The 70,548-nt window shown below is 39.4% G+C and overlaps 7 protein-coding genes and 1 pseudogene across 16 annotated transcripts; all 8 read right to left on the bottom strand.

Moving 5' to 3' along the window:
• Window positions 1–360: 360 nt before the first annotated feature.
• On the bottom strand, window positions 361–8,725 carry LOC149113098 (E3 ubiquitin-protein ligase TRIM45-like). The gene is made up of 2 exons (XM_089287888.1): window positions 8,414–8,725; window positions 361–8,292 (listed from the first exon to the last, which is right to left on the bottom strand). Exons 1-2 carry the CDS (start codon window positions 8,723–8,725, stop codon window positions 8,164–8,166), a joined length of 441 nt encoding a protein of 146 aa, XP_089144014.1. The 3' UTR covers window positions 361–8,163.
• Window positions 361–27,834, bottom strand: LOC149113097 (C-1-tetrahydrofolate synthase, cytoplasmic-like). 8 transcript variants are annotated; one of them, XR_016206675.1, is made up of 12 exons: window positions 27,730–27,834; window positions 24,806–24,890; window positions 24,323–24,382; window positions 23,623–23,676; window positions 22,094–22,230; window positions 21,581–21,681; window positions 20,245–20,297; window positions 16,299–16,506; window positions 15,271–15,383; window positions 14,729–14,867; window positions 13,775–13,866; window positions 12,176–12,819 (listed from the first exon to the last, which is right to left on the bottom strand). XR_016206675.1 is itself a non-coding variant. In XM_089287885.1 (11 exons), exons 1-11 carry the CDS (start codon window positions 27,768–27,770, stop codon window positions 8,893–8,895), a joined length of 780 nt encoding a protein of 259 aa, XP_089144011.1. In that variant the 5' UTR covers window positions 27,771–27,834; the 3' UTR covers window positions 361–8,892. The 8 variants fall into 8 exon arrangements, 2 of the variants coding, with proteins under 2 accessions (XP_089144011.1, XP_089144012.1); XM_089287885.1 differs by lacking the exons at window positions 12,176–12,819; window positions 13,775–13,866; window positions 14,729–14,867; window positions 15,271–15,383; window positions 16,299–16,506 and adding exons at window positions 361–8,948; window positions 9,271–9,328; window positions 9,971–10,021; window positions 10,856–10,939; XR_016206677.1 differs by having other exon boundaries at window positions 15,271–16,488.
• A 3,052-nt stretch (window positions 27,835–30,886) lies between these two features.
• Window positions 30,887–35,896, bottom strand: LOC149113099 (E3 ubiquitin-protein ligase TRIM45-like; annotated as a pseudogene). The gene is made up of 2 exons (XR_016206671.1): window positions 35,755–35,896; window positions 30,887–35,505 (listed from the first exon to the last, which is right to left on the bottom strand). The product of XR_016206671.1 is annotated as an E3 ubiquitin-protein ligase TRIM45-like (transcript).
• A 1,162-nt stretch (window positions 35,897–37,058) lies between these two features.
• Window positions 37,059–37,478, bottom strand: LOC149113100 (uncharacterized). The gene has a single exon (XM_089288488.1). The coding sequence runs from the start codon at window positions 37,476–37,478 to the stop codon at window positions 37,059–37,061; it is 420 nt and encodes a 139-aa protein (XP_089144614.1).
• A 2,513-nt stretch (window positions 37,479–39,991) lies between these two features.
• On the bottom strand, window positions 39,992–43,414 carry LOC149113101 (E3 ubiquitin-protein ligase TRIM45-like). The gene has a single exon (XM_089287881.1). The coding sequence runs from the start codon at window positions 43,335–43,337 to the stop codon at window positions 41,091–41,093; it is 2,247 nt and encodes a 748-aa protein (XP_089144007.1). The 5' UTR covers window positions 43,338–43,414; the 3' UTR covers window positions 39,992–41,090.
• On the bottom strand, window positions 39,992–52,877 carry LOC149113102 (uncharacterized). 2 transcript variants are annotated; one of them, XM_089287889.1, is made up of 5 exons: window positions 52,510–52,877; window positions 51,562–51,645; window positions 50,677–50,730; window positions 49,976–50,033; window positions 39,992–49,652 (listed from the first exon to the last, which is right to left on the bottom strand). In XM_089287889.1, exons 1-5 carry the CDS (start codon window positions 52,594–52,596, stop codon window positions 49,597–49,599), a joined length of 339 nt encoding a protein of 112 aa, XP_089144015.1. In that variant the 5' UTR covers window positions 52,597–52,877; the 3' UTR covers window positions 39,992–49,596. The 2 variants fall into 2 exon arrangements, with proteins under 2 accessions (XP_089144015.1, XP_089144016.1); XM_089287890.1 differs by lacking the exon at window positions 52,510–52,877 and having other exon boundaries at window positions 51,562–52,388.
• On the bottom strand, window positions 39,992–57,239 carry LOC149113103 (E3 ubiquitin-protein ligase TRIM45-like). Its single transcript, XM_089287891.1, has 2 exons — window positions 54,846–57,239; window positions 39,992–46,762 (listed from the first exon to the last, which is right to left on the bottom strand). The coding sequence occupies exons 1-2, from the start codon at window positions 56,956–56,958 to the stop codon at window positions 46,326–46,328; spliced, it is 2,550 nt and encodes an 849-aa protein (XP_089144017.1). The 5' UTR covers window positions 56,959–57,239; the 3' UTR covers window positions 39,992–46,325.
• Window positions 57,240–63,094: 5,855 nt separating this feature from the next.
• On the bottom strand, window positions 63,095–66,724 carry LOC149113104 (E3 ubiquitin-protein ligase TRIM45-like). The gene has a single exon (XM_089287884.1). It carries the CDS (start codon window positions 66,643–66,645, stop codon window positions 64,399–64,401), a length of 2,247 nt encoding a protein of 748 aa, XP_089144010.1. The 5' UTR covers window positions 66,646–66,724; the 3' UTR covers window positions 63,095–64,398.
• Window positions 66,725–70,548: the final 3,824 nt, after the last annotated feature.

Here is a 70,548-nt window from a genome sequence, read left to right on the forward strand (position 1 = left end):
GAATATAATGAGGTAAGCACCGAATATAATGAAGTAAGCACCGAATATAATGAAGTAAGCACCGAATATAATGAAGTAAGCACCGAATATAATGAAGTAAGCACCGAATATAATGAAGTAAGCACCGAATATAATGAAGTAAGCACCGAATATAATGAAGTAGGCACCGAATATAATGAAGTAAGCACCGAATATAATGGAATAAGCACCGAATATAATAAAGACAGCACCGAATATAAGGAAAAAAGCACCGAATATAACGAAGAAAGCACCGAATATAACGAGGGAAGCACCGAATATAATGGAATAAGCACCGAATATAATGAAGACAGCACCGCATATAAAGACATAAGCACCGAGTATAATGGAATAAGCACCGAGTATAATGAGTTAATCACCGAATATAATAACATAACTACTCAATATAATGACATAACCACCCAATATAATAAAAAAAAGTATCATAAGACAGTTCTGGCGTTCCATACCTTTCTGTCCGAATAGGCTTCATTTGTTTTGATCACGCGCAAAAGATGGACAGCTCATTTTGTTAGGGTCTGTTGGTCAGACAGAACTTCAAGCAATGGTTTGAACTTACAATCTCTACGGAGTCGCGAAGAGTCGCGATTATCTGCGAGTCACGCGTTCCTCGTGAGCTGGTTCGCACGCCGCGCGTCGATCTCTCACGAGAGGAAAAATGCTTCTTGGCAGTCTGTTATGATCAAAACAACTTATGTCATTATGGACTGTAATTTTCATATGGCAATGGCATGTTATCCATCCTCTAAAATCTTTCCGTTTTATCTCTGCCTGTGATGAAAGCCTCATTTCTCCTTACCATCTTATGGCAAATGTAAGAAGACACGTTATGGGAATACAAGACTCAATCATCACAGTTAAAAGCGTTTGACTAAAACCCAGATTCTCTCAAAATTATTTAAAGAAATATCGTGACTCATTAAGAAGAAATTTGATATCGATCTTTTTCTTTGGACGGTAAAAATCAGTAGCAAGTTTGAATTAAGAGCTGTTGTGATTTGTAACAGCTGACCACACTGAAATAGTGAGCTATTTTCAGTTAATAATGGAGTGATGTCACACTTTAGCCAAACTGACCAACACTGCTGGAACTTATCCTGACTTGCGTGGTATAAAGCAGTCAAGAGTATTGCGGCTTCCCCCGGATTGGATGCTAGTCCAACACAGGTTACTTTCCTCCCAACATTTTCTTAGTTTGTCCCAACAGTTTGGTGCATGGTGGTACACTCCTATGTGACGAGAGGCACTACAACAGTAAAATGTCGGGGGGAGGGGGGGAGCTTCCCCATCAATTGTCCACACAGTCACTGCCCACTGCTTATACCCGGACTGCTTAATCTGGAGTTTGGCTCGCTTTCCGCGTGGTGGATCGGAGGGGGCTCTCATGTGAAATAGTCGGGGATGGATGCTCGTCGGCTTGCTAAGGGGCGTAAATCCATGCTTCTGGTCTCAATAAGGGACAAAACCTCACTATTTTTAGCCGCTAGCCGTCAAATATACTTTTTGTGTCTTGCCTTGTGGCTTGTTATTTATAGGTTACCTTAGTAGTAAGCTATACTCGTCTACAATTCTTACAACGATACACGTTTCCATCCCGGAAAGGCAAGTAAACAGAAGAACGACAGAAATCAAACCAAGGCTCATGTTATGCTCATCGATAAGGTCTCCATTCGTTAATGAACAGTTTGTTAGTTTCTCCGTTTTCATTATCTGCATAGCAAGCGCTTGAGTGGCGCGAGTTTGAGCGATGTTCGGGGAAGGAAATGAATTTCCCTGTCCCTCTCTTGCAGGCGCTCTTTGCTTTTCCTCTCTTGTAGTAACCCGCGAGCGTGCTCTCGCTTTGGTGCACTCCTTCCGGTCATTACTCGAGTTCATGAGCCGAAAATAAAAACCATGTTTGTAAGATTTATGAGCGAAGTTGTAAAGGAACAAATACAACAAAGATTATTGTTTGCTCAGTGCAAAGGAAACATTGCTTTCCTTCTGTTATTATTAGTTTATGGATTTCACCTTTGGCTCGCAAATTTCTCTTAAAAGTAAACAGAACAATTCGCTTCTCGAGAAACAGTGATAACTGAAGGCATATTACAGTTTCACTTAACTTACACTTTATTTCAGTTTCTCACATCGTGAAAGTAAATGAATATTTTACAATTATTTCATGTCCAAAGCTATTCACCATTGTTGATCATTGCTAACAGCTCTTTCCACAAAACGTTTTACCATTAAAGCAGCTAACTCTAAAGTTCCAATAAACCAAAGCTAGAGATGAGTAAACTTTAAAAATATATATTAACCTACAGATAAAGTCGAATCCCATTTTCGCAGACACCGTCAGGAGCACACTAAATGTTGATATAATCCAGGTGTCTCTCTTCAGCTGGTCAAGTTAACAGAAAATGTTGGAGCTACGAACTAAAATCACTTTCAGTAATCTTGAGGTGTCCGAACTAAGCAATCATTCGTACAGAGGGGTTTAACTGTAACACTGTAGCTAACAAATACTGCTATTGAGTATAAATAAGGAAAATACAAACTTCAAGGCAATTAGTAACTCAGTAAGTTCATTGAAGCAATTTTCATTATACTACATATTTTCCAGTACATAACTGACCGTCAATAACCTGCTAATCCCTAAAACAAACTTGCTATAAAAACATCATAAAGATAATTAAATGTCAGAATATAGGAATCATTTTAGAAACGATACGTTTCTTTAAATTAAGAATTAAGCAATTAATCCAAAAAGTGGTTTTATTACTTTCTTATTTTGAATTGCTAGTCACTCTATTAATTAATGTACGCAGTTGTAGAGCAAACAAACAAACGGTTTCTTTTCCTAAAAAATAATTCAGACAATACAACTTAATAGATGTAGATATTCATCCCGTCCATCTGCAAGAGACACATTTGTTTTTGTCACCCACCCACCCGTCCCCCCTACCCCGAAAACAATAATAGAACAGTTACACCGATACAGAACCAAACCACCAGCAATTACGTGAATGCTGCATCTCTAGCCTTTTATTACGGAAAAGATTTTCCACCAATTAAAAAAACAATATTAAAATGAATTTTGAATCCCTGTAAAATAATCCCATAATTACTGGTTTTCTTTTTGTTTGTAGAGGACAATGTTCACTCCAGTATCTGGATGCGATGGTTATTCTTGTCAGACACAGCCATTCGACCATTACTGAGAACTGCCACAGACCTTAGCCAATTGAATTCTCCTAAATTACTGCCCTTTGATAAGTTAATAAAAATGGTGAATTTTAAGCTCGGTAATGAAAATGTGAAGGTGAATTAATCAACATGACACGAGCGTGGGACAAAGAAAAATTCTGAGTCCCCGACAGGAATCGAACCCATGACCTCCCGAACACCGGGCGGGCGCTCTATCCACTGAGCTACGAGAACTCATGGATAGCGTTGATCCTAGCAGTATGCAGGACACCTATCATATGTGAACTCAGTTAAATGACCTTGCTCTCCATGAGTTCTCGTAGCTCAGTGGATAGAGCGCCCGCCCGGTGTTCGGGAGGTCATGGGTTCGATTCCTGTCGGGGACTCAGAATTTTTCTTTGTCCCACGCTCGTGTCATGTTGATTAATTCACCTTCACATTACTGCCCTTTCTTCCAAACTTGCCAACAAACTTTCCACTGAGTTGAAATACTTGTATTCTATGATTAACTGAATCACAGACCATCAGGTGTCCTGATTTGTTCAATGACAAACAACGGGGATAAGTTAACTCCCCGTCCCCTCCACCCTGCTTTCCAAACTTGTACTGACAGTTTCCATTCCTGTCGTAAACTTCAAGACAATGTTCGTCTCGGTCTGATACTATGAGATATCTATCACACTGAACACAGTGGATAGGAAAAGTAAAATAACCCTGCCCACCTATCTTCGTTAGAAACTTGCCATCATGAGAAAAGATCTTAGTCAGTTTGTTGCCTGTATCAGCAACAATGATATTTCCATCACTGTCTACAGATAAATCTCAAGGATCCGAAAGCTGACTATCAAGGCTTCCTTTCCCACCAAACATACCCACGTATTCACCCTCCCCACTAAAAATCTGGATCCTATCGTTACCCTGGTCTACTACGAAAATATTTCCATTTTTATGAAAAGTTATTCCCGCTCGATACTTAAATTCGCCCATTTTGTTACCTTGCCGACCAAAAGATCTTAAGAATTTCCCATCACTCTTGAAGATTAATAAGGAAATTAGTATCAAAATGTATGATAACAGTGCCAATAAGTTCTGCTCTCTAGATCGTAAAGATTTTGTGAAATTTCTGGGAATTCTTATTGATTGTAACCTAAAGTGGAAGCACCATATCGATTTTATCTCATTGAAAATAAGTAAGACTATTGGAATTCTAGCCAGACTAAGACACTTTGTTCCAACTGAAACTCTTTTAGTGATTTATCGCTCGCTTATTCCGCCATATTTATCCTACGGGATTTGTGTATGGGGTCGCGCAGCCAACTCGTACATTGGCAAACTACTTGTTCTCCAAACACGAGCCCTTCGACTGATTTATTTTGCGCCCAGTGATGCTCATGCTATTCCTCTTTTCATTCAATCAAAGATTTTACCTGTAAATATGATCTACTTTGACGCGGTTGTGAATCTCATGCATGATATTTGGAAAAAACTAGCCCCTTCGCCTATCAAAGCTCTTTTTACTAGGTCAAATGAAATTCATGGGTACAACACAAGGCATGCCGCAAAAGGGAATTATCTTCGGAAAGAAGTTAAGTCGGAAATTTTCAAACGCTCTTTTTCGAGAACTGGAGCGATATTATGGAATCAAATTTCTCCAGACTGGAGAGATTTTTCTAAACCAATCTTTAAGAAAACAATTCGAAGATTTTTATTTGAGTCTCTTTCAGATAGGGATGATTATGTTAAGTCGACACCCTGACTCAAGTTCTTAAATTTAGTTCTAGTCTCCTCCGCAGTCGTTATTAGAGTCGTCACGCAACGCTTCACGCGTGACGGCCCTAATAACGGCTGCGGAAGAGACTAATTTAGTTCCTGATTACAGTGGAACCCCGTTAATACGGACACCAAGGGGACATGCCAAAATGTCCTTATTAACGGGGTGTCCGTATTAACCGGGGTCCTCGGAAAAAAGTCACGGACACGTATTTTATCGATACAAACACTAAGGCCGACACTTGTACGGCAACAAAACGTTTTAATTGTACTGTAAATTACAAATCATTAACTGTATCACTCTCGGACTAAAATAAATTTTATGTTGTACAGACTGTTCTTGAAATCAGTTGAAAAAACGCAGTCGCCGTGCTAAAGGAAAGTCGAGTTATCGGCCACATTCCATATCACCTCGCGAACACCAAAAACCGCACTGGTATAGTCACCCATTTTATTTCAAAGCCTACTAATCGAGGACCAGTTGAAGTATGTGGAAACGCAGTTAATCGGGGTGGAGGTCTTGGTATGGAAATACCGTGTGCTTATATTTTTGATGGTCCTAGGAAGCACGTGGATTTACTTGAACAATTAATAGACGTTGGCAACAACCCAGCAATACGAACGGAGGCCGATGCTGATAGTGGCAAGCATAAGACGTCAAAGAGGAAGAAGGCTACAAGCGAGTACTGTAGCAAAACACCAAGAAAGTGAAACTTTTGTGTAAGCGTATCAGGCAGAAAGCTTTATATAAGGACTGCAGACTGGGTAATGCACCGGAAGAAAGAACTGGTCAAATGCGTCATGCTATTTTGACACTGTTTCATTTGGTAATAACTTGAAATTGTATTAACCCGCCGAAATCTGTCATAATTTGACCAGGGTACAAAATCTCTAATTAGCACATAATCATGACAATGACTATAGACAATGCGCAGATACAAACAGTGTCCGTAAAGCGGGGTTGACGATGTATAAGAGTTTGTGTCCGTTGTGCGTATTAACGGGTGTCCGTAATAAGCGGGTTAATTTTAGAAGAAACATATGAGCTTTTCGTCGGGGAAAACGAAACTGTCCGTAATATCGGGGTGTCCGTATTAAGCGGGTGTCCGTAGAGCGGGGTTCCACTGTAATTGTAACCCATAGTTTAGTTTATCTCTAGAAAATCATAGCTCCTAGTGTCAATCAAAATATGTAAATGTACTTGTATTAAACTGTTTTTGTAAATCCTTCTATAAGTAGTTTCATGACAATCTTATTTATTTATTTTATTATTTATTATCATTATCGTTATCGTTATCGTTATTGTTATTATTACTATTTTAATATAAATATAGATGTGGCCCGCCTAGATTAGCCCAGGCTATCTGCGGGTTCGCGCTGTTGTTATTATCAAGCATTTTAAACTTATGCCTTGTTTAGACTTGAACGGTTTACTGAGGTACCAGAGTTTACTTACCTAGGTAAACATTTTCCGTGTGTAAACGCTAACTGATACTTTGGTAAATGCCGCAAAAGACAAAAGAAATTTGACCGAGGTAAAAGTTGTAATTACCCTGTGATCAGGCATGGTTACAGTTAGTAACCAAGGTCAAGATGACAGATATATCCGCTTGTGGCGGCGTAATATGTCACATCCCGCGGTGAGCAGATTCTGCAGATTGTGCGATTGTCACGTTTTCGGCCAAGCGTTTCTATCATGGAAAATAACAGAGAAGTCAGAGAACGATTGGATCGATCTTCGTACGGCGAACAATCCGTCAGGTAAAAGAAGGCATTGTATTTTTCATTTTTTTAGTATTATTTACAACTTTCTCTAGACAAACTTCGATCCTTCGTTGTGTAATAATGGTCGATGTATTTTTCCCATCAACATCTTACGGAATCTTGACGTTTCTGTTTGCGGTTCTTGAATTAAGAAATAAAAAGCAATGACCAAGAAAGCCACCAATTTACTTCTTGAAACGAGCATGGTTTTAGAATTTCCCGCCAATTCGATTTCATGACGTAGATCTACATCTACATCTACATTTATTTAGTTGATAAAGTCCCGCAAGACATCACATCAACTGTACCAAACATATATGCACATATGCATAAGCTAGACAAAAAGGATAATTAAAAAATAATTCTTAAGTACAATTTACTTTACTCATTTCACGTGTTTTCCTAAATTTAACTTAAAATCAGATAATGACTTGCAATTTACTAAGTCAGCGGGCAGTAGGTTCCACTCTGTTATTGATCTAGGAAAAAAAGAAAACTTAAAAACGTCCTTAGATACTTTTGGCATCCTATACTTAAAAGCATGGCTGTTGCGTGTTCTTTTTTCACTGTTTAGTATTAAGTGTTCTTCTGTGGTTATGTTCATTAAGTTATGACTAAGTTTGTACATTAGAGTCAGTCTGTTTTTCTTTCGTCTTGTTTCTAATGTGTCCCATTTCAAGTCAGATAGCATGTCTGTCACGCTTGCTGTGTTGTTGAAGTTTTGAAGGCAAAAACGAGCAGCTTTCCTTTGAACTCTCTCCAGGGTTAAAATATCTTTTTTGTAATGTGGGTCCCACGAGGCACTTGCGTACTCCAATTTGGGTCGGACGATGGTGGTGTGGGCCGTTTCGCGTACTTTCCTGGGGCAGTTCCAGAGATTTCTCTTTATCACCCCCAAGGATCGACTCGCCTTGCTTGATATAGATGAGATATGGTCAGACCACCTTAATTTACTGTTAACGGCAATTCCTAGGTACGATGCAGAATCTACTTGCTCAAGTTTGGACCCACAGAACAAATATGACCGTTGGGGAGGACATTGCTTATTTGAAATACAGATGATGTTGCATTTAGAAGGGTTAAATTGCATCTGCCACTTATGTTGCCAGGTTTCTAGTTTATTGAGGTCGTCTTGGAGATTTTCGCAATCTGAGTCTTCAACCACCACTCCGTACAAAAGGGTGTCATCGGCAAACAGCTTTACTGTAGAGGTTAGACCATTTGGCAAGTCGTTGATGTATGTTAGGAACAACAGCGGGCCTAGTACTGATCCTTGTGGTACACCCGAAGTCACTGGGGAGGAGGTAGATGTTGCACCCTCACAGATGACAGTTTGAACCCTCTTAGTGAGAAAGGATTCCATCCAGGATAAGAGGTAATGTAGCTAGCGGGAGTGTTGACAGGTCAACTTGAGTTATTTGAGCCAGTGTAAACACTGGACGAATGTACTAAGGTAAAGTAACTTGACCTTAGTAAATTTTTACCTTGGTAAAAGCTCAAATGTAAACACAGCATTAATCTGTATATCTGTTTCTGTAAAAATTGTAAACATGCGAGTCATAAGAATAATAAAGTTGTAAAAAAAAACAGGTCTTAACTGAAATAATTTCACCTCAGTAGAAAAAGGACTATCAAGAACGTGTTTGCCTTTTACCTTAACTGTCACTTTGTATTTGCCTTGATCTTTCGGTAAATAGGAGATTTTGTACCTTCCATCCTTATTGTCATTTATTCGCACTTCCGTCGCGCATTCTCGTCCTTGTTCGTCCCTGAACTCTACGGTTACACGGTCATGTTTATTGTAACACTGCTCTCCCTCTGCGTTTCTAGTGGTCAGAACAAACTGTGCTTCAACTCCGACATTTCCTTCTTGGATGCCTTTGCCTTTAGCGACAGACTGACTAGCTTGAGTTTGCTGCAGTATTTCCAGTGTTCCAATTTGTTCGGTGTTGACAGTCTTCAACATCTTTTGGCACAAAAACCCCCGAAAACCACAATCGGAAGATCTTTCGGGTCACGCTCAGTTGGCTTGGTAGTTTGATCAACTCCCTCCAAGATTATTTCTGATGACTTTTTCACTTGAACGACTTCCACAAGCGAGCGACGAGCGAGTAATGCAAGGTTTTGTAGAACTCAACTGGAAACAATGAAGACGATGAGGAGACGACCCCCACTCTTTTTAGTCTCATCTCAAGAAGGCAAGAAGAGAAACAGACTTGTTATACATGTAAAAATATTTGCATCTCACCTAGTAACTACTGTACAGCAAGTGATTGATTTTGAAAAATTAAACTGGCCTGACTCTTGTTCTTTTCCTGACAGGTCCGCAACTAAGGCCAGCCAGGGGAATTAGTTTTCTAAATGGTGAAATGTGAGTGGTCTAGATGAGAAAATGTTGACCACTCATTGAACAAATCATGTTGCATGATTGAACAGTCAATCTTGACCACAATTAGAGCAGCAAAACAGAATAAGCAAACAGCTATTGTATTGGATCATTATTAATCTTACCTGGAATCACATTAATTCCACAGTCCACAACCACTGCACCCTCCTTAATCCAGTCCCCCTAAAAATTAGAAATCATCACAATCTAGTCATTTGGGTTTTAAGGTGAGTCATTTGAGTTTTGAGTCAAAGAAACAAGGAACTAATCTACTTAATAACTTTTGTTCCTTGCTATTGTTTGCTGTTATTGCTATGTATTTGAGAAATAAATTGTTTCTTGAAACATTCTTCTAGTGTCTTGAAACTGGAAACTTGAAAATCGAGCCTCTACTGTCTAACGCATCAAAGATCCAGGATCAAGGATATAGGATTAGGGAATGCCTGTCAACATTCGATCTGTACTGTACACTGTATTTAGAAAACACAACATAATTATGCAAGAGTTGAAAGCGCTAAGAGCACAGTTTGTACACTATCATACCATAGCCTGCAGAACAGGCAGATCAGCGGGGCAGAGAGCCAAATGCGATACACGAGCGCAGAGCGTGCCCACAAGCACGAAGCATGAGATGAAAAAAATCTGCTTGTAGTCACACTTTGTTTATGCTCTTCCATCTGGTAGCCTGGCAAATGGTAAAATGTGTGAAATTGGGTGACAGGCCTACACAGACTCCTACAGCTCAGGATTTTTTCGACTCGCACGTTTGTGTACTGCATTTTGCTTTCTGCCGCGCTAATCCGCCTGTTCTGTAGGCTATCATACCTTCACAAAGTCAGCTCTTCCAATTCCAACGACAACAATATCACACCTCACCTACAAACCAGAAAAATCAAACCTCTGAATTCTTGCTCCATTTTCAAGGCCCCAAATTATTTAATTCTCTCAGCACTGAAACTCAAAATGTCCCTAGTATTGTAAGTTGTGTTCACCTCTAAACTTACATGTAAGTCATCTTTCTTGGTATACACTGTAAGTATATTTTATTGTGCTTTTTCCACTTTTTTTCCCTTTGCTTTTACACATTCACGCGCTTAGTTTTGCTTAATTATAACATTACTACATTTTATCCTGAATTATGATCATTCTGTGTGCCAATTACAGCATTTTTATTCTCTTGCTATGACTTAAGTATTTAAAGTAGTCCTTTACTTAAACCTTATTGGCTTCCCAAGGCTTCCTTGCCTATAATATACATTGATGTGTTGTTATTATTTTATAAATGGCCAAATAAAACAAGAAACAGGCTGCACTTACTGATCCCAGGTAAACAATGATATTTATTTTCTCAACTTTGCCGCTCTCTGTTTTTTTTATATATATAATCCAGTAGAGTCTGGTTTTCATATAATTTCATTCAATATCATTACCTTTGGTTAAAGAGACACAATTTCTGGGAAATGAATGGCTAAATTGCATCCCACTAAGGGGACTTGTGGTGGAAAAGTACATGTACATGTATGACCTTCTCTACATTTTACATAGAATCTGATTGTAAAGGCAATGTTCTTTCCTAGTTTTCAGTAAAGCAGGTAAGGGAGCACACTCAAACCACAATTTTGATATTTCAACTGTTTTTCTTGTGTAACCCCATGCTGGTCTAGTTTTGCTCTACAGCAATATTATTATTTTTCCACACAGCCTACATACCACACCTGGCAAGTCTTTTGTCTTTGAGTGACATGATGTCACTGTAGCATGATGCCATTTGAGAAGATCTGCCATGGGTGAACCCTGCAAGATTGTGCATTTCTTAAACATGACTGTAGAATGGTGAATTTAACAATTCTTCCATTCAGAGTAAGCCTTTTTAAACTAAGACTGTGTTCACACTGGGTGCCTGAGCACCAGGCTTTTAGCCAGATGAGTGTCCACGCATCCTGTGGATGGGCAATTGCTAAAGTTTTATTTTTCATATGTTACTTTATAAATTGGTCATTTGAACAGCCCCACAGCACATTTTGGACGGCCACTTTTCAAATTCTGGCTAAAAGCTGGCTGAGCACTGGTGCCTAGGTATTGACAAAAAATGTTATGTTCAGACACTGGGTACTCCACATACAGTGTACCTAAATACTGTTTAGCACCCGAGTTCAAGGTGGAGGCCTTGTGCCCTGACAAGGGCTCTGTGCCTGAATTCTGGTGTGAGTACTTGGAAAAAAATTAATGGTCTGTTCACACAAGTGCCTAGCCAGAATCATACTCAGGCACCGTGCTGGTGTGAACATAGCGTAAAACTCTGGTCAAATTGCTTTGAAAGAAAGTAGCAAACTCTACGACCTTGAAAACCATGAAATGCCATGTTCTGTCCCATTGAACAAGTAGTCACACGGCACGAAAAATCGCCTTTACCGCGCGTCAAATGTGTTGTTAAAGGTTTTGTAAAGGTCGCCTTTGCACGCTTTTGACGATCTGTGACGCGAATCAAAGATCATCTGTGAATAAACCTTTACCACCAAATCAAAGGCGTGAAAGGCCGTTTTTACTCACCTGTGAACGCCTGTGTTTTTAGGGTAAACGTGATCCTTTGATACGCCTTTGCGCACTGTCAAAGGCGGGTCAAAAGTGTAATCAAATTTGTCTGCGATTCAAGTCAAAGGTTTGCTAAAGACGTGGTCGAAGATGGCTGTGACGCAGGCCAAAGGTTTGTCAAAGGTGCTCCGCGCGTTCCGCGCTCGCGCGTCTCGCCCGAACTTCTCGCTCGCGCTCCTCTTTCGCGATTCGCGACCGTTGATCACGTTTCGCGCGATCCACATCTTATACGCATTTTTCTACTTGCTACACTAGCTTTGTAGCACCGCATACGAAGGATGCAATCATATCCGTACTCTTGTTTTATGTCTGACAAGTTTTGAATATTATGTCAGCTTTAATAAGGTTATTTTGTACCAAAACTCTTGACAAATGTTAACGGAAAAGCGGCCCGGAAAGATCATTGCACCTGATTTTAGGAAAATAAAAATACTCAACTTAATTCATCTCAGTTTTAATTTTTTTTCCCGTTTTTATCAAGAGTAAATACCTTCAAGTACCTTACATAAATGTTTGGGCTTCAGATTTCAAAAAGCCACGTTACAGGCTTGGTTTCACACTACACGTAATGCGACTGATCATGAGGGAAACATTGTTCTATCTATCGTGAAAACAACAGTCAACAAATTTTCCATGGTATAAAGCGCATTTATCTAACATTGAAGTACTATGGCTAAATTCTCAGTTCCTTAAATTTACTAGACCAGACTAGACAATAGAGAGGATAACCGCAAAATTTCGGGAAAGGTATGCCAAACTTTGCACAAAAGTCAAGTAGTGTAAAAGCCTCCTTTCCAGATGGCACGTACAGTCCGTTGCATGGAACTCCTAATGTTTTGGCAATTCTCCTTTCCTGCTGCTTGCACTTGCTAATTCTTGCATTATAAGTGGAATGGAATAGAGTGTTTTCCACTTCTTTCTCATCAAAGTGGTTAAACTGCCTTGTTGGGGTCAATGCCAACTGAATCCCCATGCTTTCTAGGGAAGACACATTTTGACAAAGTCTAAGGCGTTGACGAAATTAATCAATGCATCTTCACTGGATAAGTCCATCCCGTCAACCATTGCTTGTCCGCATTTGTCTAAACAGAAGCAAACAGACAAAAACATTGGAAATGAATATTAAGGGTGAATCTTGGCATTCTATTCCTTAAAGTTAACCCATGGTTTTTGCTAATATCACATTAATAAAACGTGACCAATCAGATCATTACTCCTCCTCCGAATAGTTTGTGCTTCTGTCAATAGCAAATATGTATTTAATGTTACCGCAGATTTGGAATTTTAATCTTAAACTCAGTCCACTAACAAAAGAACGGTGAAAATAGTCTTCTCTGTAGTCCATAAACATATTTTCGCTCACGCGGTTGGTCTAAACGCATCACGTGACCGAATATGCCCCAGGTAAAACCGGGCAAAATATGAGTAATATTCCTCATTTTCAAAAGATCCAGTGTGTTGCGTAATATACTTGACTGAGGATAATTAACACAATAGCTCCATATTTTGACTTTAAAAATATGTAAGGATATATGTCTTTGGCATTATGTGCTCCTCAAAGCTCACGGTTTTCCTTGAGCTTTGCTCTTAGAAAACTGTTTGCTAATCTGGGAACTGGTACTGTCTGTGGACAAATATTTTCATCAGAGTGCATAACACTTTTCAGAGAAATGCATGAGTCAAGGATAGAAGAGGGGACTCAATTGGTAGCCTTTTTTTGTATTTCTCTCCATTCTACTTAGAGATTTGGTCACACAGATATGTCATTAAGAGCCAGTTTAACAAGCTAATTTCACCAGCTGAACAAGGGCTTATCCCCAGCTAGAATTTCATAAGAGAACAAAGACTTGGGGTCATTTTAAAAGTGCACAGCTTGGCACAAATAAACAAAAAGCTTAAAGCCAGTTTACCAGTCCATCTGTCTGCCTGTCTCTTACAGACATCTCACAACAAAGATCTTTTATGGTTGCAAAATAGCAATCTAAAAAACCAACAAATCTGACATAAACTGTGACAAGAAATGAGGAATACACACACCTTTGGGAATATTGCTGTTCCTGTGTAATTTCCACAGATCTCTTCATGATCAGTAGTGTTATCTTTTTCCTTATTTTCCTTGTAGATCATATCTGAAAAGGAGCATATAAACATATCAACAGTTAGCAACTACTTGTACACTTTTTTTCCACTGAAAAAAATTCCTGAAATTAAATAATTTAACATGAGACATGCCTGCATGGAATCGCATAGCTGTTGCATTCATTGAAACAAAAATCCAGTGCAAGATGATGAATACAACCACTATGACTCCCAGCAGCCGCATCTCATAGAGGGAAATGGCCATTATCCAGACAAATTTGCCAACAAAATTTTAAATTGAGTGAAGCAAATGAAGGTCTTTGTCAATTACTTTTACTAAGTTATTATCAAATCCTCTACACCTTAAATTCTCTACTGATCCCATCAATAGTTATGAATTAATCATATTATTAATTTTGCTTGAAAAAATTTGGTTTGGAAACCTGATGGCCAAACCAAAACAGTCGATATTGCAGACAACCACAGAAAATTTAGATGCAAAACTCAGCTTTTACCAATCAAAAACCAACATTTCCTGAGACTGGGTTGCAAACTTTGATTCATTTACCAAAAAGATTCCCATCCCTTGCATGTTTCAACAAAATTTTAATTTCTTAATTTTCGTCCAGGTGAGCCAGTTGATGTATTTGTCCCATAAGAAAGACAACATTTCCTCACACAATGTCCTTAAATGAACCAAAAAGAAACAACTTTTTTTCACAGAGTGATGAGACTATAATAAAAATGATCAATTAAAATAATATTAATAAATTATAGCCAGGTTTTTTAAAATCTATTTATATACTTTCTTTGCTGGAAAAAGATATAAAAAGTTGTGGCTGAAGAAGTTATAAGATGGTCTATGCTACAAAATATAGAAATAACACATGAATATTCCAGCCTTTTACTTACCAAAATGTTGTGATGTTTGCACACTTTGGAGCACTGCATGATTAAACTGCATCTGAGTTGACTATGAACTACAGAGTTGCATATTGTATCCTCTCCCAATTTATTCTGTTAATATCTTCCGTTCTCCTAGAATGGCTAGCTGAAGGATAAAAACAACATTCATAAGCAAATTTCCATTAGTCAGTTTTTAATTGGCATTTAATTGTCTGCTGCTCAAAAGACCAAGACATGAACTCTAAAACTATTGGTACTGTCCAGAGAGGTCACATAATAATATTATTATGAGGTCAGCTTTTTAATTTGCAACTAATGGCAAGTTTGATTTTTATCAAACATTGTAACAATTTTACCCACTAAAGATAAGCTGGATTATGCGTACTAAAGACATCCATGGTCGAGTGTCGATCAATACCCTTGATCGATACTCTCAATCGACACTCGATCAACACCTGATTGATACTCAATCAACACTCCATTGACACTAAATCTACATTTCTATTACTCAGTTTTGCAAATGTCACAGGGTAGGTGCATTTGATCACCTGGTATGACACCATTCTTAGGCCAGGAGACAGTTCAAAATGTCAAATGCCTAGCAAGTTCATGGCGGGGGTGGCCAGGAGATAGTGGAGTTCCAAATGACTGATCCATAAGCCTGATACAACAAATATCAAAACATATTTTTACTACAGTTGCTACTGATCTCGCAAACTGATTGTCATCACAGTGGTCAAAATTTGTTGTGGACTCACTTGGCTGTGTTTCACGAGTCCACAACATTTTGGCCACTGTGATGACGCGTATCATTGTCAATAAGAGTGCAGACCACGCTAAACCACATTCGATTTGTTAAATTCACACCAGTGAAGTCATTTATCTACATCAATGATCAAACATCATCATAATTTCAACTGCGGCAACAGAGCTTTTTCCAATAGAATGGTAACTAGAGACAAAAGCAAAAACTTATCCATAGATTAAATTTTCAGAGTCAACAACTCTTTCAATGGTATAATTAATATATTAATTAAGTCAGGTCGAGATGGTTTGTCACGCATGGCTGACTGAGTTTTTCCTTCAATGCAAATTTCCTTTACATTCACATGAGCTTTCTTTCAAGGGAATTGCTTAAGCTCAGAAATTACCAGAGGCATTGTGCACAACAAGTTATACGAAGATAGAGTTAAGTTTAAGCTTAATTATTAAGTTACATTTATTTCAAGCACTGATCATGCTAAAATCTATGCTATGACGGACACTTCAATTTAACGCACAAGACTTGACTGAGTAAGGAAAAAATATTACCTTTGTCAACTTTTGTAAATAAGTATATGTGAATTGAAAATGAAGTCTTGTCTTTTCTTAACGAAGAGCTTTGCCAATGAACTGAGATTCAGTCAAGTACAATTAATCTTCGACCAAAATGTTTTCGCCGAGGATCTGTCCTACTATGAATATACGCAATTCATAGCTCTTTATTCCTTTATGTAGCCATTGCTGCGTTTAATTTACTTTTTCAACTCCGTTATTCTCTGAATATTGAAAACAAATGAACGAAATTCAGACTTACCTTTCCTGGTCCAAAACACAATGAAAATTTCACCAGATCCGCCATAAAGAAGCCAAATGAACAAAAATGTCTACTTTCCTCACAGGCGACTTCGTTGACCTTTAGTCTCTCTCTGATTGGCCAGAAAAATGCGGGAAGCCGCTGGCAGGCACGCTTTTCCCGCTGTTTTCGAGCTGTTTTCTTGTGCCACCTCCAGGTCAAGTGAAAACTTTTTTATTAAAAAAATACACATTGGCAAGAAAGCAAGCTTTCATTTAATCATTAAAACAGAAAAAAATACGAAAACGCAGGCTATTAGGGCGTTAAAAGAGGAGTCGCAGGATATGGCCACATTTGACCTCGCCTTTGACATGACATGACGTAGGATCAAAGTTGTACAAAGCCATGGCGCCTTTGAGCGCCTTTGACATAAGAGATCAAAGGTATCCAAAGCCGTGGTGTCTTTGAACGCCTTTAACGCACGTCAAAACTTAAGTCAAAGTTATTGACATGTTTGACCTCACCTTTAACAGGGATCAAATGTGTAGCAAATCCATAAGATATTTGATTCCTCCTTTGACGTGGGTCAAAGGTGGAGTCAAAGTTAACATCACATTTGCCCTCTTCTTTGTCATGGATCAAATGTATCGGCAAAGCCATGACAGTTTTGACATAAATTTGACGCACGTCAAAGTTTGGATCAAAACTATGATCATATTTGACCTCGACTTTGATCAGGATCAAATTTAGAGTAAATCCAATTTTTCATGCCGTGTCATGAAGTAACACATATGCAGCCGGGTCAAGACATTAAAGTTGAAAGCTTACATTTTCTACTGCAAATCGAGACTAGCTTAATTGTGCTTGGGCAAGGATCAAATTTTCCATGACTTCCCATAAATCTTAAGGCTTGGATTTTGAGATCTTGAAATTTCAATTTACTTTGTTGATTTTCCATAATTATCAAGAGTCCCTGTCCATAAAAATGGAAAATAACTCGGCAAGGGTCGAAAATTCAATTTTGCCCATATTTTCATGGTAGATAGGCTAGGGCATGACAAAAACTACTGGATAGTTTTTTTGGCAAAATATCCTTTTATTTCAAAGAAATATGCAAATTACCAAATGCTGTTGAAATCGTCATTTGACGCACCATTTTATTAAGCAAGTTTGAGAGCCTCGCATGCAAAATCACACCATTCTTCCGTCTTTAAAACACTCAAATATTTTTGTGCAATGTTTAAATGTGTACTGGGTTGATTTTAGGGAATGTTGTGTTGTCTTTTTGGGCGCAAAATAATTAAATTTCGAAGACATGAATTTCATTCACTTAAAAGTACTTCGTGAATATAATTAAATTTCACCATGTGCGAAACCTTCAAATGGATTAAGCTTCTGGTGGTTGAATCGCAAAAGGATGGTCTACAGATTCCTGTAAAAATTTCTTTGGGCAAATGATTGTGAGCAACGCGAGAGCTTTTCAAAGTACGTTAAAAATGCAAATATTTGACAATCCCTCGTCAAATTTCAATTTACGGGTTAGACGTACATTTTAGCATGCGCCACATGACTTGACTTATGTTAAGTTGAAATAGACACAGAGCTGATAATTTTGAAATGTTCTAACCTCATTTGCTGTAAAAGGCAGGTCCAAAGCCGATTTGATGTGTCTCACCATTCGTCGCACATAAAGCAGAAGTTTGCTTTTGTTTACATAACGTCCGATGTACATCGCCAACTGTCAACTTATTCAATGGTCGAATACCATGAATCTGTGACCCTCTTTCAACACATATGATCACCACTGCATCTAAGTCAAAAACAGCTAAGTCATTTGTAGATAGTAGCTTGCTTTGCACTACACCAAAAGATTACGTTTGATCATCATGGTTTGATGGCTTGAATCCTTGCTTGCAGTGGTTCCTTGTTCGTCATGCAATACTGTCATCCCATTTTAGGGGGTTGGGGTAGGACAATTTCTATCCTAATACGTAAGGCTCCGTAAGGTTTGGAACCACTGGGAGCACACAATCGTGTTAAGTAGGAAAAGATTAAATTAAGAAATGAAAAGAATGAATAGTTTTCCATTGCCCCTGTTGTTATCTTTTACTCCACCACTGCTACCTACATGCCCTGCGTAATACTGTAACACTAAACTCATCGCGATGTGCAATTATTTTTGGTTTACACGTAATACAGTGGGCTACCCTCGGGGAAATGGGTGGCGACCGCTTAATGGGGCTAGCCGCTTAAATAGAGGTTGGTGTACCTTGAATATTTAATTTTTCACTGTCGGGCTATAAATTTCTTGGTGAACATGGAGTCAGTTCAAGACAATCACGATAGACATGTGTTTGAATTATCACTCATCATGCACCTTCAATTTCAGACTCTTATCTGCCATCGCCCTTTAACAAAGTTTTTAAATTTTGGGTGGCAGCTTACTAGGGGTAAAGACAATAATGAAACCCTTATCGGAACGACAAATGGTGGCCGCGGAGGTAACCGGTCAATAGGTGTTTTATTTACAATATTTTGCTGACAATAATTTTGCACTGTATTGACAACAGTCCTCTATTTTCTGTTACAAACATACCCGTGCCTTGCCACTAAGCAAACAAAATACGCTAAATAAAATGGCTTGGCCAGGGCTATTTACTCACGTAATTACTAATTAAATTTGGTCTGTTTTTCTCACGAACTAGACACGTTTTGATTGCCCAATTTTACTTCAGCTAGGTCTTGCTTCATTGATCTATAATTTGCTTATGGTGATTTTTTGAAAATTCTAGTGAGTACAAGCACTAGCTTTATCAGCTTTTGTCTGAAACATTAGAACGTACAACAAACGTGAATTGGATCGAGGCCATGTACACTATAGAATACGATTACATAAATATACACATATTCTTATATATATGAACAAACAGATGAACAATGATTAAATTGTTTCACTTATCCTGAGAGTGCTCTATACAAAATAGATCAAAATGCCCAGCATATGCCGTAACAGCATTGTGTGACGAACAAATAACGGCTGTAAGATTGTGCTGCGCTGACACACTTATCAGCAATGGTCAGCAATCGATCAAACGTAATATTTTGGCGCAGTGTAAAGCAAGGAACTATCTACAAATGACTTAGCCGTTTTTGACCTAGACGCAGTGATGTTCATATGCGCAGAAAGATGGTCACAGACTCATGGTATTCGACCAAATCGGCTTTGGACCTGCCTTTTACAACAAATAAGGTTAGAACATTTCGAAATTATCAGCTCTGTGTCTATTTCAACTTAATATAGGTCAAGTCATGTGGCGCATGCTAAAATGTACGTCTAACCCGTAAATTGAAATTTGACGAGGGATTGTCAAATATTTGCATTTTTAACGTACTTTGAAAAGCTCTCGCGTCGCTCACAATCATTTGCCCAAAGAAATTTTTACAGGAATCTGTAGACCATCCTTTTGCAATTCAACCACCAGAAGCTTAATCCATTTGAAGGTTTCGCACATGGTGAAATTTAATTATATTCACGAAGTACTTTTAAGTGAATGAAATTCATGTCTTCGAAATTTAATTATTTTGCGCCCAAAAAGACAACGCAACATTCCCTAAAATCAACCCAGTACACATTTAAACATTGCACAAAAATATTTGAGTGTTTTAAAGACGGAAGAATGGTGTGGTTTTGCATGCAAGGCTCTCAAACTTGTTTAATAAAATGGTGCGTCAAATGACGATTTTAACGGAATTTGGTAATTTGCATATTTCTTTGAAATAAAAGGATATTTTGCCAAAAAAACTATCCAGTAGTTTTTGTCATGCCCTAGCCTATCTACCATAAGAATATGAGCGAAATCGAATTTTCGACCCTTGCCGCGAAATTAAAAATTTGTCTGATTTTTACAGGCAGGCACTCTTAGACCCTGTCAGGTGTATCAATGATCACGTACAAGGGTTAACTTACCACTATTTTGCTTCTTCCCAGAACTATAGCTTCTTTTCCAACAATCTCTATACCTGTTGGACAAGTTTGAATCAGAATACTACACATTTAAAATCACCCTGACCTGGCTAAATACTAGATTTGATAACAATGCACTCTAATTCTGAATAATGTAATCTGTAGAGCCTCTGATGGTTCTAAAGCTGTTAATAGTTTCAGAGGACAAACTGCTGTGCCTGTGACAATACCATCACTACTTGGCACTGTGTTACATGTAATGAAACCTACATAAACATGTAGCGATGATATGACAACAGATGAACAAAGTCGTGCATGTTCACTTAAAATGGAATATCATATATTTGCACTGCAAGAGTTATAAGCCCCCAGCATATAAGCCCAACTATTTGCTAACAAAGATATTATTCCAGATACGAGCCCCATCATCCCCCGGATATACAGTCCACCCCACCAGATATTATCTCATCTAGTGTATCAGTGTGTTCCTTTTGCGTTTCATTACAAACATCAAAATTTTTATTTGAAAGTAGGCATAAATAAGTGGTTGTGGACTTTAGAACAATAATTATAACGATACCAAAGAAAGAAACAAATCTTCATGCAATCCACTGTCCATTTACAACACAACTGTTCAACAACAATGTTTTGGAGCACGGTAACAGAGCAAACAGCTTGCTACAATCCAGTAGTTTTCCATGCATGCAGATTTTTTGTGGCCTCCCTACAATGAACTCTGAGCTTTCCGTATTCCTTTCCTCACTTGCGCTTTGTGTTTCTTGCTCCCATAAAGTAATACACACATGGTAATTCAATTCCACCTCCAATAACCCAACTCCCCTCCGGTGCCTTCCTTGCTTCCACGGTAATTTCACCCATCATGCTTGTCAGTATCCTGTTTTTTTAAGAACAGACAAAGAACTTGTGCTAACGTATTGGGGACCTGACGAATAATGTTATGTGTAGGCTTTTTTAATTCATTTCTCAGATATGTTTTTTTCTCGCCGTTGTTCCCAAACATTTTTTCACCCTGCTTATTTTATGGTATGATGTAAGAGATCGTCAGAGTTAACTTAACATGTATGTGGTTACAAAAAAAGAGGAACAGGCTTGACAAGAAATAGGACAACCAGCTCCACGTGATCCACATTCTCTAATATCATCTTATAATAAAGACAATTTCATCACAGATTCGGTATTAATATTTCATTTTTTTATGGGTGCTTACAAGTAATTTGTGATGTTTAATAAAAGCTTCATTACAGCTCCCCAATTCTTTTTTCTTTGAGTTCTAACCAGGAGAAACCGGAAGTAAAATAACTGTACAGCCATAAAATACCTGATTTCTTGATCAACTCCAGGCATCCTCGGGGAGTGCAAGGGACAATGCAGTCATCCAACTCTCCTCTCGATAGCTTCCCTGCATTTACATCATGTAACCTGAAAAAACAAGAAAGCAAAAACCATTTTCAAAACAAAGAACTATACACAATTCAACTAGTCTTGAATTAACCAGGAGAGCAAAACACTATTTCTGTCACAAGCAACAAAACACACCACAACATTTCTCATTAATACGTGGAAAACTAGAGAGACTCCAAAGCTAACATAACAGTTGTTGATGGGTGGCAGGGCAAATACAATATAGCTGGACACTTAATTGATCAGCATGCACAATACAGTACATAATTATGTGTATGATCCTCAATATGATGCCATGAAGTGGAGGAAGTAAAGAAACCATCAGACATTTTACTGAGCCTCTAGTAGAGCAATAATAATTACTGTCATGGCTTCTAATTCCGTTTAACAAAATCCAATACTAGCATGTACAGTGCAGATGAAACCTTACCCATCAACATCCTTCTCTGGTGCAACAGCATTTGTGCAAATCGCAGGATCAATTGGCTCCACAGAATCAGGGGGCAGCTGTACAATGATGCCGTGAATTGTTGAATCTTTGTTCAATTCATCCACAGCTTTGAGAACCTTAGGGTAGAAGTGTAACACTGTGAGTGCACAGAAGTAAGTTGTTCAAAACGTCAAGGGTTTAACCTTGAACAAACTCTTTACGTTATCATGTTGGACTAAAATTGATCACTATGGGCTTATCAGTGCTACCAGGGTCATTTTGTTGTGTTCTTGGGCAAGAAACCTAGCTTTTATGAAGCCTCTTTCCATCCAGAAGTGTATTGAATAATGGATGAAATCAAATTGTTTCACCAAGCTATCAAAAATACTGAGAGAATTATCATTCCAAAGTACTTATTCCAGAGTAATTATCATCCCATCCAGGAACGTTTTATAAGACTGAATCACTTTCTCATGCTATGTAAACTTGAGTTAAGTACAAGCACAATTGGCCACCAAGACTTGTCATCCTCAAAGCCATTAATAATTCATCAAGTTTAAACAAAAGTTACGACGTCAAACTGTGACAGTGCTTGGGTATCTGACCTGAATTGGCATGGATGTTTAGGATTTTATTTCTCCATTTCTCCTAAGAACTCCATAGTTTTGATTGAGAGGGTACATCAAACTTATTACTTGACTGTGTTTTACCACTTCTCCAAATACCTCAAAGCAAACGTAACCAACACATTATCCTCTTCATGTCGCATCTTCAACTCTCTTCTCATAAAACACATTCTCATGTTTGACATACAGTATTACTCAGCATTAAAGCTGTTTTAAATCCAAATAGTTAAGGCTGCCACACACTAGCTGATTTTTTGTCGGCCAACAAAAAATCTTCACTGTCTTGTCAGCTAGTGTGGGGTGAATTCAGACAAGTCTGCAACAAGATCGGGGCTTGTCAGGCGATACCTAACAGTGCTAGATCTCAAAACATCTTGTTGGGCCTTGTCGGGTAGTGTGCGGTGGACCAAGAAAATTTGTCGGCACTCTCCCACACCTCAAACAATTAGAAAATGTCATGAGAGTCACGTCAGTGGAATAGGTGCCATCTTGATTTTGGATGACTCGGTCCCAAGCCTCAACCCGGTTAGTCACGACAAAAAATCATCTAGTGTGCAGCAAGGTGATGGCCCCACAAAATTTAACCCGCTTTGACCCAGACAAAAAATCTGCAACCTCTACAGGTTTCCCTAAATATATCTTAAGATAAAAAGTAAATAGCATACAATCAGGGATTTCATTAAGGACTGGGCACTGGACAAATTGACCGGCTGTGACTGGATGATTTTGCCAGCCTGTTTTGATTATCTAGAGGAAAAGTTTTCTTATAAAAAAAGTTCAGTTCAAAACGTTTTGCCCCCCTGTGAAAACCAGTTGACCCCTCCCCCCTGGTGAAAACGTTAATGAAACTCCTGTATAGTAAACTGTGAAGTTAACTGTGAAGTTCTGAAAATCAGTGCCTACATCTGCTTGAGTGGAGGTCCTTGACAACTTCACATGTCTTGCAAGCATACCAATCTACGAGTAAAGAAAACAAAGAATATTCTTCATTCAATCTTTACAATGTTGACACACAGAATTTAGAGGAATTGCATGGATTGTTTGAGCACATACACACACCAAGCTAATGATACTGTAGGTGCCTAGCACATAATTGGTTTGGATCAAGATTTTGTGGACCAAATCTTGTGACCTCTAGTATTTTTCTATGCAAATCTCCAGGAATTGGAGGGATGCTTTAAGAATAGTGTTCATGAGCAGAATACAGAGGATTTTAATACTCTTCAATGTTTATATCAACTTTTGAAAGTGAAATTTGGTCCATTTCTTGGGTTTAACAAGAGAAACAATGTACTTTTCGGCAAAGTGGAAATCTCCTAGAAACAACCTAGATTTAAATTTTCTGTGGTTCAATCCAAAGAAAAATCCCAGTTTAATTTACCAGAATTGTTATTTGTTTATCTTCAATTAATTCCACTGACCGGTACCTTGTTGACAACTATTTCGCACTTACAAGTATACTTATTTATTTATTGCAAAAGTATATTAATATGGTTGGAATAACATCTACAACCGCAGTTCATATATGAATTATTTCATATAAACTTCACATCACAAAATAAACAATTACTCAAAGCAACAGAATGATATAAATTGCATCCACCTCTTCAGCAGCCTTGACTTTTGATTTGATGTAAACAGTTGAATCACTTCTGTCACCAATCTAAAACAAGAAACACATACATGTACATGTAAACATTTGAAGTTAGCAAATCAAAATGTTAATTTACCACAGATCTCTAGTCTTGCATCTGACAAGTCTGGACAAAGTATTCCTGCATACATTTAATATATGTACCATGAATTTCCAAAAGTAACAATCCCATGGCAACCATCCAGATGTTTATTAGCAGAGTCAAGTGCACTAACCTCAAGGCCACTATATCTGAGGCTCCTACATTGTACAGATTTTTTAGCACACATACAGTTATGTACATGCAAGATTAGAATGTCCACTAAAAGTAACAGAAAAAAAAACCTAGCTAGTTCTGTTTTGATTGATGAATCAGCCTTACATAAGAAAAACGAGGGAAGTGCAAAACAAATACTTTATTAGTGTTGCTTATTTTTTTAAAATTGTCTTTACTTGCACAATGGCAAGTCCTGGTTTAAATCCTTCATTTTCTGCTTGCACTGCTGCAACATCCTCCTTTAACTTCTGACGAATCTCACTGTGTACAAAATGACAAGTTTTCTATGTATTATAATCCCTACATATGATCCATCAAAGGTCACAGAGTGGTTTTCTCACTTTGCTTTGGTTCTGCATAACCCCCTCTATACACCTTATTCCAAAATGGGAGCCAGTTTATTATTCTTTTGTTTACATGGTAATTAGCCCTCTTTGCCTCGTCAACATGTACAGAATACAAAAGAATTTTGAAGTGAAAATGAGGCAAAGAGGGCTAATTAACATGCAAACAAAAGAATAATAAATTGGTCGCCATTTTGGAATAAGGAGTATAGATCGTCTTTACTGGAAAGAATTTTGTGTCTGAGATTTGCAGAGGTATTTTTGGGGGAAAGGGGTCTTATTCAAAATTAATTTTTCGATCTGAAATCCAGTCAGGTGCCATTTGAGGAAGGTCTGAATAGCAGAACAATATGGCAAGAGTTTAAAGAAAAACAAGAGCCTAGAGAACAGAAAGGTGGCAAACCTCCAACAAACACTTCAAAGAGAATCTGGAGGGATTTATTCAACTGTCACAGTGATATATGATTGCCAATTATACAAGTAGCTGACAAGAATATCAAGTTTCCCTTACTTATAGCTGTCAGTATTTGTGCCTATTCTCAGACAAAACCTCATTTCAGACAGCCGGGAAAAGATTATTGTATGAAGTATGGTTGCTTAAGGAAAACTTGTTTGTCAAACACCAACTTAAGTGTTCTATGGATGACAGCTCTTTTTTTAACTCTCAACTCAAAATGTTAATGTAAATCTTAATGACTTAATGACTGGAGAACCTGTCATGTGTTAAACCTGTCAAAACTCACAAATTCCCTGGGACGAAAAAAACTCTTTAACTCCCTAGGGAAACAACAACTTGGACTTTCAAATCGCACATGATGAGGTCATGCTCCTTAAAACCACGGTGCCAGCCGGCATCAAGCACACAGTTTTGGAGTTGGGAGGTACAGGGGCATAGCTACCTGTATGCACGGTATGCACGTGCGTACGTCAAAAAGTCGAAAGTAAAAAAATAAAATAAAAAGTGAAAAATAACAAAAAAGCACAAGAGTAAAAGCTAGCTGTTTTTACAAAGCACAGTTTGCCTCAATGCATTTAACTGTGCTTGTTTCTTTTGAATGTATATTTTCTAAATAAGGGACTGTTTTTTTCCCGCACCTGACTGTCAGTTTCCAGAGAAGCGTGTTATTCATTGGTCGAACAAATTTTAAATGATATATTTAGAGGAAAGGTAGGAAAATAGCGAGCGGATAACAAGCTGGATAGTAAGGCCAAATGCGTTGTTTTCACCTCAGCCTGTCTTCGCAGTATACTCGATTTCCTCGCCTTACCATGGCCAAAAATCGATCACAAATTATTACCTTGCAGCGATTGTTTTTGAGGTGCTGCAGTCAATGAACCGAAAAAGGCAACAAAAAATTTTACGACTTAGTTATCATTTCATATACAGTAAAAATGTTGGGCTTACAACATAACCTTGCCTTTAATCCAGTCACCTGAAAAAGATTTGGGACTTGGGGGTCAGGGGTAGGGGGGATTTGGAAAATTGTGCGTACCTCTGGAAAAATCCTGGCTATGCCCCTGAGGTATAACAAACACTTAATGACTGGCTGTGCAGGAACAGTGAGTTTTGTTTCCCCTCAACCTCAATGTCCCTATATGCTTTGCCTTGGGGAACATTGAGGGTCTCTGTTTCCTTAGGGGCCAGTCATTATATTTAAGGCTTAGTGTCTTTAGTCTAGCAATCAATTTTTGAATTCTCTGGTTTAAGGATTTCTGAGAGAAAAGGATGCAAACTGTATAATTTACAAAGAAAATAACATCTCTTCCGTGTAAAAAAATATCCAACTATGCAGAAGAAAATTAAAACTTGAAAAAACAACACAAAACATAAACAGTGTAGGCTTTGCCGTGGGGCCACTTCTCATGATCACGACAAAATGGAACTCAGTTTTCTGACGGGCATCCCCAGGCTGTTCACATACTTCCTTATATGGGCTATATAGGTATGTCTGACCCCAAAGGATAGGGACTTTTAGCCATTTTGGTCAAAAATAAGGTATCGATTTTGGCAATATGGTTTCAAATAGGGTATGGTTTTCGCACTCTAGTCTAAAATTGGGTATATTTTTCTTGGAAGAAGCTGGCTACCTTTTCATCATTATCGATAAGACCATCAACAAAAACCCTTCACAATGTCTTTAACATTGGTCTGAACTAATTATACAGCAAGTCTAAATCAGGGTATCACATTTTTGGTCAGGCCATGGTCATAGGGAAATTCACAGATTTTGGTCTCAAATAGAGGTCCAAATAGATGGCATGTACATGTAGGGTAAGGTGGGAAGCAGGCCGCACACACCCAGGCCCATTTTTTTCTGGGAGTACCCTCCCATGGGGAAGAAGAGTGTCCGAATATAGGTTCGAATTACTTTCATTGACACACGAGTTGAGTAATGTTTTCAAAAATCATGAGTGTTCACTTATTTCTACAAAATTATTTTTCTGCCCTGGTTTGATTTGAGACCCTTATTTCTACAAAGCTATTTTTCTGTTTTGGTTTAATTTGAAACCCTTATTTCTACAAAATTATTTTTCTGCCATGTTTAAATTTGAGAAAACTTAAAAATACACGTACTTGGAACTTTCCCCATGCTAAACACGTGAGAACGGACGAAACCTTCGTAAACAAGCGCACAATTTATAAATCAAACAGAAAGGCAACAGCATCTCTCTCCGGTGGAATACGGTTAATAGGTTTTTCCCGTGTTACTATAACTCCCATATCTACTGGTAAAACGAAGCAAAATAAAGTTTACCTCGCTACTTCTTTACCGAGAAGCAACTTCGCTTCCGCCATGTTGATCCAGGTACCGCCAAACGTCCCAGAATGCCTTGGGAAGCCCGCGCCCGAAGAAAACTGGAAAATCAGGATCCGTGGACAATGATCGATTTACTTGTTCGTCTGTAATAGGAACCAGTCTATGCTCACAAAAGGAAGTGGAATATTGCTAGACTCGAGATAAGTGTTGTTAAAACAGAATGCGTGGCATTCTTGCATTGTATATTATTAGCGCGAGCTTGTGCAGAGCATTCTGAACCGCTAGGAATAATTCAGTTGCTTGTCTCAGAGCTTTGGACATTTTGACCGCCGTTCGGTTAAGTTTGCGTTCAGTAAAAAAATACCGAGAGTCAAAAAGCATAAAAACAATATCGCTAGACCCAAGAAAAGAGAAAAATTAATATGTCTGAATTACTCGTTTTCAACGCATAATTTTCCTTTTAAGCTTAACGTGAGTTGATCAGCTGGCCCCCGAGTCAAATGTTCGAGTCACGTGGTATATGGATCATTTACAGCCAACTCTCTCGTATTAAAACGGATACCCCTCGGGAATTGGACAAAGTCTCCATTAGTAGAGCTGTCCGCTTACGAGAATTATTCTCATAAGCGGACAGGCAGGATTCAGATTAGCGGGTTTTAATCACATGTTTTATTGCGCAGCCAAAAATAGCAACTGAAGCTCTTTATTACAAATTAGAGACAAATTTCATTGCCAGGAGTCAATTATTATACCTGGGGTGTCCGCGTTCTCTTACGAAAGGGCGTCCTCTTACGGGAAGGTGTAAATATAGAGTTTGACTGGGAGGTAAAAAGAGAATTTTAAAAAAGAGTCTGTAAGTATGGCTGTCCGCTTACGAGAGTGTCCGTAAAGCGGAGAATTCACTAAATATACCACATAAGTAAATAGTACTTTTTACGCGTTGTTATTGGTTAACTCGGAGGTCACTAGCAAAGTACTATTTACCTCCACTTCAGTGAATAAATGTTAACTAATTAATCAATCGCAAGTCAGCGCTCAGGACTGGTCAACGATACAACAGCCATTGACGTCACATGTCACTCGTTTGATTTGATATAAAACTTTCTTGTTGTTCTCGTCAGATTCGCGTGGCTGTCATGGTTCCCGTGACGCTGTTCTCTTATCGTTCCCAGTTTTTCCGTGGCTTTCTGTCTTCTCTGGTTTTTGTGGTTTTCTTAGTTCTTGTTTACCTTAGCTTGTGGCTCACGTGAAAAGCAGAAAACCACGGGAACTCGCACAATAGAAACCTCGAGCTCATAATCTAACTGTTAAATATCGCTGGCAGTTCAGCTCTAAAAATGTTTCATTGCAATATAAACTAACTTATTGTTCCAGTAAACTAAATCTAGCTAGCTACAAACGAAAATACTTCAAAAAATGCATTAACCTGCAGTCAAAGTCAAATCTGCCTGTTGCATTTTTCAACCTCGTGTGGAAAAATGGCGGATCTACTCCGATTCATCTGTGAGAATTCTGATCACTCCCAGATCTTGGCTGTTCTTAAACGCTTTGTAGAGCGGAAGGATCTTGCTGTCGATACAAATTTCTTAGAATCGCTCAAATTAGTGTTATCGGAGCTTGAAAAATCAAAAAACTTGACCGATGATTTGGCTAACAAGGTTTTGAAGGAAATGTGTTGGCCTATTGTGTATGTTTCTTCGCTCGATAAGGATAGGCAGTTGTCTGGAAACAATCGAAAGAAGCTTCATCTCTGCTACGATATTGTGGCCTTCTGCTGCTCGCTGTTTCCGACAACTTTGCTTTCAGAAATTTGTGAAAAGTCATTGCAGGTTCTGAGAAGATATACGGTGTGGAGACGAGTGCCACTGAAGATAACGCACATGACGCCTCGGTAACTTTGGATCTCATTGGAAATCTTGTCAGATCAGATTCCCTTAATTCTTCTCATAGTACCGATGTTGTATCCGGGGAAACTGGAGATAAACTGTTCCTCGAGCTGTTGAATATTCTACCCCACACAACCGAGAGCTTGTGCGGCAAAGTTACTGGTCTTGTGTTGCCAAAGTTTTTGGAATACAAGAGAACAAAACGATGTGAGGCTGTTTGGAATGTGGTGAAACGGATTTCTCCAAGTCATGCTGCTGGTTCAGCTACTGGAACCTTCAATCAGACCTATGCCATTCTCTGTGGACTTGCAGATTTCTTCTTTGGCGCAGATAACCACAGTCTGTTTCAACAAGCTGAGCTCTGGGAGATTATTCAGCAGGGTCTTGTGTTGAATGAACCTCTAACAAGAAAAAGGAGCATGTACCTGTTGAAAAGGGCATTGGATTTGCTGGACAAACAGCCATGTGATTTATTGGTGTTGAGTGAGAAAGAAAGTCGCATATTTTACTGGTCATGTGACAAAAAGGACTCTCTTATGAGTATCTGGCGTGATTATGTTCTTTTAATGGAAACATTGGATGAAAAACAGGCACATCTTATCAAACCAGTGCTAACACGGATTTTAAGCATAGTCAGTGCCACAAAGAAAAGTATTAATAGTGAAACATTACTGGACAGTTCATGGCTCTTTACACTGTACCACAGGGCATCTCAACATGATACCAGGTTCATCTGTAGATGGGCCATCCTGGACCTGCTCAACATGGACCTGTGCGGCTCACCACTTCTGAACACCTGTTACTGGTGGTTCCCTTATGGCCCCCTGATGAGCATGCTTGGCGAGTATAATATCTCTGGCAGAGCAGATGATGGCCTCAGATGAGACCCTCCTCCAATAGGGGCTGCCGTTGTTAGATTTTTCACAGAGTTTGCCAAGAACCTTCCCACAGACAGTGACAGGCAAACGTTTTGTACAGGGCTGTTAGCCTCCATTGTCAAGCAAGATTTTTCGCAAGTTCCTTTGGTGTTTATGTCGCAGATGCTTGCGAGTCTGCCACTTTGTAAAGCTTGGGATTCTAAAGCATTAGGAAGCATTAGCGAGATCTTTCATCTCTTTAGAACGTTTAATCCGCACTTGTCAGTTGCAATTCAGAGCTTTCTTCTGAAGGCGGTTATCAATTTGACAGACCCCAAGCGCGTGGCGTGGAGTGACTTGTAATCATATTTTAGAATTTTACACGTTTTTGTAATTATTAGGTTTATTAGGTTTCTTTTTTTTTTTTTTTTTTTTGTAACTCCTAATTAACCGCAGGTCCACATCAGCTTATGCTGCCTATAAACCGACCTGCGTAAAAAAATAAATGATGTATGTATGTATGTATCTCACTCACACGAATACGCTAGGGAAGACATTGATTGTGTCAGACTATATGTCAGGGCGGTTTTCAATTGCGTTTCGTAAAACCAAAACCAAAGTTATCACCTTAGCCAATCACAAAGGACGAACTTAATCCAGCGGGCCAATCAAATTTCCAAGAAAATACATTTAGCTGAGACAAAGTGCGGGAAAACGACCGTGAGCGAACCACGGTTGGTTTTGATTTTATTTCTGATTGGATGAGAAATTGGCGCGACTTTTTTAAGTCAAACCCTTGATGTAGTTCTGTAAACTGTAGTGCTGGTTGATCTTTGTATCACTGTACTGTACTATAGTCCGATCTTTGTTGGTATTTCCAGGCTTTTTTAATAACACAAGGAGGGGTCTAAAAGTAGAGTGGAAAGTCTGCCAGACTCAGCGCTAACTCATGACGGTTCAAAGCTTTTGTACCATCCTCTAGGGGGAACGTGCCTTAGTTGTATTGAAACTGATAGGTCTTAAGAAAGCCACTAAACAGAACAAAGGGAGAAATTAAACCAAGGCTCATGTTATGCTCATTTATAAGGTATCCATGCATTAATAAACATACTGTTTGTTAGTTTCTCCGTTTTCATTATCTGCATAGCACGCGCTTGAAGAATAATATGGCACGGGATTGAGCGATGTTCAGAGGAAGAAATGAATTTCCTTGGCCCTCCAAACGCAGGTGTTCTTTCCTTTTCCTCGCGTGTTGTAGCCCGCGCGCGTGTTCTCGATTTTGGGCGTCGCTTCCTGTTATTACTCGAGTCCATGGGCCGAAAACGAAATCCATGTTTGTAAGATTTATCAGCGAAGTTGTAAAAGAAAAAATATCTTAAACAAGTAAAGAGGAAATGCTGCTCTCGTTCTGCTCTTACAGGTAAACAAAACAATTCGCTTTCTAAGAAACACTATTAACTGGAGGCATATTACAGCTTCATTTAACTTACACTTTATTTCAGTTTCTCACATCGTGAAAGTAAATGAATATTTTACGATTATTTCATATCAAAAGCTATTCACTACCGTTCTTCATTGCTAACGGCTCTTTCTACAAAACGTTTCATCGTTAAAGCAGCTAACTTTACAGTTCCAATAAACTAAAGCTATAAATACAAATTTTAAAAACATATATATTGACAGTCAGCTATGTACTGAAAAATATGTAGTACAATGAACATTGCTTCAATTAACTTACTGAGTTACTATTTGCCTTGAAGTTTGTATTTTCCTTATACTCAATAACAGTATTTGTTAGCTACAGTGCTACAGTTAAACCCCGCTTTACGGATGACTGCTTTATACGTACACCTTGAGGTTACGGAAAGTGATTTTACTTCCTAGCTCCAACATTTTCTCTTAGCTTGACCAGGTTAAGACAGACACCTGGATTATATCAACACTTAATGTGATCCTGATGGTGTCTGAGAAAACGGGGTTCGACTGTCAGTATCTGCAGGTTAATAACCTGCTAATCCCTAAAACAGACTTGCTATAAAAACATCATCAAGATAATTAGATGTCAAAGAATATAGCATTTTCTTCTTTAAATCACAAAAAACGCGAATCCTCTTAAGAGCCTTCTCTCCTATAGTGGAGGTTCTTATTACAACAATTAATCCATAAAGTGGTTTTATTACTTTCTTATTTTGCTAGTCACTCTATTATTTAATATAACCACTGGTAAAGCAAACAAACAAACGGTTTCTTTTCCTCCAAAATAATTCATACAATGCAACTCAAGAGATGTAGTAGTTATTCATCCCATCCGTCTCCAAGAGACACAGATTTGTTTTTGTCACCCACCCACCCGTCCCCCTACCCCCCAAAACAATTATTTAACAGTTCAACCGATACAGGACCAAACCACAAGCAATTACGTGAATACTGCATCTCTAACGTTTTGTCACAGAAAAGAATTCCACAAATTAAACAAACTGAAAACTAAAATGAATTTAAAATACAATAATCCAGTAATTACCGGTTTTCTTTTTGTTTGTAAAGGACAGTGTTCACTCAAGTATCTGAATGCGATTGTTATGCCATTCAGACACAGCAATCCGGCCATTACTTAGAACTCCTACAGACGATGGGAAATTTAATTCTCCTAAATTACTGCCCTTTGTTCCAAACTTGCCAACAAACTTTCCATTTAGTTGAAATACTTGTATTCTATTATTATCTGAATCACAGACCAACAGGTGTCCTGACTTGTTTACTGACAAACAACGGGGATACTTAAACTTCCCATCCCCTCCACCCTGCTTTCCAAACTTGTACTGAAAGTTGCCATTACAGTTGAAAACCTTTACGCAATTTGCTCCGTTGTCTGACACAATGAGATATCTATCACAATGAACACAGTGGATAGGATCAGAAAAAGAACCCTGCCCACCAATTTTCATTGAAAACTTGCCATTAGGAGAAAAGATCTTAATCAGTTTGTTACCTGTATCAGCAACAATGATATTTCCATCACTGTCTACAGATAAACCCCAAGGATTAGAAAGCTGACTATCAAGGCTTCCCTTCCCACCAAACATATCCACGTACTCACCCTCCCCACTGAAAATCTGGATCCTGTGGTTACCGTTGTCTGCTACGAAAATATTTCCATTTTTATGAAAAGCTATTCCCCTAGGAAACTTAAATTCGCCCAGATTCTTACCTTCCCGACCAAAAGATCTTAAACATTTTCCTTCGCTATTAAAGAGTTGAACTCTGTGGTTCTCACAATCAGTTACAGCTATCTCGTCCCTGGCATTCACTGCCACCCCCCAGGGATTGTTAAACATTCCAACAGACGAACCTTGTTTCCCAAAAGAAAAAGCAGCTCTTAACTGAAATAATTTCACCTCAATAGAAAAAGGACTATCAAGAATGTGTTCGCCGTTTACCTTTACTGTCACTTTGTATTTGCCTTGATCTTTGGGTGAATAGCTGATTTTGTAGTTTCCATCCTTATTGTCATTTATTCGCACTGCCATCGCACATTCTCGTCCTTCTTCGTCCCTGATCTCTACCGTTACACGATCATGTTTACTGTAACACTGTCCTCCCTCTGCGTTTTTTTGTGGTCAGAACAAACTGTGCTTCAAATCCAACAGTTCCTTCTTGAATGCCCTTGCCCTCAGCTACAGACTGACTTGCGTTAGTTTCGTTCAGTATTCCCAGTGTTCCAATTTCTTCGGTGTTGACAATCTTCAACATCCTTTGATTTTTCACGAAAACCAATATCGGAAGACCTTTTGGGTCACGCGCATTTGGCTTAGTAGTTTGATCAACTCCCTCCAAGATTGTTTCTAATGATTTTTTCACTTGAACGACTTCAGCGTTTGTACTTCGTGTCAAAACTTTATCAGCTTTATCCAACGATGATTTGATCACCTCTATTTGGTTCTCGATCTCGGCCTTTTGGGTTGTTAGACTTTCAAGCGATTTCTTTGTTTGGTCTTCCACCGCTGCAAAAATAGTCTGTTTCTTCGCTTCAATATTGGCAATCAAATTGTCAACAGTCCTCTGAACGTCCCTCTTTACCTCTTCGCCTCGTTGTATGATCTTCGCGTAGTCTTCATCAAGTTTACTAACAGCAGTCAGCTTTGCTTGTAAATTACGCTTCTGTGTTTCAATCATTGATTTCATTTCAATCTTTTGTCTTTCAGCTTCGTCTTCTATGTGCTCCAAAGCATGACCACTGTGGCTTAGAGTGACACAAGTTTGGCAGACCGCCATTTCACAGTTCTTACAAAAGTACTTTAGCTCTTCTTTCTCGTGCCGTTGCTTTGCACAGAACACAGGTCGCTTGAGCACATCCTCATAGTCCTTGTCTTCAAAGTCTTTCAGCGCCAGAACACGGTGATCTTTATTGCTTCGCATGATGTTGTGTGCAGTGACGCACTCTTGACAGTGAAATATGCAACACTGGAAACAGTATGAAGTCTCGAAGCTTTTCTTCTTGCAGTTCCCACATCTTACTTGGCTACTCCTGCACTCTTTGATTACCAGCACATCAATCAAGCCATTCAGATAAAAACTGGTTGGAAGATCTTTCAGATCGCCACTTTCGGGTACTCTGCTAACGGCTCGACAATTTGGGCATCTAATGGTGTCGCAGCCATGACTCGTCCTATGCCACTGTTTCAAGCAGTGCAGACAGAAACTGTGTAAGCATGGTAGATGTTTTGGATCGGTAAATATGTCGGAACACACCGAGCAAGACACTTCTTCCCGGAGATTATGGAGCAACGTTTTGATATCCATGTCGTGTCCAGAAACAAGCGGGTAAAGCAAGGTTTTCGCGGAACTCAACTCGAAACAATGACTTCTTGTGACTTTCTTTTTTTAGGTCTTCTTGGAATCGTGGCTGTTTATTATGACAGTCTTTTCCCTTGTTCAAACCAATCATGGAACGTTGTTTTAAGAGCCTTTGTCATTTTGCCTGATACTGATTGCTAAGAATGTGACACATGTGGCTGGTTGATCAGATGTCACTAAAACATTGATCAGAACAAAACATTAGTGCTTCGGAGTTTGTATTTCAATTCCTTCCTGTCTGAATAGATGTCCTTTGTTTTTCTCACGCGCAAAAGATGGACAGCTCATTTTGTTGGGGCGCGTTGGTCAGGAGGAACTGAACTTACAATCTCTACGGACTCGCGAAGACTCACGATTATCTGCGAGTCGCGCGTCCCTCGTGAGCTAGTTCGCGCGCCACGCGTCGATCTTTCTTACTTACTTACTTACTTAATCCTCTTCGTGTTTTGAAACACATAAGGCCTCGGCCAAAGTACGCCATTGTCTTCTGTCGGGTGCTCGTCGTTCCAGGTGACCCCATGTCCAGCTGTTCTCCTTCATCTCTTTCTCCACTGTCCTCCCCCATGTTTCTTTCGGTCTGTCTCTCTTTCTACGGCCATCAGGAGTCCACCTAAGGGCAACTCGTGGTAATGCTGCTGGTGGCATGCGCAGCACATGACCAATCCATTTCAATCTCTTTCGCCGGACTTGTTGTTTGATTGGTTCTGTTCCTGTTCTTCTGCGCAACTCATAGTTTGAGATTGTCTGGGGCCAGTATATACGGAGAACCGTACGAAGGCTCTTGTTCTGGAAGACTTCTAGCTTGTGGCTGATGGTTTTGGTCATCTTCCAGGATTCTGCGCCATACAGTAGAATGCTTAAGACATTGCTTTTGAAAAATCGGATCTTTGTGTTCTGGCTGATGTTCTTGGATCTCCAAGTGCCTCGAAGCGAGGCAAAGACCTGGCTTGCCTTTGAAATCCGGACTAGGATCTCTTCTTCTCCATCTCCGCTGGTGGACACCTTAGATCCCAGGTAGGTAAAGTGATCAACCTCTTCTACCACTTCCCCATTCACCATGATGGATTCATTGGTCCTGCCACTCATCCTCAAATGCCTTGTCTTCTTAATGTTGATCTTCAGGCCTAATTTCCCTGCTTTAGTTGCCGAGGCATTGGTCTTTGCCTCCATGTCCTGGTGTCGATGGGCGAGCAGCGCAATATCATCTGCATAATCAAGGTCTTTTAAGGTTTTTCTGCATAATCAAGGTCAATGTCCATCTAATCCTTCTCCTTCGACCACTAGTCACTTGTTTCAAAACCCAGTCGATCCCCAAGAATAATAGAAAGGGGGAGAAAATACACCCTTGTTTCACACCCGTGGTCACGTTGAAGGCGTCTGTAAGCGCTGCGTTGCAATTAACCTGGGACTTGAAGTCACTGCAAAGCATCTTGATGACATTTACCAGCTTTGATAGAATCCCGTAGTGCCTTAATATCTTCCATAGGGAATCTCGGTAAATGCCGTCAAACGCCTCCTCAAAGTAAATAAAGTTGGCATACAGGGGAGCATTCCATTCTTTCCTCTGCTCTAGAATTTGCCTTAGGGTGAAAATGTGGTCAGAGCACGAGCGTCCAGGGCGGAAACCTGCCTGTTCCTGCCTGATGTACTCATCCAGTGTTTCAGCCAGTCTTGTATGGATGATCTTGCTGAAGACCTTGCTGGTAATGGGGAGCAGAGTGATGCCTCTTCAGTTGTTGCAGTCACCCAAATCACCCTTTTTGGGTAATTTGACAAAGAGTCCGGTCTTCCACGCTTCAGGAATCGTCTCGCTCTCCCATATCTCTCTGAATATGCACGTCAAAAGGCGTGGTGTTTCAGTTTCTTCAACCTTGAGCATTTCTGCAGTCACTCCATCTGCTCCACCTGCCTTCCCGCTCTTCATCACTTTGATGGCAGCTTTCACCTCTTCCATGGTAGGTGGATCTATGCAGATATCCAAGTCCTCTACTGCCGGTGGAATCTCAGCTACCTGTTCAGGTTCTGGCCTATTTAGAATGCTTTCAAAATGTTCCCTCCAGCATGCCAGCTTTTCTGCTTCTTTCGAAAAAACATTACCATCTGTGTCTTTTACAGGGACATCGTTGTTTTTAAAACCATTATTTAACATTTTGTTAATTCTATATAGGGTCTTTAGATCTTGTCTACCAGCAGCCTCTTCTGCCTCAACCGCGAGTCTCTCTATAAGTTTTCTCTTGTCTAGTTTGGTAATTTTTTGTTTTTTGACTTTGCCTGGGTATATCCAGTCTAGTCTGGGTACATCCAGCCGATCCCAAGCCCGGGTAAAAGAGGAGGGTTGGGCATGGGGTGTCGATGTTTCACGACAGGAAAAATGCTTCTTGGCAGTCTGTTATGATCAAAAGTACTTATGTCACTATGGACTGTAATTTTTATATGGCAAAGGCATCTTATCCATCTTCTAAAATCTTTCCGTTTCATCTGCGCCTGTGATAAAAGCCTAATTTCTCCTTACCATTTTATGGTAAATGTAAGAAGACACGTTATGGAAATACTAGACCCAATCATCACAGTTCAAAAGGTTTGACCAAAACCCAAATTCTCTCAAAATTATTTAAAGAAATACTGCGGCTCAGTCAGGAGAAATTTGATATCAATCGTTTTCTTTGGACGGTGAAAATCAGTGGCAAGTTTGAATTAAGAGCTGTTGTGGTTTGTAACAGCTGACCTCACTGAAATAGTGAGCTATTTTTAGCTTTCTAAGTGTGTACTTGAAGACCCTCAAGACGTCAATGCTGTCATTTTCGTTTTAAGTGGTATCTTGTAGGGACTGACAATAAAGTTAGAGTTTAATCCAGATTGATCTCCTCTTGGACTTTAATTTAAATTTTCCGACGAGTATCCCCGACCTTTTCGTATGGGCCTCCCCTCTACCCCTCCCCCGTAACTCGGGGCTCGGTAACCATCAGTGCCTCATGGTTATATACATGTGGCGTGTAGTTATTCTATTGGTGGAATGAAAGGTGTTTTTTGGTCTGACAAGGATCTTGTGTATCGGTCAACTAATCAACAGTAAAGAACTTTTCAGTTAAAGATTGAGAAAGAAACAAATTAAATGATTTCAATGGAGTGTTTCTCATTTCCTCCTTCTAGCAATTATCTAGATACGTTCAACCCTTTTTTTTTTTCAGTCTTGTGGCTATGAGGAGAAGACAAATACTTTCCCAGGATATTTAGCGAGAAAGTAAACTTATTTCGCGAAAAACTCCCAAGCAGTCAAACGATCCGGTCAGCTTTAATAATCCTTCATTCCAAGGCTTTACAAACGAGCGCGCTGTATATCATACACACAACTTAGGGGCGTCCCAACAATACCATACTAGAGCAGGGACACTAGCGTCGTCATACGTCACTGTTCAAGCGATTCTATTCTTTGGCGGGAAAACAAGGGAAATGTTTACTTGTATGCATTCTGATTGAAACACTGAAGAGAAGACAGAGAAGCCGAAAGCTGAGGAACGCACTTTACATCTACATCTCTACTTAGTTAATTTGGTAAAATGCTTGAGATATCACACCAGCTTTAAAAATCTAAATAAAAATAATACACTGGGATATTAAAAAAATAAAAATAAATAAAAATAAAAAAATCTAAATAAAAATAATATAATAAAATATCTAAAAAATTAAAAAAATCCAAATAAAACTAATACATTCGAATATTAAAAACTCACTTTGATTTAAAACTATCTACGGACAATGCATTCCGGGACAATATCCTCAGGAAGAGAGTTCTATTCATTGATTGTTCGTGGCAAGAAAGAAAACTTAAAAATATCTTTCTTTGCTCTAGAAACTACAAACTTAAACTGAAGCGTGACTCCCAGGGGTTCTTCTTTCATTATTTGGTTTTAATTTGGCTTCTACTGAAAAATCCGTCAGATTGCTCTTTCGTTTGGACAAGTATCATACGCTTCCTCGGTGCTTGCTTGTTGTATCTAGCCTTTCCCTAAATGGCTCTTCGGCGTTAACTTCCTGTGGGACAGTATCGTGACAACGAAAACCATTGTAGCATTGCTTCCAAAAACAAACCTTGGCGGAGCACAATACCGAGGTACAGAGAAAGAAACATAAAACGCTTTAAGAACGGCGCCAGTTTATCTAACCTATTGCCATTGATTTCCTTTCGCGAGTCCAGTTCTCCACGCAATGAATTTAGCGCTACCAGAAAAAAAGAAACCCTGCAGAATATGAAACTAGTGCTCGCTCGCCTTGCCGACCCGCCAAGAGTAGCGTGCAAGAGATTTGTAGGGAGGGGAAGGTTAACGTAACTGCTTTGAAGTGTTTCTTCTGTATCTCAACACAGTCAAAGAGGTAAAGTTATTGTTCGACCACGGTTCGTGTTAACAGGAAGCTGAAACGTAGTCATGTATCAAATGACCACGTAACTTATCATGTATTTCGTTTTCATAGCTCCAAAACAAAATCAAGGTTTTTCAATTTATAACGCAGTCACAAAAGAACAGAGTTAAATACGATAAAACCTTATTAAACAGGCTTATTCGGCCCATTGTACTGGAGAATTTATGAACCTCTCTTTACGATCTCTAGCAATTTCTTTTTTCACATAAGAAACTAAAAAGTAAACTCAAAGCAAAGAGCAACTTTCTTGAACTCACACTTTGTTTATTTACATTTTCAAAGAAAAAGATGATTTTACAATTATTTCATATCAAGCTATTTACTGCTCTTAATCATCGCAAACAGCTCTTTCTACAAAACGTTTCATCATTAAAGCAGTTAACTTTAAAGTTCCAATAAACTAAAGCTAAAAATACACACTTTAAAAACATATATTTTAACCTACAGATACAGTCGAACCCCGTTTTCTCAAACACCGTCAAAAGCACACTAAGTGTTGCTATAATCCAGGTGTCTGTCTTAAGCTGGTCAAGCTAACAGAAAATCTTGGAGCTAGGAACTAAAATCAAATTCCATAAGGCTCAAGGTGTCCGTATTAAGCGGTCATTCGTTAAGTGGGGTTTAACTGTAGCACTGCAGCTAACAAATACCGTCTGCTATTGAATATAAGGAAAATACAAACGTCAAGGCAATTAGTCACTTGGTAAGTTCATTGAAGCAATGTTCTTTGTACTACATATTTTCCAGTACATACCTGACTGTCAATAACCTGCTAATCCCTAAAACAAACTTGCTATAAAAACATCATAAAGACAATTAAATGTCAAAGAGTATAGTAATAATTTGAGAAACAAAATGTTTCTTCTTTAAATTAAGAAAAGGCAAATCCCCTAAACAGCCTTTTCCCCTATAGTGGAGGTTCTTATTACAACAATTAATCCATAAAGTGGTTTTATAACTTTCTTATTTTGCTAGTCACTCTATTATATAATATAACCACTGGTAAAGTAAACAAAAAAAAAAAAACGTTTTTTCTTGTCCTTCAAACTAATTCATACAATACAACTTAAGAGATGTACGTATTATTCCCATCCAACTGCAAGACACACAAATTTGTTTTTGTCACCCACCCACCCGTCCCACCTAACCCCAAAACAATTATAGAACAGTTCAACCGATACAGAGCCACACCACAAGCAATTGGGTGAACACTGCATCTCTAACGTTTTACCACAGAAAATAATTCCACATATTAAAAAAACTGCAAACTAAAATAAATTTTGAATTTTGAATTTTGAATTAATGTCCTAGAGTTTCTCTTTTTTTTCATAAAGTACAGTGCTCACTCCAGTATCTGGATGCGATGGTTATTCTTGTCAGACACAACAATTCGGCCATTACTGAGAACTGCTACAGACTCTGGCGAACTGAATTCTCCTAAATTACTGCCCCTTCTTCCAAACTTGCCAACAAACTTTCCACTGAGTTCAAATACTTGTATTCTATCATTACCTGAATCACAGACCATCAGGTGTCCTGACTTGTTCACTGACAAACAACAGGGATAAGTTAACTCCCCGTCCCCTCCACCCTCCTTTCCAAACTTGTACTGAAAGTCTCCATTACAATTAAAAACCTTTATACAGTGTTCATCTCCGTCTGACACTATGAGATATCTATCACACTGAACACAGTGGATAGGAAAAGTAAAAGAGCCCCGCCCACCTATCTTCATTAGAAACTTGCCATCAGGAGAAAAGATCTTAATCATGTTGTTACCTGTATCAGCAACAATGATATTACCATCACCGTCTACAGATAAACCCCAAGGATTAGAGAGCTGACTATCAAGGCTTCCCTTCCCACCAAACATACCCACGTACTCACCCTCCCCACTGAAAATCTGGATCCTATGGTTATACCAGTCTGCTACGAAAATATTTCCATTTGTATGAAACGTTATTCCCATAGGAAACTTAAATTCGCCCGCTTTGTTACCTTGCCGACCAAACGATCTTAAGTATTTTCCATCACTCTTGAAGATTTGAACTCTGTGGTTCCCACAATCAGTTACAGCTATCTCGTCCCTGGCATTCACTGCCAACCCAAAGGGATACTTAAACATTCCGACAGACGAACCTTCTTTTCCAAAAGAAAAAGCAGGTTTTAACTGAAATAATTTCACATCAATGGAAAAAGGACTATCAAGAACATGTCCTCCGTTTACCTTTACTGTCACTTTGTATTTGCCTTGATCTTTGGGTGAATAGCTGATTTTGTAGCTTCCATCCTTATTGTCATTTATTCGCACTTCCGTCGCACATTCTCGTCCTTCTTCGTCGCTGATCTCTACCGTTACACGATCATGTTTATTGTAACACTGCTCTCCCTCTGCGTTTCTAGTGGTCAGAACAAACTGTGCTTCAACTTCAACAGTTCCTTCTTCGAGTCCTTTGCCCTCAGCGACAGATTGACTAGCCTCAGTTTGCTGCAGTATTTTCAGTGTTCCAATTTCTTCGGTGTTGACAGTCTTCAACATCTTTAGATTTGGCACGAAAACTAAAATCGGAAGATCTTTCAGGTCACGCTCAGTTGGCTTAGTAGTTTGATCAACTCCCTCCAAGATTGTTTGTAATGACTTTTTTACTTGAACGACTTCAGCGTTTGCACTTCGTGTCAAAACTTTATCAGCTTTATCCAACGTTGATTTGATCACCTCTATTTGATTCTCGATCTCGGTCTTCTGGGTTGTTAGACTTTCGAGTGATTTCTTTGTTTGGTCTTCCACCGCTGCAAAAATAGTCTGTTTCTTCGCTTCAATATTGGCAATTAAATCGTCAACAGTCCTCTGAACGTCCCTCTTTACCTCTTCGCCTCGTTGTATGATCTTCGCGTAGTCTTCATCAAGTTTACTAACAGCAGTCAGCTTTGCTTGCAAATTACGCTTCTGTGTTTCAATCATTGATTTCATTTCAATCTTTTGTCTTTCAGCTTCGTCTTCTATGTGCTCCAAAGTATGACCAGGATGATCCATCAAAACACAAGATTGGCAAACGGCCATTTCACAGTTCTTACAAAAGTACTTTAGCTCTTCTTTCTCGTGCCGTTGCTTTGTACAGAACACAGGTCGCTTTAGCACATCCTCATAGTCCTTGTCTTCAAAGTCTTTCAGCGCCAGAACACGATGATCTTTATTGCTTCGCATGATGTTGTGTGCAGTGACGCACTCTTGACAGTGAAATATGCAACACTGGAAACAATAAGAAGTGGCAGAGCTTTTCTTCTCGCAGTTCCCACATCTTACTTGAGTACTTCTACACTCTTTGATTGCCAGCACATCAATCGAGCCATTCAGATAAAAACTGGTTGGAAGATCTTTCAGATCGCCACTTTCAGGTACTCTGCTAACGGCTTGACAATTCGGGCATCTGATGGTGTCGCGGCCATGACTCGTCCTATGCCATTGTTTCAAGCAGTGCAGACAGAAACTGTGTAAACATGGCAGATGTTTTGGATCGGTAAATATGTCGGAACACACCGAGCAAGACACTTCTCCACGGAGATTATGGAGCAACGTTTTGATATCCATGTCGTGTTCAGCAACAAGCGAGTAAAGCAAGGTTTTCGCGGAACTCAACCCGAAACAATGAAGTCTTGTGACTTTCTTTTTTTAGCTCTTCTTGGAATCGTGGCTGTTTATTATGCTAATCTTTTCGCTTGTTCAAGCCAATCATGGAACGTTGCTTTAAAGAGCCTTTGTCATTTTGTCTTGGATACTGATTCCTAAGAATGTGACCCCGAGGTACATCGTTTAAGCTCGTTGATCAGATGTCACTAAAACATTGATCAGAACAAAAGAGAAATTCTTTGGAGTCTGTATTTCAATTCCTTTCTGTCCGAATAGGCTTCATTTGTTTTGATCACGCGCAAAAGATGGACAGCTCATTTTGTTAGGGTCTGTTGGTCAGACAGAACTTCAAGCAATGGTTTGAACTTACAATCTCTACGGACTCGCGAAGACTCGCGATTATCTGCGAGTCACGCGTTCCTCGTGAGCTGGTTCGCACGCCGCGCGTCGATCTCTCACGAGAGGAAAAATGCTTCTTGGCAGTCTGTTATGATCAAAACAACTGATGTCATTATGGACTGTAATTTTCATATGGCAACGGCATGTTATCCATCCTCTAAAATCTTTCCGTTTTATCTCTGCCTGTGATGAAAGCCTCATTTCTCCTTACCATCTTATGGCAAATGTAAGAAGACACGTTATGGGAATACAAGACTCAATCATCACAGTTAAAAGCGTTTGACTAAAACCCAAATTCTCTCAAAATTATTTAAAGAAATATCGTGACTCATTAAGAAGAAATTTGATATCGATCTTTTTCTTTGGACGGTGAAAATCAGTAGCAAGTTTGAATTAAGAGCTGTTGTGATTTGTAACAGCTGACCACACTGAAATAGTGAGCTATTTTCAGTTAATAATGGAGTGATGTCACACTTTAGCCAAACTGACCAACACTGCTGGAACTTATCCTGACTTGCGTGGTATAAAGCAGTCCAGAGTATTGCGGCTTCCCCCGGATTGGATGCTAGTCCAACACAGGTTACTTTCCTCCCAACATTTTCTTAGTTTGTCCCAACAGTTTGGTGCATGGTGATACACTCCTGTGTGACGAGAGGCACTACAACAGTAAAATGTCGGGGGGGGGGGAGCTTCCCCATCAATTGTCCACACAGTCACTGCCCACTCCTTATACCCTGACTACTTAATCTGGAGTTTGGCTCGCTTTCCGCGTGGTGAATCGGAGGGGGCTCTCATGTCAAATAGTCGGGGATGGATGCTCGTCGGCTTGCTAAGGGGCGTAAATCCATACTTCTGGTCTCACTAAGGGACAAAACCTCACTATTTTTAGCCGCTAGCCGTCAAATATACTTTTTGTGTCTTGCCTTGTGGCTTGTTATTTATAGGTTACTTTAGTAGTAAGCTATACTCGTCTACAATTCTTACAACGATACACGTTTCCATCCCGGAAAGGCAAGTAAACAGAAGAACGAGAGAAATCAAACCAAGGCTCATGTTATGCTCATCGACAAGATCTCCATTCGTTAATGAACAGTTTGTTAGTTTCTCCGTTTCCATTATCTGCATAGCAAGCGCTTGAGGAATAATATGGCGCGAGTTTGAGCGATGTTCGGGGAAGGAAATGAATTTCCCTGTCCCTCTCTTGCAGGCGCTCTTTCCTTTTCCTCGCTTGTAGCAACCCGCGAGCGTGTTCTCGCTTTGGTGCACTCCTTCCGGTCATTACTCGAGTTCATGAGCCGAAAATAAAAACCATGTTTGTAAGATTTATGAGCGAAGTTGTAAAGGAACAAATACAACAAAGATTATTGTTTGCTCAGTACAAAGGAAACATTGCTTTCGTTCTGTTGTTATTAGTTTATGGATTTCACCTTTGGCTCGCAAATTCTTAAAAGTAAACAAAACCATTCGCTTCTCGAGAAACAGTGATAACTGAAGGCATATTACAGTTTCACTTAACTTACAGTTTATTTCAGTTTCTCACATCGTGAAAGTAAATGAATATTTTACAATTATTTTATGTCCAAAGCTATTCACCATTGTTCATCATCGCTAACAGCTCTTTCTACAAAACGTTTTACCATTAAAGCAGCTAACTCTAAAGTTCCAATAAACCAAAGCTAGAGATGTAAACTTTAAAAATATATATTAACCTACAGATAAAGTCGAATCCCGTTTTCGCAGACACCGTCAGGAGCACACTAAGTTTTGATATAATCCAGGTGTCTCTCTTAAGCTGGTCAAGTTAACAGAAAATGTTGGAGCTAGGAACTAAAATCACTTTCAGTAATCTCGAGGTGTCCGAACTAAGCAATCATTCGTACAGAGGGGTTTAACTGTAACACTGTAGCTAATAAATACTGCTATTGAGTATAAATAAGGAAAATACAAACTTTAAGGCAATTAGTAACTCAGTAAGTTCATTGAAGCAATTTTCATTATACTACATATTTACCAGCACATACCTGACCGTCAATAACCTGCTAATCCCTAAAACAAACTTGCTATAAAAACATCATAAAGATAATTAAATGTCAGAATATAGGAATCATTTTAGAAACGATATGTTTCTTTAAATAAAGAATTAAGCAATTAATCCAAAGTGGTTTTATTACTTTCTTATTTTGAATTGCTAGTCACTCTATTAATTAATGTACGCAGTTGTAGAGCAAACAAACAAACGGTTTCTTTTCCTAAAAATAATTCGGACAATACAACTTAATAGACATAGTTATTCATCCCATCCATCTGCAAGAGACACATTTGTTTTTGTCACCCACCCACCCGTTCCCCCTACCCCGAAAACAATAATAGAACAGTTCAACCGATACAGAACCAAACCACCAGCAATTACGTGAATGCTGCATCTCTAGCCTTTTATCACGGAAAAGATTTTCCACAAATTAAAAAAAACTTAATATTAAAATGAATTTTGAATCCCTGTAAAATAATCCCATAATTACTGGTTTTCTTTTTGTTTGTAAAGGACAATGTTCACTCCAGTATCTGGATGCGATGGTTATTCTTGTCAGACACAGCCATTCGGCCATTACTGAGAACTGCCACAGACCTTAGCCAATTGAATTCTCCTAAATTATTGCCCTTTCTTCCAAACTTGCCAACAAACTTTCCATTTAGTTGAAATACTTGTATTCTATGATTACCTGAATCACAGACCATCAGGTGTCCTGACTTGTTCAATGACAAACAACGGGGATACGTTAACTCCCCGTCCCCTCCACCCTGCTTTCCAAACTTGTACTGAAAGTTTCCATTCCTGTCGTAAACTTCAAGACAATGTTCGTCTCGGTCTGACACTATGAGATATCTATCACACTGAACACAGTGGATAGGAAAACTAAAAGAACCCTGCCCACCTATCTTCGTTAGAAACTTGCCATCATGAGAAAAGATCTTAATCAGTTTGTTGCCTGTATCAGCAACAATGATATTTCCATCTCTGTCTACAGATAAACCTCAAGGATCCGAAAGCTGACTATCAAGGCTTCCTTTCCCACCAAACATACCCACGTATTCACCCTCCCCACTGAAAATCTGGATCCTATGGTTACGCTGGTCTACTACGAAAATATTTCCATTTTTGTGAAAAGTTATTCCCGCTGGATACTTAAATTCGCCCATTTTGTTACCTTGCCGACCAAAAGATCTTAAGAATTTCCCATCACTCTTGAAGATTAATAAGGAAATTAGTATCAAAATGTATGATAACAGTGCCAATAAGTTCTGTTCTCTAGATCGTAAAGATTTTGTGAAATTTCTGGGAATTCTTATTGATTGTAACCTGAAGTGGAATCACCATATCGATTTTATCTCATTGAAAATAAGTAAGACTATTGGAATTCTAGCCAGACTAAGACACTTTCTTCCAACTGAAACTCTTTTAGTGATTTATCGCTCGCTTATTCTGCCATATTCATCCTACGGGATTTGTGTATGGGGTCGCGCAGCCAAGTCGTACATTGGCAAACTACTTGTTCTCCAAAAACGAGCTCTTCGACTGATTTATTTTGCGCCCAGTGATCCTCATGCTATTCCTCTTTTCATTCAATCAAAGATTTTACCTGTAAATATGATCTACTTTGACGCGGTTGTGAATCTCATGCATGATATTTGGAAAAAACTAGCCCCTTCGCCTATCAGAGCTCCTTTTACTAGGTCAAATGAAATTCATGGGTACAACACAAGGCATGCCGCTAAAGGGAATTATCTTCGGAAAGAAGTTAAGTCGGAAATTTTCAAACGCTCTTTTTCGAGAACTGGAGCGATATTATGGAATCAAATTTCTCCAGACTGGAGAGATTTATCTAAGCCAATCTTTAAGAAAACAATTCGAAGATTTTTATTTGAGACTCTTTCAGATAGGGATGACTATGTTAAGTCGACACCGTGACTCAAGTTCTTAAATTTAGTTCTAGTCTCCTCCGCAGTCGTTATTAGAGTCGTCACGCAACGCTTCACGCGTGACGACCCTAATAACGGCTGCGGAAGAAACTAATTTAGTTCCTGATTACAGTGGAACCCCGTTAATACGGACACCAAGGGGACATGCCAAAATGTCCTTATTAACGGGGTGTCCGTATTAACCGGGGTCCTCGGAAAAAAGTCACGGACACGTGTTTTATCGATACAAACACTAAGGCCGACACTTGTACGGCAACAAACCGTTTTAATTGTACTGTAAATTACAAATCATTAACTGTATCACTCTCGGACTAAAATAAATTTTATGTTGTACAGACTGTTCTTGAAATCAGTTGAAAAAACGCAGTCGCCGTGCTAAAGGAAAGTCGAGTTATCGGCCACATTCCATATCACCTCGCGAACACCAAAAACCGCACTGGTATAGTCACCCATTTTATTTCAAAGCCTACTAATCGAGGATCAGTTGAAGTATGTGGAAACGCAGTTAATCGGGGTGGAGGTCTTGGTATGGAAATACCGTGTGTTTATATTTTTGATGGTCCTAGGAAGCACGTGGATTTACTTGAACAATTAATAGACGTTGGCAACAACCCAGCAATACGAACGGAGGCCGATGCTGATAGTGGCAAGCATAAGACGTCAAAGAGGAAGAAGGCTACAAGCGAGGACTGTAGCAAAACACCAAGAAAGTGAAACTTTTGTGTAAGCGTATCAGGCAGAAAGCTTTATATAAGGACTGCAGACTGGGTAATGCACCGGAAAAAAGAACTGGTCAAATGCGTCATGCTATTTTGACACTGTTTCATTAGGTAATAAAATTGTGTTAACCCGCCGAAATCTGTCATAATTTGACCAGGGTACAAAATCTCTAATTAGCACATAATCATGACAATGACAATAGACAATGCGCAGATACAAACAGTGTCCGTAAAGCGGGGTTGACGATGTATAGGAGTTTGTCGCTCGGGACACAGAAAAGTGTCCGTTGCCCGTATTAACGGGTGTCCGTAATACGCGGGTTAATTTTAGAAAAAACATATGAGCTTTTTGTCGGGGAAAACGAAACTGTCCGTAATATCGGGGTGTCCGTATTAAGCAGGTGTCCGTAGAGCGGGGTTCCACTGTATTTTAATATAAATATAGGTGTGGCCCGCCTAGATTAGCCCAGGCTATCTGCGGGTTCGCGCTGTTGTTATTATCAAGCATTTTAAACTTAATCTGTATATCTATTTCTGTAAAAATTGTAAACATGCGAGTCATAAGAATAATAAAGTTGTAAAAAAAACAGGTCTTAACTGAAATAATTTCACCTCAGTAGAAAAAGGACTATCAAGAACGTGTTTGCCTTTTACCTTAACTGTCACTTTGCATTTGCCTTGATCTTTCGGTGAATAGGAGATTTTGTACCTTCCATCCTTATTGTCATTTATTCGCACTTCCGTCGCGCATTCTCGTCCTTGTTCGTCCCTGAACTCTACGGTTACACGGTCATGTTTATTGTAACACTGCTCTCCCTCTGCGTTTCTAGTGGTCAGAACAAACTGTGCTTCAACTCCGACATTTCCTTCTTGGATGCCTTTGCCTTTAGCGACAGACTGACTTGCTTGAGTTTGCTGCAGTATTTCCAGTGTTCCAATTTGTTCGGTGTTGACAGTCTTCAACATCTTTTGGCACAAAAACCCCCGAAAACCACAATCGGAAAATCTTTCGGGTCACGCTCAGTTGGCTTGGTAGCGCCCTCCAAGATTATTTCTGATGACTTTTTCACTTGAACGACTTCCACAAGCGAGCGAGGAGCGAGTAATGCAAGGTTTTGTAGAACTCAACTGGAAACAATGAAGACGATGAGGAGACGACCCCCACTCTTTTTAGTCTCATCTGAAGAAGGCAAGAAGAGAAACAGACTTGTTATACATGTAAAAATATTTGCATCTCACCTAGTAACAACTGTACAGCAAGTGATTGATTTTGAAAAATTAAAAGTGGCCTGACTCTTGTTCTTTTCCTGACATGTCCGCAACTAAGGCCAGCCAGGGGAATTAGTTTTCTAAATGGTGAAATGTGAGTGGTCTAGATGAGAAAATGTTGACCACTCATTGAACAAATCATGTTGCATGATTGAACAGTCAATCTTGACCACAATTAGAGCAGCAAAACAGAATAAGCAAACAGCTATTGTATTGGATCATTATTAATCTTACCTGGAATCACATTAATTCCACAGTCGACGACCGCTGCACCCTCCTTAATCCAGTCCCCCTAAAAATTAGAAATCATCACAATCTAGTCATTTGGGTTTTAAGGCGAGTCATTTGAGTTTGGAGTCAAAGAAACAAGGAACTAATCTACTTAATAACTTTTGTTCCTTGCTATTGTTTGCTGTTATTGCTATGTACTTGAGAAATAAATTGTTTCTTGAAACATTCTTCTAGTGTCTTGAAACTGGAAACTTGAAAATCGAGCCTCTACTGTCTAACGCATCAAAGATCCAGGATCAAGGATATAGGATTAGGGAATGCCTGTCAACATTTGATCTGTACTGTACACTGTATTTAGAAAACACTTAACATAATTATGCAAGAGTTGAAAGCGCTAAGAGCACAGTTTGTACACTATCATACCATAGCCTGCAGAACAGGCAGATCAGCGGGGCAGAGAGCCAAATGCGATACACGAGCGCAGAGCGTGCCCACAAGCACGAAGCATGAGATGAAAAAATCTGCTTGTAGTCACACTTTGTTTATGCTCTTCCATCTGGTAGCCTGGCAAATGGTAAAATGTGTGAAATTGGGTGACAGGCCTACACAGACTCCTACGGCTCAGGATTTTTTCGACTCGCACGTTTGTGTACTGCATTTTGCTTTCTGCCGCGCTAATCCGCCTGTTCTGTAGACTATCATACCTTCACAAAGTCAGCTCTTCCAATTCCAACGACAACAATATCACCCCATCTCACCTACAAACCAGAAAAATCAAACCTCTGAATTCTTTTTCCATTTTCAAGGCCCCAAATTATTTAATTCTCTCAGCACTGAAACTCAAAATGTCCCTAGTATTGTAAGTTGTGTTCACCGCTAAACTTACATGTAAGTCATCTTTCTTGGTATACACTGTAAGTATATTTTATTGTGCTTTTTCCACTTTTTTTCCCTTTGCTTTTACACATTCACGCGCTTAGTTTTGCTTAATTATAACATTACTACTTTTTATCCTGAATTATGATCATTCTGTGTGCCAATTACAGCATTTTTATTCTCTTGCTATGACTTAAGTATTTAAAGTAGTCCTTTACTTAAACCTTATTGGCTTCCCAGGGCTTCCTTGCCTATAATATACATTGATGTGTTGTTATTATTTTATAAATGGCCAAATAAAACAAGAAACAGGCTGCACTTACTGATCCCAGGTAAACAATGATATTTATTTTCTCAACTTAGCTGCTCTCTGTTTTTTTTTATATATATATATCATCCAGTAGAGTCTGGTTTTCATATAATTTCATTCAATATCATTACCTTTGGTTAAAGAAACACAATTTCTGGGAAATGAATGGCTAAGTTGCATCCCACTAAGGACTTGTGGTGGAAAAGTACACGTATGACCTTCTCTACAATTTGTATAGAATTTGATTGTAAAGGCAATGTTCTTTCCTAGTTTTCAGTAAAGCAGGTAAGGGAGCACACTCAAACCACAATTTTGATATTTCAACTGTTTTTCTTGTGTAACCCCATGCTGGTCTAGTTTTGCTCTACAGCAATATTATTATTTTTCCACACAGCCTACATACCACATCTGGAGAGTCTTTTGTTTTTGAGTGACATGTTGTCACTGTAGCATGATGCCATTTGAGAAGATCTGCCATGGGTAAAACCTGCAAGATTGTGCATTTCTTAAACATGGCTTTATTATTATTATACATGAATCACTGTAGAATGGTGAATTTAACAATTCTTCCATTCAGAGTAAGCCTTTTTAAACTAAGACTGTGTTCACACTGGGTGCCTGAGCACCAGGCTTTTAGCCAGATGAGTGTCCATGCATCCTGTGGATGGACAATTGCTAAAGTTTTATTTTTCATATGTTACTTTATAAATTGCTTATTTGAACAGCCCTACAGCACATTTTGGACGGCCACTTTTCAAATTCTGGCTAAAAGCTGGCTGAGCACTGGTGCCTGGGTACCGACAAAAAATAATGTTATGTTCAGACACTGGGTACTCCACATACAGTGTACCTAAATACTGTTTAGCACCCAAGTTCAAGGTGGAGGCCTTGTGCCCTGACAAGGGCTCTGTGCCTGAATTCTGGTGTGAGTACTTGAGAAAAAATTAATGGTCTGTTCACACAAGTGCCTAGCCAGAATCATACTCAGGCACCATGCTGGTGTGAACATAGCCTAAAACTCTGGTCAAATTGCTTTGAAACAAAGTAGCAAACTCTACGACCTTGAAAACCATGAAATGCCATGTTCTGTTCCATTGAACATGTAGTCATGAAGTAACACATATGCAGCCGGGTCAAGACATTAAAGTTGAAAGCTTACATTTTCTACTGCAAATCGAGACTAGCTTAATTGTGCTTGGGCAAGGATCAAATTTTCCATGACTTCCCATGAATCTTAAGGCTTGGGATTTGAAATCTTGAAATTTCAATTTACTTTGTTGATTTTCCATAATAATTATTTTTATTAAACCCTGTCAGGTGCATCAATGATCATGTACAAGGATTAACTTACCACTATTTTGCTTCTTCCCAGAACTATGGCTTCTTTTCCAACAATCTCCATACCTGTTGGACAAGTTTGAATCAGAATACTACACATTTAAAAGCACCCTGACCTGCCTAAATACTAGATTTGATAACCAATGCACTCTAATTCTGAATGTAATCTGTAGAGCCTCTGATGGTTCTAAAGCTGTTAATTGTTTCAGAGGACAAATTGCTGTGCCTGTGACAATAGCATGTACTTGGCACTGTTACATGTAATGAAACCTACATGAACAAGCAGCGATGATAAGACAACAGAGGTACATTCATGTTCACTTACAAGGGAATATCATATACTTGCACTACAAGAGAGATACTGTAAAAAACCATTTTACAGCCCCCCCGGATATAAGCCCAACTATTTGCTAACAAAGATATTGCTCTGGATATAAGCTCCCCCAGATATAAGCCCATCTAATGTATAAGTGCATTCCTTTAGCGTTTCTTTACAAAAGATCAAAATTTTAATGCGAAAGTTGTAGGCATAAACAAGTGGTTGTGGAGTTAAGAATAATAATTATAACGATACCAAAGAAAGAAACAAATCTTCATGCAATCCACTGTCCATTTACAACACAACTGTTCAACAACAATGTTTTGGAGTACAGTAACAGAGCAAACAGCTTGCTACAATCCAGCAGTTTTCCATGCACACAGATTTTTTGTGGCCTCCCTACAAAGAACTCTAAGCTTTCCATATTCCTTTCCTCACTTGGGCTTTGTGTTTCTTGCTCCCGTAAATGTCATACACACATGGTAATTCAATTCCACCTCCAATAACCCAACTGCCCTCTAGTGCCTTCCTTGCTTCCCCAGTAATTTCACCCATCATGCTTGTCAGTATCCCGTCTTTTAAGAATGAGTTTTCATAGCTCCAAAGGAAACTCAAGTTTTTTCAATTTATAACGTAGTCACAAAAGAACAGAGTTAAATACGATAAAACCTTATTAAACAAGCTTATTCGGCCCATTGTACTGGAGAATTTATGAACCTCTCTTTACGATCTCTAGCAATTTCTTTTTTCACATAAGAAACTAAAAAGTAAACTCAAAGCAAAGAGCAACTTTCTTGAACTCACACTTTGTTTATTTACATTTTCAAAGAAAATGATGATTTTACAATTACTTCATATCAAGCTATTTACTGCTGTTAATCATTGCAAACAGCTCTTTCTACAAAACGTTTCATCATTAAAGCAGTTAACTTTAAAGTTCCAATAAACTAAAGCTAAAAATAAACACTTTAAAAACATATATTTTAACCTACAGATACAGTCGAACCCCGTTTTCTCAAACACCGTCAAAAGCACACTAAGTGTTGCTATAATCCAGGTGTCTGTCTTAAGCTGGTCAAGCTAACAGAAAATGTTGGAGCTAGGAACTAAAATCAAATTCCATAAGGCTCAAGGTGTCCGTATTAAGCGGTCATTCGTTAAGTGGGGTTTAACTGTAGCACTGCAGCTAACAAATACCGTCTGCTATTGAATATAAGGAAAATACAAACGTCAAGGCAATTAGTCACTTGGTAAGTTCATTGAAGCAATGTTCTTTGTACTACATATTTTCCAGTACATACCTGACTGTCAATAACCTGCTAATCCCTAAAACAAACTTGCTATAAAAACATCATAAAGACAATTAAATATCAAAGAGTATAGTAATAATTTGAGAAACAAAATGTTTCTTCTTTAAATTAAGAAAAGGCAAATCCCCTAAACAGCCTTTTCCCCTATAGTGGAGGTTCTTATTACAACAATTAATCCATAAAGTGGTTTTATAACTTTCTTATTTTGCTAGTCACTCTATTATATAATATAACCACTGGTAAAGTAAACAAAAAAAAGGAAACGTTTTTTCTTGTCCTTCAAAATAATTCATACAATACAACTTAAGAGATGTACGTATTATTCCCATCCAACTGCAAGACACACAAATTTGTTTTTGTCAGCCACCCACCCGTCCCACCTAACCCCAAAACAATTATAGAACAGTTCAACCGATACAGAGCCACACCACAAGCAATTGGGTGAACACTGCATCTCTAACGTTTTACCACAGAAAATAATTCCACATATTAAACAAACTGAAAACTAAAATAAATTTTGAATTTTGAATTTTGAATTAATGTCCTAGAGTTTCTCTTTTTTTTTCATAAAGTACAGTGCTCACTCCAGTATCTGGATGCGATGGTTATTCTTGTCAGACACAACAATTCGGCCATTACTGAGAACTGCTACAGACTCTGGCGAACTGAATTCTCCTAAATTACTGCCCTCTGTTCCAAACTTGCCAACAAACTTTCCACTGAGTTGAAATACTTGTATTCTATTATTGCCTGAATCACAGACTATCAGGTTTCCTGACTTGTTCACTGACAAACAATGGGGAAAATTAAACTCCCCGTCCCCTCCACCCTTCTTTCCAAACTTGTACTGAAAGTCTCCATTACAATTAAAAACCTTTATACAGTGTTTACTGTAGTCTGACACTATGAGATATCTATCACACTGAACACAGTGGACAGGACAAGTAAAAGAGCCCTGCTCACCTATCTTCATTAGAAACTTGCCATCAGGAGAAAAGATCTTAATCATGATGTTACCTGCATCAGCAACAATGATGTTTCCATCACTGTCTACAGATAAACCCAAAGGATAAGAGAGCTGACTATCAAGGCTTCCTTTCCCACCAAACATACCCACGTACTCACCCTCCCCACTGAAAATCTGGATCCTATGGTTATCCCAGTCTGCTACGAAAATATTTCCATTTGTATGAAACGTTATTCCCATAGGATACTTAAATTCGCCCACTTTGTTACCTTGCCGACCAAACGATCTTAAGTATTTTCCATCACTCTTGAAGATTTGAACTCTCTGGTTCCCAAAATCAGTTACAGCTATCTCGTCCCTGGCATTCACTGCCACCCCCCAGGGATGCTTAAACATTCCGACAGACGAACCATATTCTCCAAAAGAAAAAGCAGGTCTTAACTGAAATAATTTCACATCAATGGAAAAAGGACTATCAAGAACGTGTCCTCCGTTTACCTTTACTGTCACTTTGTATTTGCCTTGATCTTTGGGTGAATAGCTGATTTTGTAGCTTCCATCCTTATTGTCATTTATTCGCACTTCCGTCGCACATTCTCGTCTTTCTTCGTCCCTGATCTCTACCGTTACACGGTCATGTTTATTGTAACACTGCTCTCCCTCTGCGTTTCTAGTGGTCAGAACAAACGTTAGCTGTGCTTCAACTCCAACAGTTCCTTCTTCGAGTCCTTTGCCCTCAGCGACAGATTGACTAGCTTCAGTTTGCTGCAGTATTTTCAGTGTTCCAATTTCTTCGGTGTTGACAATCTTCAACATCTTTAGATTTGGCACGAAAACTAAAATCGGAAGATCTTTCAGGTCACGCTCAGTTGGCTTAGTAGTTTGATCAACTCCCTCCAAGATTGTTTGTAATGGCTTTTTCACTTGAACGACTTCAGCGTTTGCACTTCGTGTCAAAACCTTATCAGCTTTATCCAACGTTGATTTGATCACCTCTATTTGATTCTCTATCTCGGTCTTTTTGGTTGTTGGACTTTCAAGTGATTTCTTTGTTTGGTCTTCCACCGCTGCAAAAATAGTCTGTTTCTTCGCTTCAATATTGTCAATTAAATTGTCAACAGTCCTCTGAACGTCCCTCTTCACCTCTTCGCCTCGTTGTATGATCTTCGCGTAGTCTTCATCAAGTTTACTAACAGCAGTCAGCTTTGCTTGCAAATTACGTTTCTGTGTTTCAATCATTGATTTGATTTCAATCTTCTGTCTTTCAGCTTCGTCTTCCATGTGCTCCAAAGCATGACCAGGATGATCCATCAAAACACAAGATTGGCAAACCGCCGTTTCACAGTTCTTACAAAAGTACTTTAGCTCTTCTTTCTCGTGCCGTTGCTTTGCACAGAACACAGGTCGCTTTAGCACATCCTCATAGTCCCTGTCTTGAAAGTCTTTCAGCGCCAGAACACGGTGATCTTTATTGCTTCGCATGATGTTGTGTGCAGTGACGCACTCTTGACAGTGAAATATGCAACACTGAAAACAGTATGAAGTCTCGGAGCTTTCCTTCTTGCAGTTCCCACATCTTACTTGGCTACTCCTGCACTCTTTGATTACAAGCACATCAATCAAGCCATTCAGATAAAAACTGGTTGGAAGATCTTTCAGATCGCCACTTTCAGGTACTCTGCTAACGGCTTGACAATTTGGGCATCTAATGGTGTCGCAGCCATGACTCGTCCTATGCCATTGTTTCAAGCAGTGCAGACAGAAACTGTGTAAGCATGACAGATGTTTTGGATCGGTAAATATGTCGGAACACACCGAGCAAGACACTTCTTCACGGAGATTATGGAGCAACGTTTTGATATCCATGTCGTGTTCAGAAACAAGCGGGTAAAGCAAGGTTTTTGCGGAACTCAGCTCGAAACAATGAAGTCTTCTGACTTTCTTTTTTTAGCTCTCCTTGGAATCGTGGCTGTTTATTATGCTAATCTTTTCCCTTGTTCAAACCAATCATGGAACGTTGTTTTAAGAGCCTTTGTCATTTTGCCTGATACTGATTCCTAAGAATGTGACACATGTGGCTGGTTGATCAGATGTCACTAAAACATTGATCAGAACAAAACATTAGTGCTTTGGAGTCTGTATTCAATTCCTTCCTGTCTGAATAGAGGTCATTTGTTTTTCTCACTTGCAAAAGATGGACAGCTCATTTTGTCGGGGTGCGTTGGTCAGGGGGAACTGAACTTACAATCTCTACGGACTCGCGAAGACTCGCGATTATCTGCGAGTCGCGCGTCCCTCGTGAGCTAGTTCGCGCGCCACGCGTCGATCTTTCCTACTTACTTACTTACTTACTTAATCCTCTTCGTGTTTTGAAACACATAAGGTCTCGGCCAAAGTGCGCCATTGGCTTCTGTCGGGTGCTCGTCGTTCCAGGTGACCCCATGTCCAGCTGTTCTCCTTCATCTCTTTCTCCACTGTCCTCCTCCATGTTTCTTTCGGCCTGCGTCTCTTTCTATGGCCATCAGGGGTCCACCTGATGGCAACTCGTGGTAGTGCTGCTGGTGGCATGCGCAGCACATGACCAATCCATTTCAATCTCTTTCGCCGGACTTGCTGTTTGATTGGTTCTGTTCCTGTTCTTCTGCGCAGCTCATAGTTTGAGATTGTCTGGGGCCAGTATATACGGAGAATCCTGCGAAGGCACTTGTTCTGGAAGACTTCTAGCTTGTGGCTGATGGTTTTGGTCATATTCCAGGATTCTGCGCGATACAGTAGAGTGCTTAAGACATTGCTTTTGAAAAATCGGATCTTTATCTTCTGCCTGATGTTCTTGGAACTCCAAGTGCCTCGAAGCGAGGCAAAGGACTGGCTTGCCTTTGAAATCCGGACTAGGATCTCTTCTTCTCTATCTCCGCTGGTGGACACCTTAGATCCCAGGTGGGTAAAGTGATCAACCTCTTCTACCAATTCCCCATTCACCATGATGGATTCATTGGTCCTGCCACTCATCATCAAATGCCTTGTCTTCTTAATGTTGATCTTCAGGCCTAATTTCCCTGCTGTAGTTGCCAAGGTATTGGTCTTTGCCTCCATGTCCTGGTGTCGATGGGCGCGCAGCGCAATATCATCTGCATAATCAAGGTCTTCCAAGACACTGGTCAATGTCCATCTAATTCTTCTCCCTCCACCACTAGTCACTTGTTTCAAAACCCAGTTGATCCCCAAGAATAATAGAAAGGGGGAGAGAATACACTCTTGTTTCACACCCGTGGTCACGCTGAAGGCGTCTGTAAGCGCTGCGTTGCAAATAACATGGGACTTGAAGTCACTGCAAAGCGTCTTGATGACATTTACCAGCTTTGATGGAATCCCGTAGTGCCTTAATATCTTCCATAGGGAATCTCGGTAAATGCCGTCAAACGCCTTCTCAAAGTCAATAAAGTTGGCATACAGGGGAACATTCCATTCTTTGCTCTGCTCTAGAATTTGCCTTAGGGTGAAAATGTGGTCAGAGCACGAGCGTCCAGGGCGGAAACCTGCCTGCTACTGCCTGATGTACTCATCCAGTGTTTCAGCCAGTCTTGTATGGATGATCTTGCTGAAGACCTTGCTGGTAATGGGGAACAGAGTGATGCCTCTCCAGTTGTTGCAGTCATCTAAATCACCCTTTTTGGGTAATTTGACAAAGAGTCCGGTCTTCCACGCTTCAGGAATCGTCTCGCTCTCCCATATCTCTCTGAATATGCACGTCAAAAGGCCTGGTGTTTCAGTTTCTTCAACCTTGAGCATTTCTGCAGTCACTCCATCTGCTCCACCTGCCTTCCCGCTCTTCATCACTTTGATGGCAGCTTTCACCTCTTCCATGGTAGGTGGATCTATGCAGATATCCAAGTCCTCTACTGCCGGTGGAATCTCAGCTACCTGTTCAGGTTCTGGCCTATTTAGAATGCTTTCAAAATGTTCCCTCCAGCATGCCAGCTTTTCTGCTTCTTTCGAAAGAACATTACCATCTGTGTCTTTTACAGGGACATCGTTGTTTTTAAAACCATTATTTAACATTTTGTTAATTCTATATAGGGTCTTTAGATCTTGCCTACCAGCAGCCTCTTCTGCCTCAACCGCGAGTCTCTCTACAAGTTTTCTCTTGTCTAGTTTGGTAATTTTTTGTTTTTTGACTTTGCCTGGGTATATCCAGTCTAATCTGGGTACATCCAGCCGATCCCAAGCCCGGGTAAAAGAGGAGGGTTGGGCATGGGGTGTCGATGTTTCACGACAGGAAAAATGCTTCTTGGCAGTCTGTTATGATCAAAAGTACTTATGTCACTATGGACTGTAATTTTTATATGGCAAAGGCATCTTATCCATCTTCTAAAATCTTTCCGTTTCATCTGCGCCTGTGATAAAAGCCTAATTTCTCCTTACCATTTTATGGTAAATGTAAGAAGACACGTTATGGAAATACTAGACCCAATCATCACAGTTCAAAAGGTTTGACCAAAACCCAAATTCTCTCAAAATTATTTAAAGAAATACTGCGGCTCAGTCAGGAGAAATTTGATATCAATCGTTTTCTTTGGACGGTGAAAATCAGTGGCAAGTTTGAATTAAGAGCTGTTGTGGTTTGTAACAGCTGACCTCACTGAAATAGTGAGCTATTTTTAGCTTTCTAAGTGTGCACTTGAAGACCCTCAAGACGTCAATGCTGTCACTTTCGTTTTAAGTGGTATCTTGTAGGGACTGACAATAAAGTTAGAGTTTCACCCAGATTGATCTCCTCTTGGACTTTAATTCAAATTTTCCGACGAGCATCCCCGACCTTTTCGTATGGGCCTCCCCTCTACCCCTCCCCCCTAACTCGGGGCTCGGTAACCGTCAGTGCCTCATGGTTATATACATGTGACGTGTAGTTATTCTATTGGAGGAATGAAAAGCGTTTTTTGGTCTGACAAGGATCTTGTGTATCGGTCAACTAATCAACAGTAAAGAACTTTTCAGTTAAAGATTGAGAAAGAAACAAATTAAATGATTTCAATGGAGTGTTTCTCATTTCCTCCTTCTAGCAATTATCTAGATACGTTCAACCCTTTTTTTTTTCAGTCTTGTGGCTATGAGGAGAAGACAAATACTTTCCCAGGATATTTAGTGAGAAAGTAAACTTATTTCGCGAAAAACTCCCAAGCAGTCAAACGATCCGGTCAGCTTTAATAATCCTTCATTCCAAGGCTTTACAAACGAGCGCGCTGTATATCATACACACAACTTAGGGGCGTCCCAACAATACCACACTAGAGCAGGGACACTAGCGCCGTCATACGTCACTGTTGAAGCGATTCTATTCTTTGGCGGGAAAACAAGGGAAATGTTTACTTGTATGCATTCTGATTGAAACACTGAAGAGAAGACAGAGAAGCCGAAAGCTGAGGAACGCACTTTACATGTACATCTCTACTTAGTTAATTTGGTATAATGCTTGAGATATCACACCAGCTTTAAAAATCTAAATAAAAATAATACACTGGGATATTAAAAAAATTAAAAAAAATAAAAAATAAAAAATCTAAATAAAACTAATATAATAAAATATCCAAAAAATTAAAAAAATCCAAATAAAACTAATACAATCGAATATTAAAAACTCACTTTGATTTAAAACTATCTACGGACAATGCATTCCGGGACAATATCCTCAGGAAGAGAGTTCTATTCATTGATTGTTCGTGGCAAGAAAGAAAACTTAAAAATATCTTTCTTTGCTCTAGAAACTACAAACTTAAACTGAAGCGTGACTCCCAGGGGTTCTTCTTTCATTATTTGGTTTCAAGTTGGCTTCTACTGAAAAATCCGTCACATTGCTCTTTCGTTTGGACAAGTATCATACGTTTCCTCGGTGCTTGCTTGTTGTATCTAGCCTTTCCCTAAATGGCTCTTCGGCGTTAACTTCCTGTGGGACAGTATCGTGACAACGAAAAGCATTGTAGCATTGCTTCCAAAAACAAACCTTGGCGGAGCACAACACCGAGGTACAGAGAAAGAAACATAAAACGCTTTAAGAACGGCGCCAGTTTATCTAACCTATTGCCATTGATTTCCTTTCGCGAGTCCAGTTCTCCACGCAATGAATTTAGCGCTACCAGAAAAAAAGAAACCCTGCAGAATATGAAACTAGTGCTCGCTCGCCTTGCCGACCCGCCAAGAGTAGCGTGCAAGAGATTTGTAGGGAGGGGAAGGTTAACGTAACTGCTTTGAAGTGTTTCTTCTGTATCTCAACACAATCAAAGAGGTAAAGTTATTGTTCGACCACGGTTCGTGTTAACAGGAAGCGGAAACGTAGTGATGTATCAAATAACCACGTAACTTATCATGTATTTCGTTTTCATAGCTCCAAAGCAAACTCAAGTTTTTTCAATTTATAACGTAGTCACAAAAGAACAGTATTAAGAGCAGCTTCGCCTAAATATCAACTAGACTTGGAAATAGCGAAAAAATCGAATTTCTTCAAACTCGCCCACAATGAAGCCCTACGGGCACTAGTTACAAAAATATCGTTTTAAGTTCGATAAATCAAAAATTATTTTTTTCCGCAATTTTTTCGTTTCGATGCCCCAAATCGGCCAAAATCCATCGAAAATGAGCGGCATATTCAGAGGCTCGTAAACTCAAAAGCAAAAATCTTCATTACAAACTGATTGCACATCGTATTTGTACTTCCTTTCTTGTCTATTTAGAGCTAAATAGATCGTGATTTGATTAGAACTTAAATATTTGACGAATTTTTTTAAGTTAACGACCCAAGACAGCTTTACAAGAGGTCTACATTTAGCCTATTTTCAAATGCTAAAAAGGCGTTCTGGTACACGGCTTTTCCCAAAACGACTAGTTTGGTCTGAAAGAGCATTGTTTCTTCTTCAAATTAGTGAAATAAAATTTTTGGGTAAATAAAATCGCGAGCGCTGAGATAGCGAACTAAATGCAGCACTTCGTCCTGAAAACGTGACCTTTGACCCAAGGGTAACGAAACCGACTACTGCAAGAAAACCAGGAAGAAAAGCAAACGCGTCGTTATTTTGAAACAATTTCTAGTGATATCTCTCCGAAACCATGATTGCAAGAAACTATGTCCAGATATGAAATCTTGCAGGGTCAAAGACGGGGCTAAAGGGCGCATTTTGACACAATAACTTTGTTTGCTCAGAATTGAAGTCAATGACCGTTAACGAATTCCAGTGAAATTTGCAAACTTGAAGTATGTTAGCCGATACTTACCTGAATATTTATATTTATAGAAGAGTCGTCTTCGAGGATTAACCTTCAAAAGAAGCTGGACCCCGATTGGGAAACCTCTAAAAGAAGAAATGTTTAATGTTCCGTGACCTGCCCGCTGCTATAAATTAGCTTAAATTCCATGCACATGCCGACCGCATGTTTGTCGTAAAACTCACTTAACTCCACTGACAGTTTCCATGGGTAACCCCAAAATAAACAATCCCCAAAAATGTAAAGTGAAATTGGCTGTCTTCATGAACAGTTAAAAGCTAGAGTCAAGTTCCATTACCCTTTAAAAGTGCTTGATTCTACTTTGTTCACTCAGTAGTTACTGTCACGTTCGAATACCGCGTAGTATCGGTCATGCCAAAGCACTGCAGACCGTACAGACTGAGTAAGTTTCCCATACAAAGTCTTGTACGCGTTTGTCTATTGAATCAAAAGTCAAATACTGCGCTTGTGCAGCCTGTAGATAAATGACAAACTTTCAGATATATTTAATACTATTTTGTAACTAGACCCAAAAAAAAGGAGTCACAATGAAAAGCCCAAACAAGTGTCTGCAGTCTGCACGGTCTGCACCGTTTTGGCGTGACCGATTCGCGGCATTCGAACGTGAGAGTAGTGAACAAAGTCGACGTAAACAAATAAAATCAAGCACTTTTTAAAGGTAATGGAACTTGACTCTAGCTTCTAACTGTTCATCAAGGCAGCCAATTTCACTTTACATTTTTAGGGATTGTTTATTTTGGGGTTGCCCATGGAAACTGTCAGTGGAGTTCAGTTGATTTTACGACAAACATGCGGTTGGCATGTGCATGGAATCTATAGCATCGGGTAAGTCACGGAATATTACACATTTCTTCTTTTAGAGGTTTCCCAATCGGGGTCCAGTTTCTTTTGAAGGTTAATCCTCGAAGACGACTCTTCTATAAATATAAATATTCAGGTAAGTATCGGCTAACATACTTCAAGTTTGCAAATTTCACTGGAATTCGTTAACGGTCATTGACTTCAATTCTGAGCAAACAAAGTTATTGTGTCAAAATGCGCCCTTTAGCCCCGTCTTTGACCCTGCAAGATTTCATATCTGGACATAGTTTCTTGCAATCATGGTTTCGGAGAGGTATCACTAGAAATTGTTTCAAAATAACGACGCGTTTGCTTTTCTTCCTGGTTTTCAAAAGCACACTAAGTGTTGCTATAATCCAGGTGTCTGTCTTAAGCTGGTCAAGCTAACAGAAAATCTTGGAGCTAGGAACTACTAGAAAATCAAATTCCATAAGGCTCAAGGTGTCCGTATTAAGCGGTCATTCGTTAAGTGGGGTTTAACTGTAGCACTGCAGCTAACAAATACCGTCTGCTATTGAATATAAGGAAAATACAAACGTCAAGGCAATTAGTAACTTGGTAAGTTCATTGAAGCAATGTTCTTTGTACTACATATTTTCCAGTACATACCTGACTGTCAATAACCTGCTAATCCCTAAAACAAACTTGCTATAAAAACATCATAAAGACAATTAAATGTCAAAGAGTATAGTAATAATTTGAGAAACAAAATGTTTCTTCTTTAAATTAAGAAAAGGCAAATCCCCTAAACAGCCTTTTCCCCTATAGTGGAGGTTCTTATTACAACAATTAATCCATAAAGTGGTTTTATAACTTTCTTATTTTGCTAGTCACTCTATTATATAATATAACCACTGGTAAAGTAAACAAAAAAAAAAAAAACGTTTTTTCTTGTCCTTCAAAATAATTCATACAATACAACTTAAGAGATGTACGTATTATTCCCATCCAACTGCAAGACACACAAATTTGTTTTTGTCACCCACCCACCCGTCCCACCTAACCCCAAAACAATTATAGAACAGTTCAACCGATACAGAGCCACACCACAAGCAATTGGGTGAACACTGTATCTCTAACGTTTTACCACAGAAAATAATTCCACATATTAAAAAAACTGCAAACTAAAATAAATTTTGAATTTTGAATTAATGTCCTAGAGTTTCTCTTTTTTTTCATAAAGTACAGTGCTCACTCCAGTATCTGGATGCGATAGTTATTCTTGTCAGACACAACAATTCGGCTATTACTGAGAACTGCTACAGACTCTGGCGAACTGAATTCTCCTAAATTACTGCCCTCTGTTCCAAACTTGCCAACAAACTTTCCACTGAGTTGAAATACTTGTATTCTATTATTACCTGAATCACAGACTATCAGGTGTCCTGACTTGTTCACTGACAAACAATGGGGAAAATTAAACTCCCCGTCCCCTCCACCCTTCTTTCCAAACTTGTACTGAAAGTCTCCATTACAATTAAAAACGTTTATACAGTGTTTACTGTAGTCTGACACTATGAGATATCTATCACACTGAACACAGTGGACAGGACAAGTAAAAGAGCCCTGCTCACCTATCTTCATTAGAAACTTGCCATCAGGAGAAAAGATCTTAATCATGATGTTACCTGCATCAGCAACAATGATGTTTCCATCACTGTCTACAGATAAACCCAAAGGATAAGAGAGCTGACTATCAAGGCTTCCTTTCCCACCAAACATACCCACGTACTCACCCTCCCCACTGAAAATCTGGATCCTATGGTTATCCCAGTCTGCTACGAAAATATTTCCATTTGTATGAAACGTTATTCCCCTAGGAAACTTAAATTCGCCCACTTTGTAACCTTGCCGACCAAACGATCTTAAGTATTTTCCATCACTCTTGAAGATTTGAACTCTGTGGTTCCCACCATCAGTTACAGCTATCTCGTCCCTGGCATTCACTGCCACCCCCCAGGGATACTTAAACATTCCGACAGACGAACCTTCTTTTCCAAAAGAAAAAGCAGGTCTTAACTGAAATAATTTCACATCAATGGAAAAAGGACTATCAAGAACGTGTCCTCCGTTTACCTTTACTGTCACTTTGTATTTGCCTTGATCTTTGGGTGAATAGCTGATTTTGTAGTTTCCATCTTTATTGTCATTTATTCGCACTTCCGTCGCACATTGTCGTCCTTCTTCGTCCCTCATCTCTACCGTTACACGGTCATGTTGATTGTAACACTGCTCTCCCTCTGCGTTTCTAGTGGTCAGAACAAACTGTGCTTCAACTCCAACAGTTCCTTCTTGGAGTCCTTTGCCCTGAGCGACAGATTGACTAGCTTCAGATTGCTGCAGTATTTTCAGTGTTCCAATTTCTTCGGTGTTGACAGTCTTCAACATCTTTACATTTGGCACGAAAACTAAAATCGGAAGATCTTTCAGGTCACGCTCAGTTGGCTTAGTAGTTTGATCAACTCCCTCCAAGATTGTTTGTAATGACTTTTTCACTTGAACGACTTCAGCGTTTGCACTTCGTGTCAAAACCTTATCAGCTTTATCCAACGTTGATTTGATCACCTCTATTTGATTCTCGATCTCGGTCTTCTGGGTTGTTAGACTTTCCAGTGATTTCTTTGTTTGGTCTTCCACCGCTGCAAAAATAGTCTGTTTCTTCGCTTCAATATTGGCAATTAAATTGTCAACAGTCCTCTGAACTTCCCTCTTCACCTCTTCGCCTCGTTGTATGATCTTGGCGTAGTCTTCATCAAGTTTACTAACAGCAGTCAGCTTTGCTTGTAAATTACGCTTCTGTGTTTCAATCATTGATTTCATTTCAATCTTCCGTCTTTCAGCTTCGTCTTCTATGTGCTCCAAAGCATGACCACTGTGGCTTAGAGTGACACAAGTTTGGCAGACCGCCATTTCACAGTTGTTACAAAAGTACTTTAGCTCTTCTTTCTCGTGCCGTTGCTTTGCACAGAACACAGGTCGCTTGAGCACATCCTCATAGTCCTTGTCTTGAAAGTCTTTCAGCGCCAGAACACGGTGATCTTTATTGCTTCGCATGATGTTGTGTGCAGTGACGCACTCTTGACAGTGAAATATGCAACACCGGAAACAATAAGAAGTCTCGGAGCTTTTCTTCTCGCAGTTTCCACACCTTACTTGACCACTTCTGCACTCTTTTATTGCCAACACATCAATCAAGCCATTCAGATAAAAACTGGTTGGAAGATCTTTCAGATCGCCACTTTCAGGTACTCTGCTAACGGCTTGACAATTTGGGCATCTGATGGTGTTGCAGCCATGGCTCGTCCTATGCCATTGTTTCAAGCAGTGCAGACAGAAACTGTGTAAGCATGGCAGATGTTTTGGATCGGTAAATATGTCGGAACACACCGAGCAAGACACTTCTTCACGGAGATTATGGAGCAACGTTTTGATATCCATGTCGTGTTCAGCAACAACCGAGTAAAGCAAGGTTTCGGCGGAACTCAACTCGAAACAATGAAGTCTTGTGACTTTCTTTTCTTTAGCTCTTCTTTGAATCGTGGCTGTTTACGTTTATTATGCTAATCTTTTCCTTTGTTGAAACCAAATTATGCTAATCTTTTGCCTTGTTGAAACCAATCAATAAACGTTGCTTCAAGAGCCTTTGTCATTTTGTTTTGGATACTGATTCTTAATGTGACTCTTAGGGCTCGTTGATCAGATGTCACTAAAACATTGATCAGAATAAAACATTACTGCTTTGGAGTCTGTATTTCAATTCCTTTCTGTCTGAGTAGACTTCATTTGTTTTGTTCACGCGCAAAAGATAGACAGCTCATTTTGTTAGGGTGTGTTGATCAGGCAAAACTCCAAGCAATGGTCTGAACTTACAATCTCTACGGACTCGCGAAGACTCGCGATTATCTGCGAGCAACGTGGTGGACTGTAATTTTCATATGGCAATAGCATCTTATTATCCTCTAAAATCTTTCTGTTTCACCTGCGCCTGTAATGAAAGCCTCATTTCTCCTTACCATCTTATGGCAAATGTAAGAAGACACGTTATGGAAATACAAGACGCAACCATCACAGTTGAAAACGTTTGACTAAAACCCAAATTCTCTCCAAATTATTTACAGAAATATTGTGACTAAGTAAGGAGAAATTTGATATGGATCTTTTTCTTTAGACGGTGAAAATCAGTGGCAAGTTTGAATTAAGAGCTGCTGTGATTTGTAACAGCTGACCTCACTGAAATAGTGAACTATTTTAAGTTAACAATGGAGTGATGTCACACTTTAGCCAAACTGACCAACACTGCTGGAACTTATCCTGGCTTGCGTGGTATAAAACAGCCAAGAGCATTGCGGCTCCCCTCGGATTGGATGCTAGCCCAACACAGATTACTTTCCTCTTAACCTTTCATTAGGTTCTTCTAACATGGTGGTACACTCCTGTGTGGCGAGAGGCACTACAACAGTAAAATGTCAGAGGGGGGCGAGGGAAGGAGGGGTTTGCCCGTCAATTTTTGAAAAGTGACTGCCCACTGCTTATTCCCGGACTGTTTAATCTGGAGTTTAGCTCACTACTTGGGAGGAGGCGACCAAATGAAATAGTCGGGGACTGATGCTCGTGGTCTCGCTAAGAAGCTGGTGTAAATCAATGATTCTGGTCTCACTTATAGGGTGTTCAGGACAAAATCCCCATTAGTTTTAGCTGTCTAAGTGTGCATTTGAAGACCCTGAAGACGTTAACGCTGTGATTTTCGTTTTAATTGGTATTTTGTCGGGATTGAAAATAAAGTTAGAGTTACACCCAGAATCAGGCTCTCCTCTAGAACTTTTATTCAAATTTTTCGACGAGCATCCCCGACATTTTTGTATGGGACTTCCGTAACACCCCCCCTCCCTTACCTCCACCCCGCACCGGGGCTTGCTGGCCGTCTGTACCTCATGCTTATATACATGAGACGTGTAGTTATTCTATTGATGGAAAGAAAAGTGATTTTTGGTCTGACAAGGGTCTTGTGTACCGGTCAACTTATCAGTAGTGAAGAATTTTTAATTAAAGATCGAGGAAGGAACAAATGTTTTCAATGTAGTGTTTCTCGTTGCGTCCTACTAGCAATTATCTAGATACGTTCAACCTTTTTTCTGTCTTGTTGCTATAAGGAGAAGACAGATACTCTTCCATGACAATTAGTAAGAACGTAAACTCATGTCACGTAAAATTAAGCAGCCTCGCATCAAACGATCTGGTTAGCTTTATTAATCCTTCATTCGAAGGCGTTGCAAACGAAAGCGCTTTATCTCATACACACAACTTAGGGGCGTCCCAAGAATACCTTACTAAAGCAAGGGCACTAGCACCGTCATACGTCACTGTTCAAGCGATTCTATTCTTTGGCAGGAAAACAAGGGAAATGTCTGATTGAAACACTGAAGACTAGACAGAGAAACCGAAACAGACACGGCTCCTCGTACGGTACTGATCAGATGAAACGATACTCATTCTTAAATCAGCAATTCGGCCTTGACAGAAATCGATAACTTTTTAGAAGACGAAGGTTCTTATACATGACAAAAGAAGACCAGAACACACGTCGCTTTAACAATACAATATACAGGACCAATTATCAGCAAGCTAACATTTATACACTGTATTGTGTTATTCCTCATTGTTCTTAACCTGCTACGCTTAAGTTTATTTTCCACAGTGAATTCGAGTAGCTATCGAGAGATGGAAGTGGTTTTGAGTTTTGTAGTTTTTGTATAACATGACCTGTAATTTGGTTACCTGCTTACTTGAGTGCTTAGAAACCAAGGACATTGCGACAAACAGCTCCCAGCACATCAAACTCAGTTTCGGCATAACAACCTCCCCTCCCTGGCTAGAAGAACCAGTCAAAGGAAACACGATGTCAACCCCTAATTTATCGGTAGAAATAATAACACGTGCTATTGGTCGAAGGGAGAGAAATTAACAACTGCAAGACCACAGAGGGTTGGAGAGACTGGAGTACATTGTGCTCCGAGAGGCCGTGAAGTTATGTATTGTCTACGCAGACCAAAAAAGAACAACATAAAATGGAAAATATTGCGGAAAAACGGCGATCCAACTCAAAATTTGAATTCAAGAAGAATTCAGATCATAAATACCTTAGTCTAAAGCAAATGTTTCGACATGAAGCCGGAGAAAAACGTTCTCGCTCGCGTTTTGTTATTCTGTGTTTCAGTTGAAAATCCAAGCAACACACGCTTTTTGCTCGCTTGCTGTATACATCATATAGCCTTTCCCATATGTGGCTCTTTTTAGCGTTTACGTCTAATGGAAGAGTATAGTGATGACGAAAAGCATTGAAACATTACTAGCTAAAGGAAAACCTAACAGAGCACCTCACCCAGCCAAAAAGAGAGGAACATAAAACGCTTCAAGAACTACGCCAGTTCATCTTACCAATTGGCAATTTCCATTTGACCCATTTGAGAGTTTAGTTCTCCAATTATGAATTTAACGCAACCGGAAAAAAAGAAACCCTCCGGCAGAATATGAAAATAAGGCTCACTCGCCTTGCCGACCCAGCTAAGAGTAGCGTGCAAGAGATCTGTAGAAATGTTATTTGGAGGGAAACGTAACTGCTTTGAAGTGTGTCTTCTGTAGTTAACAGGAAGCTGAAAAGTAATCATGAATCAAATGATCAAGTGACTTATCAGATATACTCGAATCTCCGGTTGCGACCGCCTCTCGTAAGCGACAAGTTTTCTAAAATACTAAAAGTTTTGAAGTCAAATCATTATATTTAGAACCCCTTGTAAGCGACCACCTCTCGTAAGCGATCGCGACAACTTTTGACGCTCAAAGTTTGAAATTTTCTTTTCTTTTTTAGCCTCCCGTAATCGACCATTGGACAGATAATAGAGTGGAGATTTGGTAACAAGACATTATCGCAAATTCCTAGGTAGCACAAGAGACTGATTTTTTTTTTCAATGGGAAGTACAGGATTTTTTCTCGATATTGAGTTTTTGATGACATGAATAAAACATTTAAAACATGTCGTCTATACAGTTACCAGATATGCTACTGAGGCAAACTTTTGACCAAGTATGGTCTAAGCTCTCGTAAGCGGCATTCTGCCGAAACCGACCACCTAGGACACGTACGCTTGACATTTTGGATAGTTGGTTACGAGTGGTTCGACTGTATTCCGTTTTCTTGGCTCCAAAACAAAGTCAACTTTGTTCGATTTATATCGCCAAGTCACGAAAGAACATAAAAATTAAATAAGCGCCCCCCCCCCCCCCGTCTTCTCTTAATTTGAAATAAGCGCCCGGGGTGCTAATTCGAGGATTTACGGTATTTGT

The sequence above is a fragment of the Orbicella faveolata genome, unplaced genomic scaffold, assembly GCF_042242905.1.
Source record: "Orbicella faveolata isolate gen_17 unplaced genomic scaffold, um_ofav_v1 contig_15, whole genome shotgun sequence".
NCBI lineage: Eukaryota > Metazoa > Cnidaria > Anthozoa > Scleractinia > Merulinidae > Orbicella > Orbicella faveolata.

Coding starts and splice junctions, on each gene's coding strand:
- LOC149113102 (XM_089287889.1), bottom strand. CDS start 52,596: ATGTGTAGTATTCTGATTCAAACTTGTCCAACAGGTATGGAGATTGTT. Junction 51,646..52,509: donor TGGGAAGAAGCAAAATAGTG/GTAAGTTAATCC, acceptor ACAATCTTGCAG/GTTTTACCCATGGCAGATCT. Junction 50,034..50,676: donor GAAGAGCTGACTTTGTGAAG/GTATGATAGTCT, acceptor TCTAATTTTTAG/GGGGACTGGATTAAGGAGGG.
- LOC149113098 (XM_089287888.1), bottom strand. CDS start 8,725: ATGTTGAAGACTGTCAACACCGAACAAATTGGAACACTGGAAATACTG. Junction 8,293..8,413: donor AATACAAAGTGACAGTTAAG/GTAAAAGGCAAA, acceptor CAATTTTTACAG/AAACAGATATACAGATTAAT.
- LOC149113104 (XM_089287884.1), bottom strand. CDS start 66,645: ATGGATATCAAAACGTTGCTCCATAATCTCCGTGAAGAAGTGTCTTGC.
- LOC149113097 (XM_089287885.1), bottom strand. CDS start 27,770: ATGGCGGAAGCGAAGTTGCTTCTCGGTAAAGAAGTAGCGAG. Junction 24,891..27,729: donor CTCGGTAAAGAAGTAGCGAG/GTAAACTTTATT, acceptor TTTTGTACACAG/TGAGATTCGTCAGAAGTTAA. Junction 22,231..23,622: donor GGACCTCCACTCAAGCAGAT/GTAGGCACTGAT, acceptor TTCTACCCTAAG/GTTCTCAAAGCTGTGGATGA.
- LOC149113100 (XM_089288488.1), bottom strand. CDS start 37,478: ATGTTAAATAATGGTTTTAAAAACAACGATGTCCCTGTAAAAGACACA.
- LOC149113103 (XM_089287891.1), bottom strand. CDS start 56,958: ATGGATATCAAAACGTTGCTCCATAATCTCCGTGAAGAAGTGTCTTGC. Junction 46,763..54,845: donor AATACAAGTATTTCAACTCA/GTGGAAAGTTTG, acceptor TTGCTGATACAG/GCAACAAACTGATTAAGATC.
- LOC149113101 (XM_089287881.1), bottom strand. CDS start 43,337: ATGGATATCAAAACGTTGCTCCATAATCTCCGTGGAGAAGTGTCTTGC.